The sequence below is a fragment of the Anopheles moucheti genome, chromosome 2, assembly GCF_943734755.1.
Source record: "Anopheles moucheti chromosome 2, idAnoMoucSN_F20_07, whole genome shotgun sequence".
Lineage (NCBI taxonomy): Eukaryota > Metazoa > Arthropoda > Insecta > Diptera > Culicidae > Anopheles > Anopheles moucheti.
The window spans coordinates 47,280,689-47,352,777 of NC_069140.1; the positions used below are offsets into that span (position 1 = coordinate 47,280,689).

General features: G+C 43.6%; 4 protein-coding genes across 4 annotated transcripts; 1 reads left to right on the forward strand and 3 right to left on the reverse strand.

The window, feature by feature from the left end:
• Positions 1-19,983: 19,983 nt before the first annotated feature.
• Positions 19,984-26,449, reverse strand: LOC128310351 (putative aminopeptidase W07G4.4). The gene is made up of 4 exons (XM_053046974.1): positions 26,328-26,449; positions 25,372-25,543; positions 20,346-21,720; positions 19,984-20,272 (listed from the first exon to the last, which is right to left on the reverse strand). The coding sequence occupies exons 2-4, from the start codon at positions 25,383-25,385 to the stop codon at positions 20,099-20,101; spliced, it is 1,563 nt and encodes a 520-aa protein (XP_052902934.1). The 5' UTR covers positions 25,386-25,543; positions 26,328-26,449; the 3' UTR covers positions 19,984-20,098.
• A 109-nt stretch (positions 26,450-26,558) lies between these two features.
• On the reverse strand, positions 26,559-27,819 carry LOC128297475 (protein BCCIP homolog). The gene is made up of 3 exons (XM_053033119.1): positions 27,625-27,819; positions 27,425-27,551; positions 26,559-27,355 (listed from the first exon to the last, which is right to left on the reverse strand). Exons 1-3 carry the CDS (start codon positions 27,742-27,744, stop codon positions 26,697-26,699), a joined length of 906 nt encoding a protein of 301 aa, XP_052889079.1. The 5' UTR covers positions 27,745-27,819; the 3' UTR covers positions 26,559-26,696.
• Positions 27,820-28,120: 301 nt separating this feature from the next.
• Positions 28,121-30,303, forward strand: LOC128296684 (T-complex protein 1 subunit zeta). The gene is made up of 2 exons (XM_053032143.1): positions 28,121-28,355; positions 28,556-30,303. The coding sequence occupies exons 1-2, from the start codon at positions 28,219-28,221 to the stop codon at positions 30,012-30,014; spliced, it is 1,596 nt and encodes a 531-aa protein (XP_052888103.1). The 5' UTR covers positions 28,121-28,218; the 3' UTR covers positions 30,015-30,303.
• A 49-nt stretch (positions 30,304-30,352) lies between these two features.
• On the reverse strand, positions 30,353-32,414 carry LOC128296685 (CDP-diacylglycerol--inositol 3-phosphatidyltransferase). Its single transcript, XM_053032144.1, has 4 exons — positions 32,201-32,414; positions 31,981-32,115; positions 31,593-31,746; positions 30,353-31,528 (listed from the first exon to the last, which is right to left on the reverse strand). The coding sequence occupies exons 1-4, from the start codon at positions 32,253-32,255 to the stop codon at positions 31,192-31,194; spliced, it is 681 nt and encodes a 226-aa protein (XP_052888104.1). The 5' UTR covers positions 32,256-32,414; the 3' UTR covers positions 30,353-31,191.
• Positions 32,415-72,089: the final 39,675 nt, after the last annotated feature.

Here is a 72,089-nt window from a genome sequence, read left to right on the forward strand (position 1 = left end):
CTTATGTAAAAACTATTTCTTATAAAAATATAGATCTGAGAATGAATTTACAAAACACAAACACTATCCGAAAAGATCACTTTGCTTTTAATCTATAGGTCATATATAAGTCATTAACAATAATCAAGTAAATATACAAGTTTTGTGGGAAAAAATTGAAGATTAATATAGAAGCCTCGAGTCTCGAAGCATATGCACAGGCTACTGTTCCCATTCGTCATAACAACTCGCTACAAGCTCAACCACTGCAGGCTCCAAACTCAAACCTTTCTCTCGACGTTTTTCACCAGCACGATGCATTTTGGCCCATCGCTATGATCATTTACCGAGGGAGGGGTGAGAAGATCAGCGGAGAGGACCAGATTCACCTTTCCGCATAATTCCCCCGGCGGCTGGTCGCGAGGCCGTTCGATGTTGTTCGCGGACGCGAGCGCGCGCGCGCGCACACCCATCAACCCTCGAGCGGCCTCGGGATCGACCAAGCACGCCAAGAGATAACTGGCTTCGGCCGATGGCAGCTGCGGTCGTTGAACCTTTCGTTCGATCGATCTATGCGATGCGCTAGGGGGGTCTGGCTCCGGGTCCCGAGATCCGGTCATCCACGTGCACCCGAAGGCTCCCGTGGTTTCCTCCGCCTCCTCACGCCATCAAAAGCCACTTACACAAACACATGTGCATGGGCAGTCGAAAAAAGAGGCAGACGATGGTTAGCGGGATGCTGCTGCTGCTGTTGGTGCCAGTAGATCCAGAAACTAGAGGAGCCCATTATTGACGACGACAACGACAACCCCAGCCGAAGCCGCTCGGGATGATGATGCATTTGCAACGTGGTTGCAGTCACTTCGGGAGCGGGTCACGTGCAGCGTGGAATGTTTGACCCCTAGCGGATCGAGCGCGGAGGCTCGTTTGCACGTGGAAGGAGTAGTGGCTGGGCGAGGGGAAGATGGAGAGGGATTGGACACCGTGGTTCTATGGTAGGGAAGACTGTAACTGCTTGATCAGTTCCGGTGGTTCGAATCCTATCTCGGCTTCTAGTCAATTGCTAGAAAGGCTCGCCGTGGAGTCAGTCATCAAGATTAAGATGCATTGCGTGCATTTACGAGCGAACCGAATGGCCATTAAAGCGCCTGATATGTGTGATTATATGAGGTAAGGCTAGCGTGAGTGCTCGAGCCAGTCTTTCCCACACAAGGCGCGGCTTTCATTAATAACCTGAAAGAGCATGGAGGGTTACGTAAGGGAATATAAATAAGCTAGAGCTTGTGAGGCAGAAAGAATGCTATGGGAAGATGCCCTAAGAATTATTCTAACCGTGCAAAATGCAAAAAACAACAGTCCTTTTTAGTGAGGATGGGTGTTACGACTAGTAGTTACATCGTTTAACTTTGATCAGTTGATCTTTACCAACTGGATAGGGGAGTTTGTAGATACGGATACATCCGAGTAGAATCGAAACTTCAATACTAAACTATAATAGTCCGAACGAGCACCCAATATTCTGCGTGATCGACTCTGTAAGATATAGAATCTCACTCAAGAAAGTAACCATTATCTGCGTGATTGAAAATAAAAAGTAATATAAGAATCGTTTCTCGCCACAGCTAGCAGATCGCCACGAGTGGCATTAGAGGCACGGAATGCAACAAGAAGCGAATGAGCAAACAATGGACATTAGTCTTTGGTGCGGCATGGCCGTAATAGGTTTCCCGGACCGAAAAGAACCATCAAAGCATCAACAAGTGCATTGTGTGAACAATGTTACACGAAATGGTAATTAACGCCTGCGTCCCCGCTCCGGGTTCAGATCGAACGCCACAAACACTTGAGTGATGGTTTCGTTTCGATTTGTTTTCCTTCCTTTTTTTCCTTTCGGTTGACGATGGTCGTATTGTAAAAAGAGGAGAATGTACGACATCGAAACGAAAAAAAAAAATGTTTATTCTAACTTAAATTGAATAGAACCATTCGCGTTTAGTACTCATGATTAGTTGCTTGAAACACCGCAATTTCATTTTAAGTTGAACCAAATCATGGTGGCTTTTTATGCTTCTGTTCAGCCTGAAATTGTTATTTGATCATCATTTCTTACGATCAAGTCTTCAAAGTCTTATTTTATGTTATGCCGAAACAGCCATCGATCGTTTCCCATTTATGACTTCATAGCCATAGCCATAGCCCGAACCTGCCGTGCAGGGTTTTCCGTATCGTTTGATTATTCTCATAGGTGGGATTCTTCGTAAGTCGTAAACGATCGTACGCAGTGCATAAAGGCTTCCAACATATTATGCCATGCACATTCCATCCATCGTTCGCTACGACACAATTTATACACATTCACACAGAAACGTCACAAGTTACTAAACGATATAAGCAAATAGCAGCACATCTTGCCAGTTTGGTGAAAACCATCTTCGTCGCATTATGCACCATCATCAAAACTGGGCAAGTGATTGTTTGTTGCCCTGCACGATCATCACCTTCCACCCGAAGATGAAGTTGTCAGCAGTCGGAACCACCTCGCAATCGACCACGGTTGAGCTGTACCTTTAGAGACGGGGGGGATTTTTTAACTGCTTCATGCCGACGCTGGAGCTAATTAATTACCCTATATTTCTAAACCGTCCGTGTGAAATGTGCGTGTATACATGTGTGTGTGTGTAGAGCATAGCCCCTCCGGGACGTACTTAAACGATCGTTGAAGTACGGCAGAGAGAAAAAACACGGAATAAAATAAGCATAAACGTGAAACAGACAGCCAGGAAGCGGTTAATATGCGGCGCAGGATGGTTGGGTGTAAGATAAACGAGATAATAAGAGGATAACAAGTGAAGGATCGGCGTGAATCGGGTGTAATTTTAACCATTGATTTTGAACGACTAATTTAACGTGAAATTAAACATTAAACATCGTGCGGCAACGATGGCGAGAGCGATTTTGTTTTCGTATAATTGTTCTATTATAACTAGCTTCTTGTTAATGATCGTTACTACTCTTATAAGGTATGATGATCACTTTAATTGAGATTACTTACGCAGTAATTCGATACGTTTCAATTAAAATGTTGCACAATGATTAATTACGGTAACGCTTATGCGGTGATAACTTTGTAGAATTTAAACAAACTGAGTTGTAAATGATGCTCTTGAGTAAATAAACAGAGTAGAACAATTAGTCAGAAACGGATCACAACGTATGTTAGGTTTACCATAATAAATCTCTCAATTTAGAAAAACAATGATCAAACCACGGTCACCACATTGAATCGTTTTATGGTTAGCTTTGTATTTTTTGTTGTTTATATCAATGCACTGCAACGATTGGATTGTTTATGTCAACAAATTGATTGATTTACGACGTATTTACCACCATACATAATTTTGGGCAAATTAAGCAACAAAATAGACCTAACTCTACGAAGCAATGCCCTTCACTTAGTAAACAAAGGCTCATAATGCACACCCGTTCGACTCAATGTCTCTAAGTATGCGGAATAAATTAATGTGCTGATTTCAACAGAATCCATTAGTGGTTGAATAATTGAGGCCTAGTAATACAAACTATTGTCACTGTAACATCATGTCGATGTTTTTTTTTTTCTCACGACTCGATTAGATATTCCTGAGTACAAATTCTTTCCTTCCATCCTTGAAATTATTATGCTATAATACTCTACTGAAACAGTCGCTACTACTATCGTGATGGATTGTGCGAAAACACGCGTTACGCGATGAAGTTCCCTGAACCTGAAAACGGAAACCGCAGCGAGACCCGGGGGTCGCCATGGGTGCTGCGTACGGAAAATGCTGCCTTACAACAGGGCATGCTCGCGTGGAATCAATGTTTCAGCACGTCACATTCCACACCAGAAACACACCCATAAATCTCCCATCTCTGTCACACCTGGAAGCTGTTGGGGAAGAGCGGACGGACGGAGGGGGGCTTGAGGTGCCGGAAAACAAAACATGTACACATATGGACACCACTGCTCTACAACATCGCAACATTAAGGCTGATAATAAACGCGGCGCAGAAGTCAACAGACGTCTCAATGTATCGCGAGTGTATCGTGTAATCATCGTTCGCCGTGTTGTTTTACTTAGGACGGGGTTTTTTTTGTTCTTTCGCTTCCCACTGTCATCGTGTTCGTCGTCGTTTCGTCATCCGCATCATCACCACCATCATCGTCATCTTCGCATCTTCTCATAGTCGCGAACGCATCAAGAAAAACATATTGCATCGATGTGCTGCTACCCTCTTTCCCTTGCGCTATTCACATTTTCTCGCCTCATCGCGTATTTATATTGATCGCGTTCCACCGTACGGAACTGGAGGACGTTGTGGAGGTTGACGGGGACAACTACTTCCCACCGCTTGTCTCACTAGGGACCACCGCACGTGCACGTGTACAGCTTCCCGGTTTGCCACACTTGCCCGATCCAGCTGATCGGGCGTCGGATCTGCCCAGAGCGACCCCGTCTAGTTCGCCATCCGTTGCGTTTGCTGCATCGCAACCCCTTCGGCACCAGGTGTTATTGACCTTTAATCAAGATCTATTAATTAATGATAAAAGTAGTTGTGTGCCTGTTTTTTTCATCACGAACACGCGCGATCGCGCCCAGAGAAATAAACTCACACATACAGAAATGCATACATAAGCGCGATATGATGTTGCGGGCGATGAGATAAGATGGCATTGGATGGAGGCGGAAAGAAGAGCTATGGATACGCACTACGACATCATAGGACACGGGATGCACGCAATGCACCGTGCTCGGGAAAGATCGGCGGCTTCGACAGTCATCGGCGTTATCTCACTTTGCTCGCTCGCTGGATGAATTAAACAAAACGACGGCTGAACGAGAATGCAACTCAACAGCAGAATGGAAAGGCAGCGCTCTGTGGGTTGTGTTAAATGTGGGCATCCCCCACCCAAATGCCGATGGTTCTCATTTCGGAAGCAGAACGTTCACCGTCAACGATCGAGCCGCGGATAGACGAGAGTTCCTGGGCAGTTGTTAAAAGTTGGTACGTGGTGCTTGGGACACACCCGACGATGAAATGTGATGGGAGTGAACGTATCAAGATTCTATTACCAACTTCCCTTTAGCCGCGCAGAACAGACCACGCACCACACGGTTGTTCTATTGGAAGAAGCGACGATGGCGCAGCGATTCGTTTGGGAGTGATCTGGGAATGTAAAATCTCCTACCAAACACCCAGAACCTGCTCGTTCTGCTACCTTCCTCCTAGGGTGAAGCTATTGTTTCGTCGGTTTTATGATTCGAAAATGTATGACGGTGCTTTAATGCGGATATTACTGATAAGGATATGCTGTTAAGATACTAAAAATATTGTTCTTTTTATTATAATCTTCGATAGATTGAAATAAGAAGGACTTTGTTGGCTTAAAATTAAAAAAAAATCGGCATTCTAGGGACTTTCTTTGGTTATTGTATTTTGCTGATGATATGAAAGTATCCGATTGAAAATATAGCAGACATATCTTTGCTTGTACAACTTGCTGTGCTTCATGAATATGCTGCCAGTTAGTGAGAATAAATATTAGGTTTGAAGAGATCCCGGGAATCTGTTTCATTGGATCGATCCGTTAACGCTCCTAGATCTGGAGCTACCAATACCTTAGGATACATTTCAATATCTAGCAAAATGTTTCATTATCATGCGTGAAGAGTCATTTTACTACGTTCTGTTATTGAATATGTACCAGTACCTTAGACTTCTACTAAAGTTACTGGAAATTGAAAGTTTGGAAAAAGTCGATTATTAAAATTTATTCGTATTTCCATATTTTATGGACATCTCAATTCCATCGAGAAACAAATCGCCTACTTTCTAGAAAACGCGTTTGCAATTGAAAATTAGCACTAAACACTTCAAGTAAATAATAGTTTTGCGGTGGTCCTGTTGTGTCCTTTGGTCTCAATAAAGCGTTTCAGATGACAAGTCCTGCCATCACGCATATTGAGACCATGCATGTATTTTATTTTGTTTAAATTTTATTATGTTTAAATTAACAAAGAATCTTTTGTTTTTTTCGCACTACAACTTCAAGAGGTCAAGCTAGGCCTGTCATTTCTGGCTTTATTTGACTCTTTGGCTCTTTATTTATTCGTAGCCGGATAGTCAATCCTGCGTACGGTGGGGTAAAGAAATTATAATTAAAAATTGTGAATAGATTTGAAATGAAATTATGCTTCACAACGACTCAAATCGTACAATTCTTAACAATTAATTTCAACGCGCAACAACCCATGGTTGGGCAGCTTCATCACTACAGGTTCGAGTTCTAGCACTTTTAGGTACCAGGGCCATGTAAAAACTTACTAAAAATGCATTGGAGTGCCCGCTACAAGTGAGTTATAATTTGACGTGCTCGAAACAATTGCCCCTTTGCAGAAAGGGGAAAAGTTCAAAGGACTTTCGCCACGGTGCAATGAACTCGACGACCACCGTCCACCGACACACCAACCACGATGTTGCTGCGCAAATTTTTGGGCAACAAGTTTGCGTCGAAATTTCCTTCCATTGCTTGATGTGTGTGTGTGTGTGTATTTGGTTTTTGTTATTTTGCGTTGGCTGTTCTTTTTTTTTCGCTCGCACTGTAAGTCGCTAACGCGTTGTATCATTTGGATTTTTTCCCACTTTACTACTCAGGCCGTAACCGACGCACCATAAAACCTCAGAACGACACAGAAACGGCTCCGGTTGCTCCACCGAGGGCTTGGGGCCCTTTTTTCGTCCTGCGAACACCAATTATCGGGCGAACGGTGGAACGAGACAGGACGAAGAGGACACAAACCGGTGAAGCCAGCGCGAGAGTGCAACGCGTGCAAAACAAAACAAAAAAAAAACACGAAGCGAGATAGCTGATTTATAATTACCATTCAGCGAGATGACACCGAGAAATGAGGACGCAGATTGAATATTTCCTTTCGAGTGCGCGCTAAAGCGCAAAGCAAACAACGCCATCCAACCTTCGAACGGGGCAAATGATGATTCCTCGCTGAGGTCAGGTTTTGCCTGAGCGTTCTGGGCAAATGGCGGATGCACTGCCGGCCATCGGTAATTGCAATGTATGCAAAGGCTTTTGCGTCGGCCAGCCGAATGTTGCGATCTCTTAATTGGTACGCAACGAACTTTCCAACTTTCGGTTTGGGGCGTCCGTGTGTGTATGTGTGCGCGCGAGAGTGATTTCTGTTTCGGTCGTTCTGTTCTTGCCCTTTCTCCGGACCAAACTTCGCTATGTTTGGGGCGCAATGTACTCGCACAACCTTGTTTTTTTTTGCTCCTTTCCCTTGCTGTGGTTCATGTTGGGCGTCGCCATCCGCCATCTACCGCGATACCCACGCTGACACATCATGGTGGAGAGCTTCACTTATTCTGATTATATTTCAATTTGATTCTCCCTTCGATACGTGGCTAAAAATAACGACATTGCCGTGCAAGGGTAATGCGCATAAACGGCCAAAATGGCCATCACGTTTGCCGGTCTTGTTCACGAAGGAATGGCAAAATGAAATTCGCTTGAAATTATGCATTGAAAGAAGAGGGAAACAGAATACATCAGGGGCAGCAATGTCAGAAGCTGTTGGTTAAACAAAGTAAATGTCTTATAGCCGTTTTTCATTTTATCTTGTACAGAAAGCGAGCAACTACACAAATTAAGACGTTTGATTAAGATTAATGCACTTTATTGCACAATTTTGTATGACATATTATTTAGGATGAAATTGTTTAAATTTTCCAAATGTTTCACAATCAGCAATCGTAAAAATTACTGCCTATTTAATTCTACTACTGTATTACTCCGTGATCTGCCAAACTGAAAGATTGGTTAGTTCCAACAAAGTTGAGATATTTACGTGAAGAATTTGGCGTACCAGTAAACTCAGACGCAGTGCTGTTGTGCAACCTTTATTAACTGGAAACAGTATAGTGTATCAATTTAATCTTATATCTTCCGTGAGAACAAAAAATGCACTCCCAATCAACTACTTAATCTGTCAACTGTCACCTGTCAAACAACTGTCATCGGTTAAAGGATAAATCAACTGTCACATTATGCGAGTAGACAATGCAAAACTGTATCTAAAATTAAATAGTCAATCAATGAGCAAGGTGTTATACGTTATTGACAATATGGTGAAAAATAAGATACAATAGAGGAATAATTGACATTCCAAGCAGGTTGGTACCTTTTGGTAAAAATGGGCGCAAGAATTCGCTGGTAAAGCCCGTAAAAAACCCCAATTCTTCTCTGTACGATCGCTGTTGTTGAGAGAAATGTGAAAAAATGGAAGGAAACATGCGACTGAAGGTAATAGCGAAAATCATAAAGAAATGTATCCCTTTCCATTTACATACTTTCCCCGGGAGCGAGCATTACCCCATGTGCAGCTGGAGCGGAAGAAAAGAATCACCACGAAAGAGCCTCGAGTGCCTTGAACATGTTTGGCCCGCAAAACGTTACCTCCGCGTGATGCGATTTTATATTCCTTTCGCCAAAAAGGTGAGTGTAACAAATCGAACAGGCATTCGGGCACTTCTTCTGCTTAACCTCAGACCAGATGAAGATTGGCGTATCCATATCAAGAGGATCGAAGCACCGAGATCATGTAATGGGTCTCGCATCCGAAACGTTGCATCAAGTGGGGCGAATGGAGATCTAGCGAACTACTGGAAAAATAAAAAAACACCGTACTGTGACGTCCAGACTCTTCCCGGTGTGTCTTACGCGCCAAAAAAAAAAAACAGATACACACATTGAAGGAATGGAGAAAAGATCTCTTCTTGCGCATCACGACGAAATCTCGTACCGAAAAAAAAAATCATGGCAAATACACGCAGGAAAACTACAGTGGTGGGAAAATGTAGTACGCGAGGAAAGGGTTCAGTGCAGGGGGAAAAGGGGGGGAAACATGAGGTAAGTGTTATAAAATTTATGCTCCTCACGAGAGCAACCAACGGCGAGAATGAGCGAAAGAAAACGAGAGAGCATAGCGAGCATAGTACAAGGAGAGATAGAGAAAGAGAGTGGCAAGAATCAACGACTGCTGGGTCATTGCACTGCGTGACGTCATCGGTTCAATGGCAAATTCTGACCCATATCTGGGGGCCACCCCCTCCGCGTTTTCAGCATACACCGCGGACCCTTCTTCCCTTCCGCAACCCGCACTCAACTGGCAGGCACTGGCAATCGAATCCAGCTTGGGCGATCGGGCGTGAGCAGCCCAAAACGCGAACACACCAGCACTCACGCATCGTCGTGAGCGAGCTGCTGAGCGACCACGAAGCTGCGCGGTCCGAACGAAAGATTCCTATCCGTTCCATGCTGGCCATGTGGCGAATGTGGCCGCTAAATCAGCTGAGCTTTGTTTTGGGGGTGGTGGGGATGAGCGTTTAGGGTGATGGCCCCCGACGGGCACAGCGTCGTCGCTCAGCATCCCGGAAACGGTTTTATGATTGACCGTTCAACGACATGGCGCTGTAGCGCCAATCTATCTCTCGGTTTCGCATCCGTAAATTAGAGCCGGTCCGATTACATGGTGCCGGATTATCTCTGTCCATGGAAGCTTTAATGGTATCGTAATGGAATAGTGGTAATCGCTCAAAGAGGTGGAGAAATATTTGTTTTTCTTTTTGCATACCAATCCGGGAGGGTAGATTAATCGAATGGAACTTAAATTCGTGTCGATTAACCTTTTGTCACCGAAATATTAAAATTATTATGTTATAATTACATAATGTAGACAGAATCTGTGTTATGATCTATGATTGGTTGGAAGATAATCTTCAGTACATTAGACCAAGAAAAATAATCTTTACGATATCAAGATAAGCGATTTTTACATCTTACAGTAAATGAAATATTATTTAAATTAAATTAAATTATTATTGATTTAAATATTTTAAATAAGCTGATTGTAATACAGTGAATAACACAATTGTAGTGTTATTCTACGAGATTACAAGCTGTAAGATTAATAAAAAACGTTTTTCCATTATTATTGCCTTCGTTTTACATTTAGTGTTATATATTTCTCTATAAATGTCATCACCCCTCATTTGATACGTAAAATAATTTTAAAAATGCTCTAAAAAATCGAGAATTTTTTTCTATCATACTGAATAAAGTAAATGTAGTTTTCAACTATTTTTTTTTAAACATCTGATAGCTGCAGTTATCTGGATTTGGATACAATAATTTCGTCTCTTTTGATTTTTTGGTATGTTACCAAAAAAAAAGATCAATAAAAATAATATATATATATATATATATATATATATATATATATATATATATATATATATATATATATATATATATATATATATATATATATATATGATAATATTATCAAGCGAATGATGAAGAAAAATATTACTCGATGTAAATCGCTTTAAATTAAGGAATATAAACATATTACTTTTTTTCTAATCCTTTATATTAACGTTATGTTCAGCACTGCAAAGAAGGCACACATTTGCAGTTTTGTGGTGGTTTATAATATTTTTGTTTTGAATTCTTAGATTAGATAAAGACAACGTTTAGTTAAAAGAAAAACACATTAAATACAGCTATAACTAGAGTTATTCACTCTGTAGAATCGTTTAAAAAGTTCATAATACTAATAAACCAGCTTTAGCCAACTCAGTGTCTACCACACTGCTAAAATAACACACTGTACGAGTAGCTTCCCGAGCATCTGTTAAGAAGTGCCTGTTATCATAAAATAACAAGGTATAAACGATCGGCAAAAAAAAATGAAAATGATACGAACTACCGTGATTGATTTATGAGTAATTGCATCCGAAAGATGCAGATCGAATGCACCGACTACCCACCTGGCAGGATCGTGATCGCTGGACAGCAAAGAGCATTGCACAATAATTGCACCATATTGCGGTAGAAACCTCTTCTTCCTTCCCGCTTATCAACGCATTGTTTCCCGTGCTTCAATTATTACTCACAAATAAAACATTTCATCAGGCTGGGTACGGCATCCTGCCAGAGAACGATCCTAACGAACGTAAAACGATGGTTTGTCGGGGTGAATTTCCCACAGAGTAACTTCCAACCCCACGGAAGCCAATCAACCGAAACCGGGACTCTGGTCGGGAATGAAATGGCCACGGTTATTTGGTTCTTTGTAACATGAAGTTAACAGAATGTGCGTATTTGTTTTTGCAAAATAAAATTAAACCCGCTCACATAAACTTCGCCTTGAATATGTTGGGTACGATGAAGATGAATAGGAGTGAGTTTGTGTGTGTGTGTGTTCTGAGCTTCAAATGAAAGCATTTCCCATCGGTTCTATTTCCATAAATTAATTCAAACCCTTCGCTTGGGGCGCATGGCTAGCTTCCATCAAATGCCGATTGCCATTCTATGCGAGGGACTCGACTGATCGTCCAAACACGACAACTGACAGGTGAACGCGTATACGCATCTCAACACGGATTCTTCCGTCCCGTTCAGCAGGATTGTCCCTTTCGCTCGTTCGCTCTCGTCGGACAGGTTTTGTGGCCACAGCTACGCACTTGCCCTTCCGTCAGCCCTTCACTCCGGGCACCGCTGATGCTATGATGCCCGAACACTCAGCTGGTTTCCCCGGTGACTTCGTCGCTTCCGTCGCTGGGGTTCCTGGTTGCCTCCTAGCTTGTTGGCATCTCGTCAAACTTGGAACGAAAATTTTTCGGCACACCCGGGCGGTCCTCCCTCTCTTTCACATACACACACACACACTCTCTCATTCTTACTCTGATTCTCTTCAACTATCTTTCTCCTACTTTCTTTCATAAGATCGCGAAGCTCCCCCAAAATCATCAACCCCCCTTTGCCAGTGGAACACCACCCCTAGCGACTCCACCCACTTCCGCCTGCTCGGATGAGCTCCACCACTCTCGCGTGCTCTTTCTTTCGCTTCGGAAAAGTGGGAATCCAGCAGTGCCAAAGGGTAATGGGAAAGGGAGTGTGGAAATGGGCGGGGCGGGGGGAGGAGGGACGGGAGCACTCGCATGCTCTTCATCGCGGGCACGGGGACCGGTCAATGCCCTGACGAGTCGGTAAGCGTGTGCGAGCGCGGGCAGCAACCGCGCAGCAGGACGGAGGAAAAGGTAGACATCGTTTCGATACACTTTTACACCTCCACCCATTTTTCCTGCCCGGCCCCAACCCGCTTCCCTTTTACCGTCACGCATTTCCCACAAACGCATGGGAACTATGGAGCGCGTGCGCTCGATCGTACACGCACACTGGGTGGGGTGGGGTGGGTTGCGTTGTGTCGGGGGCGCCGGGAGCCGCGCGTGAACCCACAATTATCGACAATCGATCGGCGACGGTTGCTACCGCACGGTTGCTGCACCGGGGCGCCAGTTGCATGCGGTTGCAACGAACATTAGATAAGAGCAGTCAGCTGGGCATCCATGAACTGATGAACTTTTGCGTGTGATTCAAGCGGTTGATAATGTACTGATCGTGCACACAGCAACGGATAAAGGAGTCCCGGTAGCGTGGTGTTAATGTAATTTAACCAAAAATTGCATTAACAATACATTCGAATTCATGTATTACGATTCATGTAAAGTAAACAACTGATAAACTTTAAATATTTAAGAACCCAATGGTTTGATTTTGGTAATGCAGGCTGGTAAAGAGATAGCAAAAGATTTAGCAGAACAATTAAATAATTCACATTTAGAAATGGTTAAACTGTACCAACAGTGGAATAATTATTTATTAACAATCCAAATTTTTATATATTAAATCCATTAACTTGAATAATGAAAGTGCTTGGACATAAAAGAAAGAATTGGGAGGAGGATATTTATGTAACATTGAAGATGCGATTGAAAATATTTCGTTTTAATATAAAAATAATATTTGAAATGTACATTACTTTTGTACAAACTAACCAATTCAATGTCTGTATGTTTCATGAAGGGAGATCGAGCACGAATCCTGCAACTTGCAAGTAAAAATAATAATTAAGTAAGTAAATTGAGCTAAATCCAGAGGTTGAGGTAATCTGGAATTCTGAAATGTTCTGGAATTTTTGTAATTGATATTCTTTACACATTCTGAATTTTATCCATAATAAAATAGATCCCATGTAATGCCATCTCGGTTGAAGTATCCAAAACATCTTAAAACTATGCACAAAATAAATTTAACATGACTATAAAGATTCTATATCATCTGAAGGTACAAAATTCAGAAAAAAATGAAATAGATCAAAAGTAAATGAATTTAGTTTTCAAAGCTTGAAGTATGGCAGTCGAGAAAGTGTTGAACAAAATTGATTTCAGTTTGCACAGGTTCCACAAAGTTTCCGGAATCTAGTTCAACTTGAATAGATTCCTAGATCTGTTCTAGGAAATAGATTCAACTTTACCACTGCAATTTTAAAAAAATGTGTTAACATCAAAGCTGTTATAGCAACTCTTGACATATGACAGGAGTTTGTAGGGAAATGATAGATCAACATTAAAATAAAATAACATGTCAAACTATAACGAAGGCAATATAATATAATATAATATAATATAATATAATATAATATAATATAATATAATATAATATAATATAATACGTCCTGTTGTTAGTCGGAGCTGAACCTGGAGCTTTTCATCGTTGGCCCAGTTGCACCTGTACCATTGTAACAACAACTAAATATATCTGTGTGGCTATAAAAGAACGTCAAGTAAAAATTAAATTATGCGAGATAATAATTAATTTTTTGCCTGCATGTTCTGTTTATTTATGTTCCCCAAATTATTGTGCTACGAAACGAATGTTAATTATTTAAATTATGTTTTCCCCTTTTCGGTCAAATGCAACGCCTGTAACGGACTTTTTTTTATGCGATGCAAAAAGGCTTCCCATGCGAGCAAAACGGAACGATCATCAACATCGGCTGTAACTTGCTGTAACTTTCATCCCTCTGACAGTCGACACATCCACATCCGCTCAGGTCACGCGTTTGGGGGTGATTGCGATCGTAAATCATCGCCCCGAACCAGGAAGCGGACAGAAAGACGAGAAATTTTCCCCAACCACACATTTTCCCCAACAAGCAGCACGATCTGCATCTACAATCGACTGCAGTTTCCGTCTTCCTCAATCGCTCTCGTTCATCGTCGAACGCGTACGATTGTTTGCCTTGGGCACGGGTCACCGGAGCCAGCAAGGAAGGTCTTTCGCAGGGGCACATTAAGCAAGCAGATAAACTGCTCTTAACGCAAGCAAAAACAAAACAAAAAAGGGCACGCGAAACAAACCCCACACTGATGGCCCATAATAAGCTCCGTGGAAGAAATGCGGAACGAGTTAGAAACAAAAACAAAAACCCGAAACCCGAACCCGCTGACGTGGGTGGCATGCGGAAGGGCAGCACTGAAAAAACAAATCGTAAAACGGCGACCTCCGCACGCCCGGTGCATCCTGGTCCGGGTGCGGAAGAACGGAACGAAATCCTGAATGAACCTGCCTGCAAGGTTAGGTGGTACGGTGCGCTTCAACCTTTCGCACCCACCATCGCATCGCAGCGACCTGTTTCTGTGTACGATTCCATCCATCTCGGTCGCTCGCTTTCGCTCTCGCTCTTCTACTTACTCCCTTGCATCAGCAGCATCCATGCCAGCGGAAGAGGCTGCAGCACGCGGTCGATGCATCACCGGTTACATAATAACCAACCAACATGCGGTGACGTTGGAATGGGGAAAAGAAAGACAAGCAGACGAAACCGATACGCTGCCCACGGTAAGCGCTCACCGATCTTTAAAGGATTCGTAGATCGAGCCACTCAGCGAATCGAGGGGGTAGTCCGGAACTCACCGCGAGCCATGCGCATGGTTTAAATCGCGATCGCGAGTTTTGCTTTTGTTTACTTTCTTTCTTTCCTTCTCTCTTTCTCTCTCTCTCTCTTGTTCTCGCTTCATCTGTCGCTCAAATTCTCCATTTTCCCACCCCAAGCCCAGTGCAATCAAGAGAGCGAGAGAGAAAGCGTGAGGGTGAGAAAATCTTGCGCAGCATTTTCCACGATGAGAGCGATCTGAACGATCTTCCTCTAGTTCCCTCTTCCTCCTTCCCTCTTCTACCCCTAAAAACCCTCAAAACAGCCCCCTCCTCCTCTCCCCCCGCCGTTCCTTACCCGCAACACGTCACACGCGTTCGTTGCTCGCGAGCCATCCGGAAAGGTTCTGGCCGTGGCCGAGGTGAATGCACTCCTGAAGTGTGGAGCCGATGTTAGTAGGTCACTGCTAGTGCCGGTCGTTGGCCCCATCGGCCGGCCCGGCAACATTTGCGAGCAGCAGTTTTTCTCGCTAGACGGAGATTTTTTTTCCCTTCTTTTCTTGCGATCGGATAGAATATGTACGTTCTCCATACGTGTCCGTGTGGCGTTCTATTGAAGACGGAACGATCTTTCTAGCTCGATAACTCTTTTCGGTTTTTTGTTTCCAATTCTGTTTTTTTTGTTTGCCCCATACCCTTCTTCCACCACGTTCCGATGCGAATCGATCGGTAGTTTGTGGATTTGCTTTCCTCGGTGCCATTTCATTCCTGCCCCATTGCCTTTGCGCGATCGATGCCAAAATGACGACGACACCGCATGAAAATCGCATGACTGTCGGTTTTGTTCGGTTTCGCAATCTCGATCACAATCTGTAATACACATTTTTTTTTGCATCCTGAATGATTCGTCGTATGGTGCGCCACACTGCCAACATCCCCCACCCTCCAAACCCCTCATCCTACCCCGGACAAGTTCGGTGTTCGCCGAGCAGAAAAAGGAAATTAAAGATGATCTCGGAGGAGGCTGGAGGTTTGCTTCTCTAGGCGGATGATCGCTGCCGGGATGTCCGTCCGGGGTCAAATTTCCTGAGGATGGTTGCAACATTTCTCCGGGGCTGCTGCTTGCAAGATGACATCCCATAACCGATCTTAGGAGCCGTGGTACCGCTGGTTTGCTTTGGGGAGGTTTTTTTCGATTGTTGCTGTCTCCAGTAGTCAACGCTTAGTCGGAAAAAAGGGAATATCTTCCGCTAATAAAACGCAAGACATGGACAATATTTACGATCGCCCTATGATTCTTCTCCATTTCATGCTTTTTTAAGCTGCTTGATCATGATCAATATCCAATATCATTAAAAAAAAGCACACACATTTTGAAACTCTTTTAGCATATGTATTTTTTATGTTTGCACTCGCAGCTTCTAAGCTTCGATCTTCCGTTGACAAAATAGAAGACTAATAATGCCCTAGCTTCCGCATGGACAGAAATTGAGCATGGACACATTGCTAACATATGAGGAAGCATGCAAAAAAAAAGGTCGAAACGAAACGTTAGAGAAACCCGACAAGAATATCGAACTAGCCTACAAAACGGTACTCTTGATCTCGCAATGTGCACGATATGTTGAAGATCAAGGTCAGATCCGATCATTAAATACTAGAACAGAACAATGAGTCACAATAGTGAGCGCCTTAACCAATTTGACTAAATCATCTTTTATATAAAATAGTAGAGTAAAGTAGTGGCTGTTCTCGTTACTCTTAAGAGATCTACGAATTTTCAAGAAAAATATATTAGTTTAAAAATAAAAATGGTGGATCTCCAGATATTATTATTATTATTATCATTCAGATTATTAAATATCTTATGCTATTTTATGAATATGTGAAAAATTAGTATTCTGGATTTCATAAATCATTCGAAATTCATGATTCTAAACAGAATAAATTTAAATATTTATGAGAAATCTATGAACCGTTATGGATCATTGAATTGGAGATCTCAAAAGATTAATAATATTTCGTGATTCATTAACCTTTTGAGAGTGGACACTTCGAATTACTCCTAGCAAAAGCTTCGTACAGAACCAATATGTGGAGACTTACTAATAAAAGATACATACCTTTGCACAGAAGTACGGGAGCAGATTCTAATGCTCCGAACCGGTCATAGATAGCTCAGAGGGAAGCATTCACCTCTCGCACGCATCGCATCGCAAGCCTGGATGAAACCCCCGCGCAATGGGTGCCCATCCACAACGCCAATCAACTATGCGTTCCACCAGGATTGCAGCAGCTTCCCCTATCGCTACCAAACACACCATAAAGCAACAATGTCTATAATCATCTCGTTTTGCCATAAATTTATTGATATTAAAACAACCGTGCATCCTTCCCCGTTCCTTCTATTTCCCGTTTGAACATCGGCCAAGAGTTCTGTGACCGTTGTCGAGCAACTCCCGTTGCCGTGGCCCAACCCGTTCCTGCACAGGCACGGCCAGCTTCCGTGTACAATATTTCAAACCACACCGGCCGTGGCTGCACACGGGGAGGATGGGCCCCCAACACGGGACGAACCGTCATCCGTTGGTTTGCTTCTTTTTTTTTTCGCCGAGACCGGCCCGACATAGCGGACATGGCAGAAGGGTGGACATAGGCCCACAGCACCCAGCACGAGTCGACCCACGGTTAAGGCGAAGTTGGGACAAAGTTGGCGTGCTCGCACCGTGGACGGCTTTCTTTTGCCTCCCTCTGCTACGATCGCCACCGGACGGTTCGGTGGGGGAGGTGGAGAGGGGGGCTTTTGTTTCTTTTTTCTTCCCACCCGTCCTGTTTGGTCTTTAATTAAAATTATACCCATCTACGGCACACACGTATGATCAGCGCTGAGACGTCCGATCGTGGCGATCGTGGATCACGACGGCCAAAACGCTAGACGCTAGCAAGCGCACAAGAACCAATTTCTTGCCCACCAAGCCAAAGGGCACCGGGTCTTGGCAAACGGGAAGATGTTTGCATCTTTACCTTCCATTTCCCAGCGGGCAGCAGTGCGACGATCCGTTAGATCTCGCGCAATCGACATCGAACCTTTTATGGGAGTTGGGTCCCATCCCTGCCCAGGGATTCACGCTGCATGCACGCTGAAACGAGATGTCCATCTCGGTGGGCTTTGCGTTCGTTTGTCGGCCGTGCCGGGTGTCGGGTGTTTGCGGAAAACAAGCGGGAATGTTACATAATTCTAAGCGCTCTCATACATTTCCCATCCCTCCGGAAAGAAGTTCTTTGTTTTGGACCCGAGTTCGTCGCACCTTTTGCGCACGGTCGCGGCTCCAGCAGTACAAGGGGAAGAGATTGGAATAAATCATTAGGTGCAAACTTTGCGAAACCGATTTTCTAGCTTTCTTTCCATCTTCCATCCGGACAGGGAAACGCACACACGGGACCGCTGGTTTCTGTTCTCTCCCGCAAGCGTCGCTGCAAAATGGCTGCATCCAAGAGCGTGTCTCTGTGCAACAAGGGAAGCACAAAAGTTTGTTGTTCGTATCGCCGCTACCAGAAGGGCATCGGCTGGCCTACTTTGGATCGCTGCACACCGAACGATCTCCCACAGGGGCCCGCGAACCAGTTCTACGCCGTACCGAATCGGGCATCGAGAGCAAGCGCGGAAGGAAAGCCGAGGGCAAAAGGGTAAAAAAAGTAACGTTATTTCCACCCGTTGTTTCTTTCCTGTTGTCCTGCACTAAATCGGAAGATTTATGTCCCCCCAAGGGGGGGTGGGAGGGTGTGCCCTTCGTAGGGTCCGCGGGACCCAGCGACGGTTTGGCGGGAGATCAACAACCCCAATCCGGTGGGGCCAAGCCCACACAAACAATGCGGAAATGCACGCGAAAGCATGGCAGGCGGGCGGGTTTTCTCTTCCACCGTTACGCCACCACGCGCTGTGCCGCGAATGGGGTTCGTAGCCGGTTGAGCGTTCAGCTCTTTCGTATCGCCGTAACGTACGGGGCCCAAGAGGTCACACACAAGCAGAGGTTTCGATGATGACAGCAAGGCAGCGCGGCGGCAAGGGCAGCGGGTGACCGCGTGCGCATTAGAAAGCGCTTCGTTACGGACGTTTCCGCCCACACGGTAACTAGCGGAACCTGGAAAATGTCAATGCACTCGCCCCAGAGGTGCCCGATGCGAGATGGAGCCGTGTGGAAGATGTAGCAAACGACGCCAGCGCCCCGAGGGCATACACCGTTTGGGTGAATGTATTTATTCATCACATCGCGACAGCAAATGCAAACTCGTTAAACCCACCCGGGGGGGGGGGATTATCTCCGAATACTGCAAGCCGCGCTGCACGGGCTAACCTTTGAACCGAGCGTGAGAGGTGGGCGAAATGTGGCCCGAGCGAACGATGTTCCGGTTTGTGCCATTGAAATTCTCGCGGCAATACAAATAAAAGCATAAAAATGTAAGAGAAACATAACAGCAGCAAACCGAATGAAATGAACCACAAACACACACAACCACGGCAATGCGCTTCGGACATTGCAAAAGCCACTTAAGGAAACGCACATTAAGCACAGTTTTATTTACCACCACCCCGGTACACCACACCAGCAACCGTGGTCCCGGTATTGCGTATTGGGGTGGGTTTTCATACGCGGGATCACACGATTTCCGCGTTCAATGAACCTTCCCGCACTGGGTGTTGCAGCACTTTCACCAGACCAGCGAGCTAGCGATCGGCCAACAGCAGCCGGGGCGAAAGGTAATCGCGAGCGAGAGCGAACAACCCCGTACGAACAGATTGTTTCGCGGCGTTGAGATTTCGGTTTCCCTAACGGACCACCTATTACCAACTGGTCGGACCGCAACGTACACGCCCGTACTGTTCAACGGTTAAGCGTTTTTGCGGACAGCCCCGTGTCCACAATGTCAGTTTGGTGATCGTTCGCACATTGGTGTAATGCCACTCCCGCACGAGGGTGCTCTGGGATCGAGCGCCAGCTGCTCCCCGGTACCAGTGTTTCTCTGTTTGGAAATGAGATCGGTTCGCGAATAGCGGAAGATGTAATGTAGCATTGGAATATGGGCATATGGGAGACAAGAGAAAACAGCAATCGCTAATTTGTAGACATAAGGTGGTAATCGAAAGTAAAATCTCACACAACTCGACTGTTAGCTGATGTTGTAAAATAAACCATCACCATTAGCAAATGCGTAGCTTTATTTCATATATGAGAATGAAATTCAATCCAGATCGATAATTGTCGTGGCTTCACTGGGTACACACTAAACCATGTCCAGGTGAGCCTGCGCCAGGGCCAGAATCGGTGATCCGGTCGGTGTATGTGGAACGTCTCCAGCACTGCCCGCGATGTCGAGATGGGAATACTTGATCGGATGGGAAGATCCCAATCCGCACTTGTCCAGCCCGGTGGCAAGCATCAAAAATGCCGCTGGTCCCTGTTACGGAAAACAAACATTCAAAATAAGAATATAACACATACGTCTAGATCGTTATCGAAGCCCAATGTACCTGATGCCCGCGGGGAGTTCTGCTCGATGGGAGATTGTTTGCCTGCAGTACATCCTCACCGTAACATTTGCCTTTGTGAAAATCAAAGTCCTCGCGACGCAAAACGGATATCTCGAACGGATCACCAACCGCTTCTCCGGCACGCTGCAGCTGCAACCCATGATCGACGGCTCGTGCTGGACCGTTGTCCATTACGATGGCGCTATTACCGACGGCCAGCACGGCGTGCCCGGTAAGCGTGGCGATCGTGTAAAGGTGCGGATCAGGCAGACCCTCGGCTAATACGCGTTCCTTCATCTGACACAGTGCATCCGCCATGGCCATGCGACCCTCGGCATCGGTGTTGCCGACGCGGACCCGCACACCAGCGCGGGAGGTCAACATTTCGTCCGACACGTAGCACTCTTCGCCGACCGAATTGCGCACCATGCAGAGCACGCCAATGGCGTGCACGTCGGCCGGTTGGCGCTGCTCGACTACCTTCATAAAGCCGGCCACAGCCGCCGCCCCACACTTGTCACGGCTCATACCCGCCATGATGCCGCCCGCCTTGATATCGGCACCGCCGGTGTCATACGTCACACCCTTGCCGACCAGCACAACTGTTTTGCGTGCCGGGTTCGGGGGCTTGTACTCGAGGAAGATGATTCGGCCACGGTGCCGTTCGACCGTGCCTGCCGCACGGTTCACTGCCTGGTACAGCGGATAGTCGCGCTCAAACACGCGCGGATCATCGATGACGGTAACCTTGACCGGGCCCGACTTGAACGCGTGCAGCACATAGTCGGCAACACGTGGCGGTGCCATACGCTCCGGATCGCCACCGCCGATATCGCGCGCTACGAACCGACCAGCCTCCACCGTTTGCACCAAACGCAAGAGATCGGGCAGTTTTTGTGCGTGCGATTCAAAATACACACCAATTTTGCTAAAACGATGGCTTCTGGCCGGCACATCTTCACGCAGCTGCAGTGGAACGTACAGCTCGTGCAGTGCGCCCAGCAGGGCCACGATCGTCGCATTCGGGAAGCGTGTGGTAGGGAAGGGCAACACAAGCACCGGATACTTGGAACCGGCTTTCAAAGCTCTGCGCAAAGCGCAAGCCGCCGCTTCCGCGTACCGACGCACGTCGTCGAAATCTGTCAACTCCCCAACGCAGTTGTACACAACCCTCACCGTATTTTTTTCAAGCTGAAGGGGGAAACAGCTCACTTCCGAAGCAATACCGGCATCAAACTTTTGCTGCTCATCGATTTGGCGCACCAATTCCTTCGGTAGTGCGGTACCATCGATTACGCACAGCGTATCGTAACGGTCAGTTTGGTTAAGCGACGCAGTTAAATTCTCCACCGGAACAACATCACAGGGAAGATAGCTACAAACGAATCGAATTAAAAACAAACGTTGGTTAAAATACCTTTATCGTAATTTGAAGATATCATTTATCAAACAACAAGAAGCAATTTATTTTATAATAACAATTAAATAATGTGTATGATAAATAGAGTTTAACTAATAATGTTCTTATGAAATATTTTGAGAAGTGTAATTCATGTGAATATTTAGTACAAAGTCGTATCATTATTTGATTCTCAACCGATTTATGATTTTTTAAAGATTTGTGATTTACCACAAAAATAGAAATCCCGAAACACTCCATGATTTTCACAAAATCTCCTATTTTTCTTTGTAAGGAGTAATATGTGAACTGACGAAAAAGTTGTATGTTTTACAATATAAAAAAAGTTGTTATTCTTATTATCGTGATAAAGCATTATTTTGTCCTTTCTTTCCTCAAGAATCAAGTGATCGTGAAGAGAAACTTCAAAGGAGCAAAATTATTTGAATTCTTTGTTAATTTAAAAAAGCTTGCAGTTTCATGATTTCTTGTCTATCAATTAATTCTTCGTTATTTAAAAATGCTTCGAGGTTAATGTATCCATTTAGATTAATTAATATTTGAAGATAAGGTTCGAAATCCGAGATTCTTAACCATCAAATTCATGAATGTGAGACAGAGTTACCCAACCCTAAATGTAATGATTTAAATCGCAATGAATGGTGATTATTCTTGATGTTCTTTAGTCTGTTTTCTATTTAGCACTTCAACTAGTAGAGCAAAAAAACTTATCATTTATTACACACGTAATCAGCGTAAGAGAGCGCTTCGTATCTCGTACCACGTACTCTTTTGGTAGGGCTTTGGTATTAGAGGATGGTTTAATATGCATTTTGCTGCATCAATTTCTGCTGATCACGGTCCAATGGTTAAACTGTCTGGCACCCACCTACCCAAACAATCCTTACGATCCACTTCTTGAACTCCCCCGCTCCCATTCCTTCTCCTTCTTCATACAAACCACAATGAAGGCAACCGTTTCCGAATCTAGGTCGGCGGCAACGCTGAAGTTCAAGGAGTCCAGCGAAAGAAAAGCAATAACAACAACGGTAACAAATAAAAAAGAGCATCACGCGAGAAACGCGTTAAAAGCCACCAAAAGGGAAGACACAACTGGCGAGACGGGGCGCTGCATGCAGCAAAAACACATAAGAACAAATCGAGCCAGCCCGATCTCACTCACCCGCACGCGCGATCACGTACCCTTGCCTCGCTCGATCTTGGAACCTGTGTGCATTACGAAGCACCCGAAGCACCTGAACCGTGGTTTGCCGGGTCGCAAACACACAGATTAACGGAGGATCATGAAGAACGCGAAACCCGAACGAGCAGAGCCAAAGTGTGTTGTGTTGGGGACCGTAGCAATAACGGCAGCGAATACAGAAAAAAAGCGATCCCCATCCCGGGGTTCGCGTCGTTTGCTCGTCTTCTTCCAAAAACCACCGAGCGCACCAACGATTCGCTTCCGCATCTTATTCTGTTCCCGCGACCACCCTACCATTAACCTCACCCAAACATCCCCTTTCTCGCTTCCAGCGGGTGGTTGGCTATAAAAAAAAACTTATACACTGTGTGTGCGTCCCTTCTTTTCAACTACACCTTTGCAGTACGCCATGGCAAAAGCTTAACCCGTTTGCTTTTTGTCCGTTCAGAACCCACCGCACGGGCCGATCCCCCTTCCCACACCACCCGTACCGAAACCGAGCGAATACGGGAGAAACGGAAAACTAGGTTAGGAAGATCTGCTGCTGCCCATCCACACCGCCGGATACACTCCGCAAACTTGGAGGCCTTTTTTTCTTCTTTGCGTTGCGTTGTGCGGCCCCTACAGCAACACTAATAAAAATAATAATAAAACTCATACACCAACATCCCGGGGTACCGGGTGACCCCCACCGGACTCGGCACCGTGCGCAAGACACAGATGCACATTTACGCGCCTGCAGGATGGAAACATTCCTACTCAGAACGGTCTACCTCATCGGCTGGGTAACGAGGCGGACCAGGAAAGCTTAACGGTATATTTGACGATTTCATTTTACTGTACCACTGTTCCGCGATCGCGATCGGTTATGTTGAGCGTTGTACAAACTGCCATTGCGGTCGCGTGGAACATTTCGTTCCAAAGGATGCTTCAACAGTGGTCCAGTTACAGACGGTAGGCGGAACTTTGTCACAACATAAACCTATCGACACGAAGGCGAGTCTTTCTGATTCTAATTTGGTAACATTGACATTGAGCTGAACTACCTTCGGAAAGAACTAGCAATTGTCGTGACACGAAATGATCAACACACAACCCAATTAACCCTTATCCCAAACAAGTTCCTCTGCGCACGTTTAGTTGCTTTTTTTGGGGAAAGTTCTGATGCAGCTTCAAATGCAACGCTTCGGAAAGTGGGTCACGGGTTGAACAGTTTATTGTTTTTGCTTTACCATCGTTCGAGAGTTCGTCGCCTTCGGTCGTCACGCAACAATAACGAGGCATTAAAGGTAGCATGAGCGAACAAAGTACGGGTGATTCCACCAAGTTGGCACCAGCTGGCAAAGTACCCGGTAAATTAAAGCGTGACAAGAATGTTGTTACTATCATGTTACTGAAAGCTGCGCTTTAAAAGCATGAATCAAACGCAACACAAAGAGAATGATTCATGATAAGGTTGATACGATATTGCGCTGGTGAAAGTAAGCGATATTGAGAACAAAGAGAAAAAGGCAGTGCAAAAAGAACGTAACATATGTTTGTACTGACTAAGGGAATTGTTAAAGATTTTTTTAAATCCAGAAGATGATGATGATGTAATAAAAATTAACAAAAACCTTTGTAACAACATAACGAAACATAGCACAGCAAAGTTTGCTCGTATATTATGCAAACACAATTTGATACAGCTTGCGAACATCACATGATTTATGTGATTAGTTGCCAGAACATATCATTCATTCGGATGACCCGTAACAATACGTTATTCTCCCTGCTATCTAACGATCAATCATGCTGCATGGTAATCGCAATCAATCATCTCTCTTACAGCAAAACCAAGGATTCGACGACCAGATACGGTCCAAACATAAAAAATCCGTTCATTTCGGGGCCCGAAAAAGACGTTACAGGTCGTTGACCGTCGCCAGCCAGCTGTACGCGGCCGAAACTGTAACGGGTAGGAGGCCCACAGTCTAGCGGATCTTGCGGAACTAGTGGTAGAGAAAATTGCGCACCACCAGCCTTCCAACATCTAGGATCTTTTCATCTACTCTCTATGTAACGAGGTCCATATAGCCAACGCGGAATTGCCGCAAATGTACGCATCTCACGTACAAGACGCGAAGCGTCTGGGCCTGTCTGTTGTACGTCTAAAACCCCGTTAATGACTACATTTCGTCTAACGGCGTTCTTTTACCAAAATTGCAGACCTGGACGCGTCTGGATTGCTTTCGCTGGAGAACACACCGATCGGTTCTGGGTGAAGCGTATGGGAAGGTTAAGAACGTGGTTGAATGTAAGCGAAGCATTAATCGCGTCATTCACTTGTTTCCTACGGTGTAATACACATAGCAACAGACGAGCTTGTTTTAAGCCTGATCTTGAATTTGCACTACTATCTTTACCTAGCTAGCTTATCTTACCTTTCGACGCCCATCGTTTAGCCGTTGCTGGATCGGAGGCGCGTATCGTCCAGAAACTGCTTCTCTTCAACACTGAGCGTTACTCCACTGTACTCACGCACGGAGGCCGATTCCCACTAGAAACTGTCTCCAGTCCAGCTGCGAATCGTTTCGAACCACTTCAAACCGTAATCTGTGAATGGAAGGGAGTGTTCCCGGAGATAATGCACACTGTATGAAACGGTCGGATGATTGATAACACGGCACCGAACTGTTGTGATTGCGTTGGTATCGCTAAGTAAACGATTGTTCTGCAGCATGCATGCTCTTATACTGCAGGGTGTCTCTGTTTGGATGTAGAACAATCAATGGTTTCTGAAGAAAAATATATTCTATTCCCTTGAACCTTTCCGGTTCGCCTGCAGGTATCATGCGTAGCGAAACGGCACGTCCACAACTAGCGGGTTGTTCTACCACGGCACGGCATCGATCTGTGCATGCACTAAATTTAACGCACGAACAGATGATTCAATCAACCATTGCGATGCACGAGAATGATTCAATTTACTTTTATACTACCGATTGATAATGCTTTTGTGCGGCGCGATCAGTAAGTGCTAGCTGCGTACTAACCGTGCCTTAGTCATTCGATCAGTTCGTAGAGCGAGGGTCATTTGCGCCGCATTTTTTTTTGTTGGATAATGCACGTCCAATAAATACGATAGGCCCACAAATGGAAAACAATAAACAAATCCAAAGTAAATATGATCAAAAATGCAAAAAATAGCAAGCGCGATCATGAATCGGATGGTTGATTTCATTTTGTTTGGCGATTTGGCTACATGTACGACACTGAAGGGTTAACGAATATCGCGTAGTCCAGCGTCACGATACATTTGAGGTTAAGAACCGTGGAAGTGTATCTTTTAATTCTGAAATGCAACAAAATTACCATTACTTTTGATAAATCTCCACACCTGTTTTATTAATAAAGTGCCGGCAATTGTTTATACAGAAACTTTTCGGCCTTTCTTGTCCGATATCACTCGATTCACGGTAAAAAAAGGTACGGAAGCAACTTGGTGCTGAGTTGCGTTTTGTTCAAGTGTCAAATAACCAAAACAAACCGCTTGTGGATGAATCATCAACCGGTGAGGAATGTGCGGTGCGGCAAGTGTGACAGAAAAACGCTTTGCTTCAACGCTTCGTTTTACGGAATCGCCGGTACGGTACCATCGTACGCGTAAGCGAGGAACTTTAGTTTATTTCATTTCATGTAGCACAAAAATACAGCTATATATTAGACACACGCACGTAATGTGGAAAATAATATGAAGCGATCTGGACTACTTGCTGGTGACTGACGATACCAGATTCTTGATGGACGAAACAATGGTTGGCAGTTTGCTCGCTTCGATCAGAAGCACCTTACGGAATGGTTGCAGCTCGGCGTCCTTTTTCTGCCACTGACCAGCCAGGGCAGTGGTTGTTTCCTTCTGCACGGAGTAGTCGAAGCTTGCGCACGAATCCTTGATAAAATATTCTTCCTCATCGTTGCTGTACAGTACCTCGGCGGGTTTATCTCCATCGGCCGCTTGCTGGTAGTACTTCACGAACATCAGGTAGTAGTCGAACGTGAATGGCATACCCTTTGTGCGTGCTCGTTCCATTTCCGAGAGTAGGTTTTCGCACATCGGCACACAAACCGCAGCCGGAATGTTGATGAAACGTTCGTTCAGCAACAGTCCCGTCGTTTTCGAACCACTTTCAAGCGCTTCACGGAACTGCTGTATGACTAGCTCGGTCGCATATTTTTCCGCCTTTTCGAAGATCAATTTCTTCAGCTGACGGACGGATGCGAGCTCTTGCTTGTTGGCCAGATTGATTACCGTTGTCACGCCGAACACCACCTGACAGGGATCACCCATGTCCGTGTCCTCGTCTTCCTCATCATCGTCGGCATCATTGTACGCTTGCTTCAGCACACTACCGACATAGTTTTGAGCTACAATACACAAACAATTCACGATGATTAAAAGGGCCAAACAATACTCCCGGGTGCATATCTACCAACCCACAACAACTCCCGCCAGCTCGGTCAGATCGACGTGCGCTTTTACAAACAGCTGTCCCAAAAGCTGCTTAATGCCATCCAAATCAGGATCGATGGGATTGCGTCCTTCGAAATCAACGGTAATGCCCTGGTAAATGGAAACAAAAACAAATAGAATCAGTTCCGGCGCGGAACCCCCACACGTTTGCTATCCAACTCACTTCATCGCCCTCGTATGCTTCATCATTTTCCTCGTCGCTCGAATCGTCGCTGCCACTTTTCGCTTCCATACGATGCTCCTCGTCATCGTCGGCTTCAACTTTTAGCTTTTTGCTGGTCATTTTCACACGTTTTCGATGCACAATGTTAGCAAATGCACTTTATTTACAATTGTTGCACAAAACGCGTGCGAGCGCTGGTTTGCCGGAGAAAAAATGTTGCTGGTAAACAAGCGCGAGTTGATTACTTGAGTGATTATGTTTGCATTGGGTGTTGGGAGTGCAGATATCTCTAGAATTAATCCGTTTGTGTTCCATTTTATGTTCAGAAGGAATATTATATTTTATTTCCACGAATAGTAGGAAACAATGTGCATTTCTATGAATATTTCCTACACACGATTGTTTTGTTTGTACCGTTCTTTAATTTACCATTCCTACCCCTTTTGACGTTTCTGACTGACAGTCCGATTATTTATGAAGAAGTGAAGAAGCAAAGAAAACACCTGGTTTAGCTTCGAAACACCGACTGGGCCTCTGCAGTGTCGCTGAATTTCTTCTCGATTCAATTGTAAAGAAAAGTAATACAGTTGGGAAATGGCCTCTATAAGTCTGCTAAATCCTAAGGCTGAGTTTGCTCGTGCTGCTCAAGCGTTGGCGATTAACATTACGGCGGCGAAAGGCATTCAGGATGTAATGAAGACAAATCTCGGCCCGAAGGGAACAATGAAAATGTGAGTAGGATGCGAACAACTGTTCGCCAAAAATCGCTAAAAACTTACTATAAAGCATTAAAAATGAATTGCTCTATTGGATTTGGCTGCTGTTCGGTGAAAAACGAAACATTTTCCGTTCGGTCGAGCTTTGCAATTCAGATGGTGGTTCTTTTTTTACGTGACTCACCTGACCATTTCTAACCTCACTTTTCCATTAGGCTGGTTTCGGGTGCCGGTGACATCAAAATAACCAAGGATGGTAATGTGTTGCTGCACGAGATGCAGATTAAGCATCCGACCGCTTCGCTGATTGCCCGTGCCAGTACGGCCCAGGACGATGTAACCGGAGATGGAACTACCTCGATCGTGTTGATCATCGGCGAGTTGCTGAAACAGGCCGATCTGTACATCGGGGATGGACTTCATCCGCGCATCGTTGCGGAAGGTTTCGATCAGGCCCGGTTGCAGGCGTTGGAAATTCTGGACCAGATTGCACACCCGATCGAGATCAATCGCGAAAATCTGCTCAACATTGCTCGCACCTCGCTCCGCACCAAGGTGCACCCGGATCTGGCCGACTTGTTGACTGATGTGTGCGTTGATGCGATCCTAGCTATTCGCAGCGATGGCAAACCGGTCGATTTGCACATGGTGGAGTTGATGGAGATGCAGCACAAATCGGCCACTGATACGCAGCTGGTCAAGGGTATCGTTATGGATCATGGCGCGCGTCATCCGGACATGCCCAAGCGCGTCACGAATGCGTACATTCTTACGTGCAACGTATCGATGGAGTACGAGAAGTCGGAGGTGAATTCGGGCTTCTTCTACAAAACGGCTGAGGAGCGCGAAAAGTTTGTGCTGGCCGAGCGTGAGTTCATCGAGGAGCGCGTCAAAAAGGTGATCGAGCTGAAGCGTAAGGTGTGCGAAGGAACGGACAAAACATTCGTCGTCATCAACCAGAAGGGCATCGATCCGATGTCGTTGGATATGCTGGCGAAGGAAGGAATTGTGGCGTTGCGCCGTGCTAAGCGCCGTAACATGGAGCGTCTGGCGTTGGCTTGTGGTGGTTTGGCGATGAATTCGTTCGACAACATGGACGAATCGTGCCTCGGGTTTGCGGGACTCGTGTACGAGCACGTGCTGGGCGAGAACAAGTACACGTTCGTGGAGGACTGCAAGAACCCGCTGTCGGTAACGATTCTGATGAAGGGCCCCAACAAACACACGCTGGCACAAATCAAGGATGCGATTCGTGATGGCCTGCGCTCGATCAACAATGCGATCGAGGACAAGAAGCTGATACCGGGGGCGGGTGCTTTCGAGGTGCGCGTGCACAACAAATTGCGCGAGTACGCCAAAACCGTGAAGGGTAAGACGCGGCTTGCGATTCACGCGTTCGCTGACGCTATGCTCGTGGTGCCGAAGATTCTGGCCGTCAACAGTGGGTACGATGCGCAGGACACGATCGTTCGGCTGCAGGAGGAAGGGTTGCTGAACGAGGACCCGATCGGGCTGGATCTTTCTACCGGTGAACCGATGAAGCCGGTCGATCTGGGCGTGTTCGATAACTATATCGTGAAGAAGCAAATTCTCAACTCCTCTACCATTATCGCCGTTAACATTTTGCTGGTGGACGAAATCATGCGTGCCGGTATGAGTAGCCTTAAAGGTTAAGAACTCCTTTGCTTATTTACTGTGGAGTCGCTTACGAAGCGGGTCTGCAGAGTTGTGTCGTCTAGCGTCTACCGCTCGTATTGCTTCGTTTAAGCCTTCAAGCTATGTCTCTTTAACGTTTTCACCTATTCTTTCATCATTTACTCATTTTGCACGTGGACGCAGATAGAAGTTCTGTTGATCTCTCGGATCGGAACGATCAGTCCACGTCGTAACACTCGCATCAATGATGCTTTGTATTCACAGAACATAACAATAATAAATGCACCAGCTTAATTGTTTCTACTACTTGCCAACGATTTCGTCGAGTTGTTCTTTCTATATATAGGCCAACAATCATTATCCATTTAATACAGAGAAAGGCTATTTATTGGTAGACACAAGGGAGGGTTTGTAAGTCACATTGATGAAATGGGTTTGAAACTACACTAAACAATTTGATGTGATTACACTTGACTTATGAAGGTAGTTTTGGTCACGCCAACTACTATTTTTTTCCGGACGATAGTACATACTACTATTTAAGCGAACGGGATGACCTATACGTCCACCTAGGGGGGTCTATGTGCTGGGGAGAATTGCGATTAATTATACTTCTTTGAAGCTACAATGTTGTACCACACCGAGGGAAGAGTGTAGATATATCTTTCTGATTAGCAAAATATCGATTGTTCGGTTTGAATTTCTGTTTTGTGGATGCGCCAGTGGAATGTGCATGACTATGTTTCCGTTTCCATACCCTTTCTTCGACATCGACTCGCTTTAACAATTTGTCTCGTTCACAGTGCGCGATGCAGCAGTTCAGGTGCAAAACAATGTTATCCCTTGTTTTATGTTTCGTCAGCGAAAGGGGATTTAAAATTTCAGCTACATTAGTTAACAACACTTAAATACACGAATTTGTTTTCTTCTAAACACATTAATAGATTGTTTCCATCTGTTGTCGTCCTTTGGCATAAATCGTTTTTTGTCGGATAGCTTCGGAAGCTCCCGGTCTCGGTCGTCTGAATGTCAGCCGCGGAAATAGAGACCGGACAAACCGTCAGAGAGCACTCCCTCCCATCCATCTAAAGAGCATGCATCTCATTTTTGAACAGGGATATCCCTTGGCGGGAAAAACGAGGGGGAAAAACATTTCCATATGTTGGCCGCATGCGGGACGGTCAGTTACCGCGATTTACTGCGGTTTTTTGTTTGCTTCGCGTTCCCGCTGTGCGGCACGCTCCGCCACGTCTATTACGCCGATGTTGCAGCTGGCCACAAAGCCGTGGATTACCGAAATACCAGTTTTGACGATGGCGACCGGGAATGACACAATCGCAAGTAGTTTAAACGTGGAGAAGCCCAGCAGGAGCGGACCCGGTGTAAAGTGGAGCAGATACAGTGCGGCATAGAACAGCTCGTTGAACAGACACATGAAGCCAAGCACGGTACGGTTGGTGTAGTAGACACGCATAATCGGATTACCGGACATGTCGATAAACTTGTGCGACGTCTTGCCCTGAAGGACCGTCCTGTGGAAGGTAGATCGGTATGTTTAGTTTGGACCGTTTTGGAGCCATCCCATCGTTCGCTTACGTGTGCAGATAGAACCAGTGGCATGCTACATCGATTGCCATCGAAAGCTGGAACCAGAACATGTACTTCGGGTAGAAGTAGCTGAGTGTTACCAGCAGACCGCATGTACCGCACCGATCGGTAAGCTGGTCCAGCATGGCACCGAATTTGGTGGCTAAAAATCATAGACAGAGGGCGAGACATTACTATCATCGTTATCGAACCGCACCACAGAACCAAGTATCCCCAATAGAGATAATACGTGCGCTCGATTAGCTCGTTATGCAACATCAAGTTAATCTACACGCATACACTGGTGGGACACGGAAATGGATGGTGCGGAAAAAAGCCAAAATGTTGCATCGATTTTCTTTGCCGTGAATGCGTTGCGCGGGGCCTGAATACTTACACTGGTTGAAATGCCGTGCCGCATGGCCATCGAGTGCATCAAGCAGTACGCTGATGATGTAGCACCAGCTGGCAATCACATAGTCGGTGGGCATGTAGTAGAAGGAAACAATTGCCAACACGATCCGTGCGTAACCTGGTGCCAAAGAAAATAAACAAATCGCATCACGATGACGCATATAATGCTGTCTGTAACAATAGATTCCACCATGCTGGCTTACCAATGATGTTGGGTACGAAGAGATAAATGTTTTCCTGCTCTTGCTTCACCTCCATCGTGGATGATATTGGGTCAATTCACTTGAGCTTACTTCCAAAGGGAAATCCACAACCCTAACGTTTTTTTCTACGAGAGCAATCGAATGTGTCTGCGAGGAAAAACTGCGCGATAGAATTTTACCCCCGCTCGCGTAAAGTTACTTCCAAAAGTGATTCGATTTTTGCACTGTTTATGTTTGGACTTACCATTGACAGCTGTGAACGATGGCTGTGTCATTTGTGGTGGAAAATACATGAGAAAATCCCATAGTTAGTTGTGACTTGAGGTTTTTCTATAGTCAAGAGGAGGGTTCAAAAGTGACCAAATTATATTACGTGAAAATATTTAAATTAAATTATTTATTACCACTTCGGGGACAATGAATTGGTTCCAATATTTCCTCTTATATTCAAATGTAATTAAAATACATTTTCATAGAAGCAGGGGTGTTTGCATCTGTCGGGTGTTAGGCAATGTGCAGAACACGTTTGAAAATGGCACAATTAAATTGAAAGGATGATTTTTTGTAGTTGCATTCTGCATAGATGTAAAATTATCACAATTTATAAGACTATATCTTTGCACATAAATTCCTGATGAAAAAATACCTGCAAGACTACATTCAAATGTTGCAGCAATAATTATCATTAATTTAAACCCATTGAGAACTTATTAAACCATTTACCAAGTCTCAATGTGTTTGAAACAAATTGAAAGATGCATATTATAAATTAAACGAACTTATTACGGTCAATTGAAGCAGCGATTCGACCCCAACATATCAGGGTCCTGTAGACACCTACATCATTTGCACGACCACGTGGTTAGAGCTTTCAGCAGCTTAGAGTAGCTGGCCAAATTGGACTTTACATGCTGAGTCGCTCGGTGTCATGCTCATGATGAGACATTCCTACCTCAAAACTGGATTCGACTGGATAAATGATATAAACCGAGTGCTTGTAAGTTTTGGATGTTCATGTGTCTGATTGTTATGCGATCTGATGGGCAATCAGAATCTATCTTCGAAAGAGCTATATTGAGTGGAATAATTTTCCCAGGCTGTAAAATGGCCGGTTGAGAGATTTTATCCAGTGCTTCTCAATCGTAAGAACAACGTAACTATCCAACAACTAGATAAATATACTCCCTACAAGTAGACACAAGCGGCAGTTTTAAAAGTCCTAAAGTTTTAATGTCTCAAAGGAATGAACATTTTTGTAAGTGACGTGATTATACAAATCTGTCGACTAATAACTTACCGGAATGATTTTAGTGCCCAATTATAAAATTGTGGCATGTCTATTAAAATCAATATTCATTTAAAATTAAAGATTACCTTTCTGAATCCGCATACAAATATATTCATCTTTCATCGCGAAACATATTCCAATAAGTCTGAATCTTCCAAGAATTCGTCCGAACTTTAATGCGATGGTTTCCCTTTTTTCCCTTCTACTCCCGCTTTGCCGGTTGGTTGAACCATTAAACTTTCAATTAGTGTATTAAACCCAACACGCGTCGAGGATACGGTTGGCCAACCATCGCGAGCAGCAAAGGCGTGTGTAGCCATTCGTAACCGACGAACGGGAGCAGCAGCAGCAGCAGCAGCAGCAGCAGCAGAATTGATTAATGGTCCGGGAAACGGGAACGGTGGATCGAGATCCATCGAAGACTCTCGATTGCAAACCGAAAGCGACGTGCTGGATGGTTGTGCAGTTTTTGCTTGTGTAAACCAGCCAACCACCTACCCCAACGGTGAGTCTCCTCACGTGCCATGGATTGTGGGACGGCGGATCCGCACATCAGCATTGGAGTCATGTAGAATCAATTAACAAAATCAATGGCAAGGATCGGTTCGATTCGTGGTTCGGTGGATTCATGAACGCTTGTTTACATTTCATTAAACCGCAACAGGAACCGTCCGTCTCTTTCTTGGGGAATTTTTTTCCGGAAGCACAAGCGGCACGAATGGAGATATTCGCTCATTCGGGAAAGTTGTCAGAGTTTCAATATTGCTACGAACTTATGGGGAGAAAAAAATCCACCAATATAAACGTTCCCTCGAGATTGGATCCAGGAGAAATCCTGCGATAACCGATACAGCTGAAACACTCCATCGGTCGGTCCTGTGTAGTGAACACCTTCCGAGCTCCCCGATTAGCATTGAAGGGAAGGCCATACGATATAATCCTATATTATTTATCACTTTACCATCACCCGTGTATTCTTCTACGCGCGTACGGATAAACTTTAGCGTACGGTTGCTTCCACCTACAGTTGGCACACATTTGATTTCTATTTTCATAACTTTCCCTACACGGCACCTGGCCCACCACTGGACCCACCACTAGACGGCGGGATGGGTTTTTGAAGGAAACCACCGAATCTTCCGGTGGCATGTGTGAGAGATTGGTTAAAGTGGATGGGCCTAACAACGGTACGATTTATCGATGTGGAACTCTTACCGGTAGCCTTGTTTGTGCTGGAATCGATCAGACCGTATCAGAAATGCGTGGGACATCGAAGATTGTTTGGTAGGCGGGCACATATGTAGCAAATAAAAATATCACAACTTACCCCTCGGGGGTGGAATGGAATGGAGTGAATGGAATATCATCCATCCATCGAGTGCCTCACGCACTCGGTTTTTTGTTTTGTTTTGCATAAATCGTTGGAATGAATCAACGAACCATACCGCACACACACACATAAAGCAAAGAAAAAGGGATTTGGAAGTAACCTCCGAAACGTTGGAAAATAACATCCGTTAGAGGGAACACAAACATTTCGGCGGGAACGGCAAGGATACGCGTGTGTCGGTGCGTGTTGGGGGAAAGCGTTCGTTCAGTTTTCCTGACCTGGCGCAACGATTTCCGGTTGCCTGAGCTCCACTGCAAAAGGGGTGGCACTTGAAGCTAAACGCAGCCCGAGTCCGTATGGGGCTGCCTGCTAAAAGGACAGCGTACCGCCAGGGGAAGCTGTACACAGCAGCTGTGAGTGCACCGGTACGAGTGCGGCGACGCCATTGCTTCACCGTATGGTGAGTGACCCGAGCAGAATCGTCGAACAGGGGAAGTTTGATCGTTTTCGTCGATTTTTCGAGCATACGGCGCGAACGAACGGACTCGGACGATTTGTGCCGCAGCGGTAGGTCTACCGTTTGATACGCCACCCGGCACTATTCGTGCTGGGTTGGATGATGAATATATATATAAACCTTGTCCGATTTTTTGTTGCTTTGTGCCTCACAGAGGGCACAGATTAGGCACGACAAACACGTTGCACCTGAATGGCATGCCGAGCAGGGTGGCACACACTATCAGTACGGTCCCAGCTTTCAAGGTTTTCCGGGGGAGGGCATGGAGGCGCGTTAGGGTTGGATGTGTGCATATTTTCCCCGTGGTTTTAGCCACCGCACCGGGGATGATTGTCACCGTGTACGGACCGTGGGACGGATTTTGTCAGCTTTGCGTGACCTGCCGCCGGTACAGTCCAATTGTTGGAATACAATAACTAAAAAGCAACCAAATCTAGTCACGAAACAGGTTGTGGTGCCCTGCGGCCCTCTGGCCTGCGGAGTGACGAAACAGCGAAACAGCGGTTCCCTGAGCTAGGGTTGGTAGAGAATTTTAAAATCCGCATTGCAGCAACAATGGTGGTACTGTGTCCCGGCGTTTTAACCCAACCGTTTGTTGACGCCGTTGGTGTCTTGTGTGCTGGATGGGGGGATGCTCCGGGCAAGGCCGCAAGATGTCGGTCAGGCGAGAAATCTAGCCCTCATTTACATCGAACCCGATGATCAATCTAGCGAGCAGAGCACCGAAAGAGCACACTCGCATAGTGGTAAGTCGTCGACTTTACCGGTCGGGTTCGGTCATCCGGTTGGACATCGGGCTCGATGGGTCTCGGGAGAAAACGAAACGGGGGACCCACATGTTCCGGTAGCTTTCCTCGCCACCCCGTAAAAGACAGACCATGCCAATGTTGCTCCGATGTCGATTGGGTGGGTCCCACTAGCGGAGGTGGGAGACATGATTTTCATAAATTTGAAAATGCAATTTTCATATACATTGTGCAACGGAAAAAAGTGGGTTGCGGCTTCTGGGGTTTCATGGATGGATGGGCTGATGTTCGGATTCATGTTATTTTAAAAGCTGGTTCGGCCTGGTTCAGTCTGATATCCAATCTATTTAAGTTATAGCTGGGAGTGTATTGAGATAAATGGAAGCAAAATTTGGAAATTTTAATATTTAAACCGTAAAGCAATTTGTGCATTTTTTATAACAATGTATCATTATGCTTGCACGCTGTGTATCATTCCATGTATCTTCAGTAGCGAAAAGGATTGGTAAGTTATTTGACTCTCTTGAACGGTGTTTAACGTGACAATGGGTTCGAACGTACGAAACATGCTCTATCGGTAGGCAATTTGCGTGTAATATTTTTTATGTTTTCAACTCTGAAACTCGGCGTCTGTTACATGTTTTCCTTTTCAGGGTGTCAAGGGAGCTGCTCTCAATGGAGTTGACCGCATTGTGTCCAACTTTTATAAAACATTCAATTAATTAGAAACATGACCATAAATGTACAATGTGTGTGGCACAAATGTAAAGAATATTTAATTTCCAGATACGTATCGTGGCATGTTTCTTAAATGGGAGTAAACGGAGTTTCAATTAGTATTTGTTTTTTAAATAAGTTAGTTAAATAAAATTCAAATAACTAATTTTTTTCAGTTTGAGTATTCACCATATTTTTTTTTCTATTCCATCGTACTTCAAATATAATGTAAGGTCATCTGTAATGAACTTATATTGTTCCAGTACTCACATTTGCCTCTGAGGTAAGGACTTTGTATAAAAATGACGAAGGAAGAACAATGGAAGCCGCTATAATGAAGAGTTCTTGGAGTTGTAAGATAAACTCGCTGTCACAAATTCACTCACTATCAGACTGGTCATGTCATAAGAATGACACCCGATGACCAAGCCTTTAAAGTTCTTTTAGCGTGACCGTGAGCAGTTTAGAGGACGTCCACGAAGCGGTTTTAGCGCCTGATAAGTAAGTAAGTAAAATATTTTGGAATTATAAAATTTGAGACACAGCTTCAATTGATTTTTTTGGATCAATTCAACAAGAGAAGATTTACACGTGGGTGATATTAACCCACCCCCTTCGAGTTATTGTTCGGTTAATTTCAATTTGGTTGAATCTCGCAAACAAGTTTTGTGTTATCCAGGTTCTTCAAACTATCATTTGAATCACTTGAGATCCTAAATCTGCAGTGACGGACTGCCCTGCTTTGTCTTAAGAGCCATTCGTGCAACCAGTATTACATGGAGAGCGAAAGTACTAACAAACTAATCGCCCTGAACAATTAATGAAATTACTCTGAGCTAGGCTACGTCTGAGCCCCTCAAAGTATTCCAAGTAGGATTAACAAGGATTAACTCTCTTAAAAGCCTTGGAACTCTACAATCGTCGTGTCAATCCTATTGGACAGAATAGGATCGTCGTGACAGAAAATATTGGTATTCTGTCCTCTTCACCGAAAACATGCTTTTCAAGCGAAGTTATTAGAGCAAGGTACATAAGGTAAGTTATATCATTCAAATTAATGAATGATCTCCAGAGATGCAAGAGCAACAGCATTGATCAAAGATCCAATACAGTAACCTCCACGAGCGTCCCACATACTCCGGCGATGTTTCATGCAATGTGGAGTTTGTAGGTATATATTGGGTAGAATGAGACTTTAGAAAAAAGGATGAAAAAGTGCCTTAAACAATTTTAGCAATTCAACGGCTCTCAAAGTGTAAACAAAATTTAGATAACCATCCAGAGTGCATGAATGAGGTAAGTAGGGAAAAGTTCTACAATTAACTGGTCACAAATTAGTCACTTTTCATCACTCTTACGAGCAACTCTTCTGTTAGAATAGAGCGATTTCTTATCACTGATAGTGACGTTCACTGCCGATCGCATCTCTACCGAGAGACTGCAACAATTCCCAAATGAAGCGCAGCTGCGATTTTGACCGTGCCGTGCATCAAAAGTCACGGTCGCGTACGCACGCTGGTAACAAAAGCACCATGTTTTGGGTGCGCCCCGGCCCATGTTCCGGTTTTGCAAAGTTGTGCGAATTAAACTTTTCCCCAGCTTCGAACCGGTCCCGGGCATTAATTATGTATACGTGGCTTTGCATACGTGCAAAGATTATCCACCGAGCGAACCGAATCCATCCTTTTCCACGGGGTGACATTCTTCGTCACCGTGGCCTGGCCCCGTGGGGGGTTTTTGACTTCCTCGGTTTCAACGCAGCACACTAGCGCGATGCAGTCTTAGAACCATGTGTGTGTGTGTGTGCACCCCATGGGAGGTAGCGCATTCAAGGACAGTGTGCATATCGTCAATGTGCATGCATGGTAAACATTTGCACAGTGCAGTGCTAGTAACGGGAGCAGCTCCGACAGGCAATGCAGGGCCAAGCAATGCAGTTACCAATTTTAATTTCTTCCGTTGCTGCATTGAGATGGAAATTTACCGGGAAGCTAACCGTAACGATTTCCGTGAAATCCGGTGCCCCGGCGGTGGATTCTGTCATCTGGTGCGGCAACAGAATCGCTTGTTTGTTTGCTACGTAAATGGTTGGAGCTTTCAGCGTATTCACCATTTTTCATTAGCGCAATAAAAGCTTTCAGGGAAATGAGTTCACTGTTTTGATGTTTTGCTGCTTGTTATGAACAGTTCCACAACTACAGGTGGACTGAGGCTCTTGTAGTTTCAAACTGTTATCCAATATATTTTCAAGACATTAGCCTGAAAAAATCAGAGCGAACTTTAAACTCAATGCCAATCCTCTGTAATAATCATTAGTATCTTCTTTTCTAGAACTTGTTAAAGATTTGCTCGCCAAGTAGATTTTATTTTATGCTTCATTAAGGTCTTTTTGAGCAGCAAAATTTGTTGTACCTCTAATCCTGTGTCCACAGTGTTCCGAGGGACTGTTTCAACTATCAGAAGCACTTGAGATGACCTTCAAAGAAAAATGGCAAAGTGCACCGTGCAGTGTCGCGCTCGTTCGTTCGTGTTCTGACAGTCAGCTTAAAGGATTGCCCCTTACCCTCATGGATGCGGGACTATGGGGGTTGAAATGGTTGGCGTAAGAAACCCAAACCAATGCAATGTCGATGGAAGAATTATTATCCAGCGTACTCAGCGAAAGAACCGTTAATTGCCACCGTTAATGGCACTTTATGGTTTTAGACCCATAACTAACCATAAAACCGTGCGCTTTCCTTCCGCATCCCTTCGATACACACATGTGCACTAAGTGCAAGAGTGTGTACCATGTATGTGTGTTTACTAACCTTACACAAAAAGGATGGAACCGATAGGGGCCGGCACGGAAACCATCAACCAATGCTCCAATGTAATGGTTTCAGGTTTTATAGCCCGTATGATTATAACTCGATTAAGATGGCATTATGGTAGGTACCGATGGTCTAGTTTTTAGTGTCCTTTTAAGTATGCGTTTGTGTTTTTTTTTCTTTCCTTCTTTCTCTCGCCATCGACTCGCCACCTTACGGTCGCCATTGAAATGCAACGTTTACGGCCCAGCTGGGCGGACGGCCAGTAGCGGAAATCGGACGATCGTTTGCAATTTGATTACGAAACGGATTGCGAGCTTAATCCATTTTCAAGCACAGCATTTATGGATAATTTAATGAGCGTTTGTTCGGTCGGTACAGCGGGGCGCTTTGGCCATATTTAATGGGCATCGTTCGGAAGAAATGCTCCAATCCAAGTGCAATCCGTTTGAGTTAAGCTCCCTTAGGATGGAAATGAAAGCGAGCAACGCTAGTCTGTAAACATTGAGGAAAGGAAAGCAATGGATCTCGGCTGCTGGACAAACAAACCGGGTTGGGTGAAGCTTTTCCATCAAAACAAGTGCATTAAATTGTTGTTTTCCATCGCTGGCAGGATTAAAACGAGCAACAATACCACCCCACTGGATGTGGGGTCTTCTCAACGCACCGGTTGCATACTGTTTGTGTATTTGCCCTTTTTGTGGTGTGGCAATTTCCGGCCACTGCTTGCCTTTTCACCCTCCCAAAACTACTACCCTAAACGGAGCGACCGGTGTCGCTCAAAACCGAAATAAATTCATTTCACGATAAGCCACCGGCATCAAGCGGTTTCGATTACAAATCCTAAGCACATCCCGCACGCTTTGAGGTTTTGCGTTCGCTTCCCGTGCATCTCTTACGACGCTTGCTACAAATTGAAAAGTAATTTTACCGAAAGAAATTGTACCGTAATTCCCGCCTGATTGGATTACCGTCATGTTGGCTGATTTTGCGACATCGTAAAGCTAGCACGGCCATGCAACCGCCAGCGATGCAGTGTGGTTGCCGACGGCCGGCTTTTACCGTTGCCGGGACGTGTGCTTTCGATGCTTTTACATACATCGGACATATATATAGTACTTGCGTTACGAGTGCAAGTGCACGAAGACGTCGGCGGTTTACAGTTCCGCACATAACAGTTGTGCAGGAGATCGCATGAATTGATTTCTTGAAGCACTGGCTAACATATTACAGCTAACATATTATTATTAATCACACTTTTTAAAGAGTTTTCTATTTATTAAGAAACCAAGACAAAATTGCAAATTGAAAAGTTATTGAGCACTCAATGCAAGTTTTTCAAGTTGAGCTGGATCTCATCATTCCTGGGTATTGTCAAAGTCGAAGTAGAATGTCCGCAGGTTGAGGGAATCAGCGAAATCTTTCGCACTTTCTGGAAGTTGTTCAAAAATAAGCTGACTCTGTTGAAATTTTCCTAGACTAACACACTGTATTCTTAGAACTAAATCTGTTTTCTTTAGAAGAAAATCTTAAAAGAGTGAGACATTTCACATGTACCTTGGAATGCATTAAATATGATTTTATCAAGAGAAGTTTGAACTTTTCTTCTGGTTTCAAATAAAACTAGACTATAATTTGCGCTTTTTAGACCGTTCTTAACATTTATATTCAGTTCTAAGCTTTCTCGACCGAATTTTCAAATGTTTTTTTTTATCAATCTCGTCGAGTAGTCGAGTTCTATTCAAACCGAAGCCAGCAGAAGCTCAGAGTTTGCCGGATAAAATGGAAAGCCCTGTATTTGGTAAAAAACGCATCTCAATACATTGACAAACGAAAGAGTAGTATTAATTTTAATGATCAAATATGTTTTTCTCCAACCAACGTCCTGCCGATTGGCATCCAACACTCAACACCATTCACTGGAACAAGACGAGAGCTTTTAAGCTTTGAGAAACAATTGTTTTTGTTATGTTTCATTTTAAAATTTTGTTTTACTTTAGGTAATACCCACTTTTACTTTTTTAAACCCATAATAAATAACTTTTTTATTCAAATAATAAAAAATGCATCTTTTACACGATTGTAATATAAGCCTAGAGTTATTTCCCTTGTTTTCTTTCATTTAAATGATTTTTATAATTGTGTCCATCATTTATTGAACTAATGTCCATTCCATTCTCTTTGTTTTGAAGTTTAGATTGAATATCTTCCTTTAATGAATGAACTATAAAGCTAAAGCATTCTATTTATGTATAAAAATTTATGTCACTTCACCTTCGTTTAGCTTTACTAACAATTTACCATAAAATGCTAAAGTTATACCAAACTATTATATAATGCTTCTAGTTTAGTAACATGATAACAATTAAATAACATTCATCTGTCTCGTTTTTAGTTCATCCCGGAACAGCACTGTATCCGATTGCAAACCGTGTATCGGTTGCAATATGTAGCCACCAGTCGGCGCTTGCTCTTCGCTGTGACTGTGTGCACTCCCTCAGACACCGGCAGGAGTAACGCACCTTTAAGGAACGGTTTCCATCCAACAGGAATCGGTGCAACCGGAAACTCCAATCGGCAAAAGCAGCAACCAGCAACGAATGGAAGCACCACGACGGATGGTATACCGAAAGCGATTGAAACATTTTGTATTCTAAGCCATGTTTCAAGCTTAGCTAAGTCGCTTCGGTCGGATGGTTTGAGTTTTGGTGACTGGAGGTTGTGTTGTAGCGGGTGTCTCTTCCTCACGCGTGGGCGGATGGACGCAACGAGAACGTGCTGGTGGGAATGCTATGTCAGCGAAGAATACAACGGTGAGTGAGTGTTCACGTTGCTGTAGGTTATTTTTGGCCCCGGCTGAAAACTGATGCAGTCACCGTAGGTTCCTGCCGGCTGCTGGTGAAGGATGTGCATGGATAGTAGAAAAAATCGATATCCTCACAGCGGGACAGACTCATCCATCTGCAGCATGCGAGGTTCTGTGGTGAAACACAAGCATCGCAAACTGCGCAACACGAGCAGGGAAACGGAAGGTGCTGTTGGAGGGCGAATCGATAGGGCAACGTAATTTGTGCGATGCCCCCTATGAAACCGACCCGTAGGAAAGGTGAGCTAATGTAGAACCGGGCAGACGAGCGAGAAAGTTTGTTGTTGGTGAAGGTGAATCTTCACTCGAGCGATAGAAAATGCGGGTGTTTGATGCTTTTGTGCAGTTTCGTTCTTTGGGCAATTATATGTATCTAAAGCCGATGTCGGACCGAGATCCGACACAGTTCGCTTACTTTATCCGGACCCGGCCAGGGGTTCCTCTAACCGGTGTTGTCGTGCTTTGTGGTTGGCAAAATTATTGGCCAGTTGTGCATGAAGGACCACGAAATGGGACCAAAATGGTGGAGCTTCATTATCCCGCAGGATGGCCTGGTTCGAATGAGTAGTTGTTTTTGTGTCCCTTTTGTTTTGGTTCAATGTCCATACCGCTGCTTCTGGAGTGGTTATATCTGTTACGGGGTTTTTCTTCTGTCCGTATTTGTGTGCTAAAGTAAGTTAGAATCGAGCCAGTTGTGTCTGTCACCAAATGAAAGGGTTTTTTTTTCGAGAACTCGTGTGAATCGACATGCCAGGCGAGATGTGCAAAGCGGAAAATCACCATCCCATCTTGCCGTGATGTAAGCGTCAAACATAAGCAGCACGGGGCTGAAGTGGTCTTTTCAATTTGGTGCCATTGCGTCGACACTACACGCGAGTTAATTGTGGATGTTTTCATCTACCGGCTTAAGTGAGCTTTCAATCCGATGCTAGTAGGATTGTGAATGGGTAACCGAGAGAAAATTCGTCTATGCACGGTTGTTCGCTTACACATTTAGCTGTGTTCTTAATGGATCTGCCATGGAATTATTTTACTTTTCGTTTAGGATGCTGCCAAGCTTGATTCTATTTTAGTCATATTCAGTAACGTGTTTCTTAAAGTGCATTCACCTCACTCATTCATGCCCAGCCGTATGGAGAAATTCCTTTTACAGCCCGTAATGGCTTAATATCGTTGAGTGGCATCATTGCGAAAGTGAATCGAATGGCAATGAGTCAGCTCCACCGGCTCTCAGCAGAATGGCCTTTAACGAACCGTTCACGTCCACGCACGGCTAGGGGGTGGTTTGGGTGTTTGGGGAGTGGCAAACAAGAAGAAGAAGCAAAAAATAGATGCAAATTGACGGATGTATCACTTTGTGCCGATGGTATTATGTAATTTAATTCCACGACCGTATCGATAGCGTTCGATGAACGGATGATCGAAGATGAGATGAAAGAAATGGATATCCGGAGCGCAACACACTGCTGCCGAGAGTGCCGGAATCAACAGCGGCCAGAGACCGAACCTTTTGAATTGAATTGAAATTTAGAAACGACCGGCCCTCGTTGAATACTAATGTAAGAGTGCCGCACGGCACTGGGCTGCCAGTGGCTACACATGCGTTTGTAACGGGTGGTGAGTCTGTAACGATACTATTGAATCATTTGTGAACCGGGCTCGGAAGTAGTATTTGTCACCGAGATAACTTTATAAACTATAGTGAGCGTTTCACGTTAAAATTGAAGCATTAAGAAAAATTTAAAGCAATCGTTAAAGTGATATTCCTTTAAAAGCGTTAAAATATTGAAAGGGAAACATAGGGAAGTAACGCTAACACAGCTTACTAATATCGTACTAAGCTTTTCCATGCGACAAGATGTAGCCGATAGAGTTTGGGTGACAGTAAAGTAAAATGGGAGCAATACTAAATACGCAAGAAAGAAGTGCAAAGAAAGACAAAGACCTGAGAATAAATTAAAAATACATACTATGTTTGATCAGTAGTAGGGATGTAACAGGTAATTGTAGAGGTTTTTCCAGCCCCAGCATTTTCGTATGCACCGAAGGAAAATGCAGCGCACGCAATGCGAGTTTACGAGTGCAGGAGGTGTATGATGATGATAGCAAAGGTAAGTTAGTAAGTAAGTAAGTAGGTAAGTTAGTAAGTATGTAAGTAAGTAAGTAAGTAAGTAAGTAAGTAAGTAAGTAAGTAAGTAAGTAAGTAAGTAAGTAAGTAAGTAAGTAAGTAAGTAAGTAAGTAAGTAAGTAAGTAAGTAAGTAAGTAAGTAAGTAAGTAAGTAAGTAAGTAAGTAAGTAAGTAAGTAAGTAAGTAAGTAAGTAAGTAAGTAAGTAAGTAAGTAAGTAAGTAAGTAAGTAAGTAAGTAAGTAAGTAAGTAAGTAAGTAAGTAAGTAAGTAAGTAAGTAAGTAAGTAAGTAAGTAAGTAAGTAAGTAAGTAAGTAAGTAAGTAAGTAAGTAAGTAAGTAAGTAAGTAAGTAAGTAAGTAAGTAAGTAAGTAAGTAAGTAAGTAAGTAAGTAAGTAAGTAAGTAAGTAAGTAAGTAAGTAAGTAAGTAAGTAAGTAGGTAAGTAAGTAAGTAAGTAAGTAAGTAAGTAAGTAAGTAAGTAAGTAAGTAAGTAAGTAAGTAAGTAAGTAAGTAAGTAAGTAAGTAAGTAAGTAAGTAAGTAAGTAAGTAAGTAAGTAAGTAAGTAAGTAAGTAAGTAAGTAAGTAAGTAAGTAAGTAAGTAAATAACTAAGTATAAAAATAGACGTTTACATTACACTCACACCATTAAATGTAAATGCGTGTTGCGTATTGCATAGTAGAAAATGAAGTAGCCCTAGCTTGGTCCCTTTGATATATTATATTGAATCAAAGGATTCAATAATTCCTGTAATATTTTGTATAAAAAGTATATATAGCATATATAATTTTCCGTGATTCGATTTAAAGAATAACAACTGAAAAAGTTATTGAATGGATCTCTTGGTTTTTAGACTCTTAGGAGAAATTCTGTTACGGTCCTGCAACTTTAGCTGAGGACGTGTGGTTTGCCGGAAAGGCTCGGTGTGCAGCACATTGCACGCTTTGACTTTAATTTATCCTTTACAACCTATTGCATTTATTTTTCCAACTCTTTAATTTTTCATCCGAACTGCTGTGCCATCCGTTTGGTACAACAAGTATAAACAACATTGCTATCTCCTAGTTCGTGACCGGTTGTTGATTTTCCCTTTTCAATGCGGTAGTCTTACAGCTGCCCAGCAAGTCTTCGTGTTTGGCAAAAGTTTGCATAAAATCACAAACGAAAAGAAAAGCAAACCGTACGAAAACAATGGCTTCAGTCACCCGGCGGCGATGGTGTGACGATGTCCGAAGTATGTTACGCTTTCTTCCGGATAGTGAAGCTGTTGAGAAGGTGAACTTTTGCAAGAACTTTTACACCACTTGGGAGAGAGCGGTGCAGGGTGCTCGGTATCTGTGGTGTGGTGTTTCTTCGCATAAAATTGTATAGTTATCACACTATCGTTCGGAGCATGGTCCGTTTCATATTTGTTTTTCTTTTACCTTCCCAATGTTGCAATGCCCGTACGCCTCGCTCTTGAGAAGCTGGATCGAGCGATGGAAAGAAATGTACCAAAAATTTATTGTCACACAGGGTTGCTTGCGTTCCTGTCAGCTGCCTCCCGTACCCGTACGTACTCCTCGTGTTTCAGCAAGGACGATGCCACTAACGTTCATTTACATATGGCAAGTTATCAGTATTCCAGGGATGCAGTGAAACAGTTTAGTATTGCGTTCGGATGGCATGCGAGCAGCATTCACGAAGAAAGGAAACACAGCAGAAACCGGGAACTTGGAGTGATTGTAATAAATCTCTGAGAGCATCCTCGACGTTAGTGGTATGGGGTCGACAAACGTGGAATCCGTGGCAGGATGGTTCGTTCACCGGGCTACATAGCTCAGGCGCTATACATTTCTTCCGGCAGACAGGAACGGCAGAAGGGAGCCGAGCAACTGCTGAAGGCCACACTTGAGCGAGGAAACGGTAAGGATCATCAACATTAAAAAGCATGAGCATCCGCAGCACCGTACTTGTGACGCGTGTGGCTCTTTCGTCGCGCTCCGCACTGTGCCCCTTGCTCGGTTGCGCGATGGTGGTAAGGCACGTTCACTTATGCTTTTTAAGGACCATCACCGACATTTGCCGGGTCCGTTTTTTTTTCTCTCCCCACCACCAACTTCTCCGTTCTGCTACGTCTTGTTCGTGTTGAGCTGGCGGCAATGTGTGAGCGGTCGGAAAATGGTTTAAATATTTAATGATTATATTTAACTCTCGACGAGTCGTTGCGCTTACGTCGCAGCTGTACTGAAGAGCTGCGAGCGGTGGTCAATCGGGGCGGTGCAGAAGGATAGCAAGCAGATCGAGACCGGGCCAGCTGCGCTTCGGGCGTTCTGGCAGGGCCTGAGTGCAATGGAGCCTTTTGTTGGCAGTGCTTTGCCGCTCGCCCGCTAGCTAAACGGTGTCCTAGATAATCCCGTAACGTTAGCAACCTGCACATGGTGCGACAGTAGTCAATCAAGCCGGAACATGACGTTGGTGTGCACTGTGAAGAGTCTGTGTGTACGGGGATAGACTTTTTTGTCTGACAATGCAATTTTCTTGAGCACGGGAAACATTCCGTGGGGCAATAACTTTGTGATGATTTGAGAACAAACAACTGTAGCCGGTAAGTGAATGGCGCTGGTGTAAATGATCTTCACCAGTATGGGGGCGATATGAGACGCCATTTAGTTGAAGTGAGAAAGTTGAAGCCATTTCTTAGCATGTAGAGAGAGGTGTGGCTCTAAGCATTGCAATTGATTAAAGCGGTTTCAAGTGTAAGTGTTAAAGTTTGCGTCAATTCTGGATCCTTTACTAGTTAAACTGAATGTTCAAGTTTTTTATTGCATCGTAGTATGCTAGTGTTGGATGAATCTGGTTCAGATTAATTAAAATGAACGAATTTTTTTAACTGAATGAATGAATCGGAAGTACTATTCTGACGAATCAAGAATTGCCGGCGATTTATGAATTCTCGCAGAATCATGAATCCTCGCAGAGTGCTTTAATCTTTTAAAGACGACTTATGATTTGAATGACTCTTTAAGGGTGAACTATTTGATTGACTCTTGTCAAAAGAATTAATAAGCACAAAACTAGTATATGCAGTGGTGGACATGGATTCTTTTGATCTTAACCGAGTTTTACAGGTTAAATCGACTATGCATAAAGCGGTCTTACTTCTCTCACTTGTAACGTTTTCCGATACAACGGACGACGGCGAATGCGGGATTGATGCCAAAATCAAATTAAATTCCAAACAGGCAGAAAGAGGCAAAACTTCCACATATATCTCATCATATTCCTTTACTTTAGCAAAGGCACTAACTTAAATATAGAAAGTCAGGAACTCTATACATACTTAGCATTACCTACCGACGTATTCGTCAAATCAGTAAGCTTTGAAGATATATGAATTGAGACATTTTTACAGAGAATGCATATCACTTTGTTGAACTGTAGAGTTATTTTTTATGAACCTTTGCATGTTCCATTTGAACTTCAAAATTAACCACAAATGGGTGCAGCATTTATCCTCTGAAAGCGAACGTATTGAAGGTTCCTTTAAACTTGGTTACTGGTAGGCGAATGTAGCTGCTCAGCTCAAAGTGTTTATAAAAATAACAATTAACAATAACTTGGTGACCACAATTTAAGGGATTTATAATCCTTAAAGTTGGTTGTATTTAAATACTGCCCTTTGAATGTATCAGTAAAGAGAGGGTCGATTGGAGTGGTTAACTTTATTGGCCGACTATTTAAAGGTAGGCGAACGAAATCCAGGCACCATTCGGGGTAAAAATATACCCAGCATCGTGTCACAACGAAGCAAGAGAGAGATTTTCAGCAATTAACTTCACTACAAGAAACCTTGAGTAGCAGCATCCCATGCGGGGTTAGGATCTAAAATATCTCCCACGTGTGGAGTAGCAGATCAAACAACGGTCGGGGATCGATTTCATAGCATTCACCGTGCGCCACGTACGCCTACAACATAAACAACTTTTCCACCCGTCCGTATCGTTAATCTGGGCAACCCAAAAAACCCCGGGTCCGGAGAAATCCCACGCGCGACTTAGTTGGAAGTTTAAAAATGGCTTAAACACATTCGCACATCATACGGCTGTTTCCGATGTGCTTCCGATAATAAAGCAAGCTAGCTATTAGATATCTCCCGCGAGGGCATTTATTCACTAATGGTTTGCATCAGATAGCGGGTCGTTTCATTTAAACTCCTGCGGAAGTTGCGCATTTCCTCGTACGCTCGAGCTTTCCGGCCACGAGCGGATCCGTGCCGGAGTGGGGCAACGCTGGCAGCGCTAAAAAGTGTGCAGTAATTGAAACGAAATAAAATTACGTCGAAATTATTGATAAACAACGGAGCTGCTGCTGGAGAAAAGGAAGGCTACGCTAAAAAGAACGAGTTTTTGGGAGTTGAGTAAGGTGCCGTCTTCACTCCATCCGCCAGCTGAGGCTTTGTACACATTGTCTGGTGAAGGATTGCATTGATGGAGGACGCAAACGGCGGGAAAAGCACCAGCAAGAACGTGTGTTTTCTACGCGGCAGTTCTTTCGCGTGGGAAAAGATAATGTTTTTCTTATGGTACCGCCTGCCAAACTACGCCACGGCTCACATTCACGGTCCCGTTTGTTGCGGGTGCGGGTTAGATTACGTTTCGTGATTGTTTCCCGGATAATTATCCAGCCTTGTTGTTATTCTACCGGCATCAAAAGACGATGCGATCTTCACGGACACTGGGGTTTTGCGAACCACATTTGCCCCTACGATAAGGTGCCATGGTTTTGCTGTATGTGTTTTGTTTCGGTTAGCATCGGATCTCGTTCCCAAGTACTGTGGGGTGAGCTAAGTTTGTTGGCTCGTTGGTGTTGTTTTTTTTCTCTCTCAAACCCACCAACCCCACTGCATCGGAGGAATTGAAGCATTTCTTCACTAGAAAGTTGTGCTAAAGCGTAGCGCCGCCGTACGGAAAGTTTAGCTCTCGATTTCGATGCGAGTGATGGCGTGCTCGGAGTAGATTACCTTCTAAAGTGGCGGAAAAATAGTGAACAACGCGAACGTGCGATCACGTCGCCGGTTTTCGTACCACTTCACACTGGCTTCAGGTGGCAACGGGGGCAACAGCGAGTAGACGGACGGACCGGGCATTCCAGGTTCGGGTGGAAAACGCTTGCGAGACATTCCCAAACCCACCCCCGCGATACCGGAATCGGCCACTAACAATGCTCCGATAATGTTATTATTTGAAGGCATTTCGAACTGGACTGGCCTCGGCCTCGGTGTACGTGTCTCCCGGTGTGCGCTATCCCGGAAGGTGCAATTTGCCCGATTGCTTATGGGGCTAGTGGAAACGATTTAACCGAACGGTTGTTTGCAATAATCCAATACAATAATTACAATCAGTCCCGGACCCGGGGATAGATGGTAACGAATCGACGCAAATGCAGCTTCACATGAAATCATATTTAATGGCCCGAAGGGTGTGTGCGCCTGTGTGTGTGTGTGTGTGTGTGTGTATTTTTTTCCCTTTTCGTGCCACACCACAATAACCTCCTATTTTCCACCCTTATCACCCCATCCCGCTGCCCTCGCTGTCTGCAATGCGGCTTGTACATTGCTTCAGGACGTTGCTTCGCGTGTCAGACCCATGGACATGTGGATGTGACATCTTTTTCCGGGGCACCAGGCAAACACGGTAAACAAAACGCAAAAAGACGATCGTTAATGGATTGTGACAAAAGAGGGGAAAGGTGTGGTGCCCAAAAAGGGGGAAGAAAAGGGAGAGGGGAGGAAGGAGGGGTGGCAACCATATTTCGGTGAATCCATTGCACAATCAATCCCACGCCCAGTAGGTTTTCGCCCGGCTGGTGAAAAAGCGTAGGTAATCCGTTGTGCATGGGTTGCTTAGGTGGGTCGCTATCACGTCCTATTGAGACAGAAAGAGAAAGAGAGAGTGAAAGATAGGTTGAGAGAAAGAGAGAGAGAGAGAAGGAGAAAGATAGGTAACGAGATGGAGTGAAATGTTTTTCCCCATCGAGCACCGTTCCGCTTGAAGTAGTTTGGTTAATCTGTTTGCGTTCGGTTATTAAATCATCCTTCAAGCGGTGGCAAACCGGGCAGCAAACGAAAGTGAACATACACACACACACAGAAATCGAAGCGAGAAAGGAAAAAAAAACGATACACACCGGACTGAAACAAACAACTGACAGGCGTACCGGGATGTTGTAGACCGGGTAAGTGTACACGAGCACGGAGCGGGCAGCCAGATTTGTGGAGAACCAGGATAAGGGATCGAAAAAGGGAAACAAGAGGTCAGTAGTAGCGTGGGTACGGGTGGGGTACCTCTTTTGCGCTTTAGTGGCCAAACGCGGCAAACGCTTGCCAAACGGTGGTAAATCATGCACACGGGAATGGAACGGATTTTTCTCAAAATTTTCCCCCGGCACCCCGTGATTGATGAGCGGTGATTTGGTGCCGTGTCGACGGCGGACGGCCCGCTGCTTCGGCTCGTATTTATTTAGTTCCACCCATTGCACACCTGGCACTCCCACCTTAACTCCCCGGGTGGGAGTGCCGTTCGATCCCGAGCACCTGTCACTGACGTGCCGTTTGGGTGATTTTTAGCCAATGCGAGAGCGAAGGAGCTTTCGACAGGCGGCATGTGAAGCGACCATTCACCATTATGGCACGTTTTCACTTGGTGCAGTTTGTTTGATGAGAAGGGAGGGAAAGGGGAAGGGATGAGTCGAGGAGGAAGCGGGGGTCCTGATGATAGACATCAGGCGATCGATCCAGGGGTCTCAAATCGGGGCGGATTAGGCGGAGTGTTAAACCACGATTTGCTTTTTACATTGTCGGTTTGGAACGAATCGAAACAAATCAATTGAAGGTTTGTTTATATGTGTGCGTGTAGTGTCTCTGGGGCTTGCGTTGATTTGAAGCTTCATTCAAAACGACCGAAGCATACATGAGTGCAGTTTGATTGCGGCTGCACAGGCGCGTTACGATTGTTAATGGGAAAAGCACTATAATTGGCAAGGAAATTTAAAAATCCATTTCGGATGCAGTACGATCATTATGTTGCGGTGGCTGTTGATTACATTTTGCAAACGATTATATTGGACTTACAAATCATTGATGTATTGAAAGGTTTTCTGATATTGACTGGAACGGTTTTAGTAAGCCAATCATTTATCTATTGCTTCAATTATAATTAATTACTAACCTTTGATCGATTTGGGTTAAATTGTAGTTCCACAAAAATGATCCCTTATGCAATTCTTTATGTCAAAATGCTATGTCTTTTACGAATCCGTTCAGAATGATATATCCCGGAATCTGGATTAACAGATAGCTTCAGGCAGAAAGCTTAAGCTTAGCTTAATGGTAATCGCCTAATCAGATTCACCTTCCTAATCAGCCCCACTGTTCGAGAAAAAGAATTGTGTTAAATGTGGTTTTATTTATTATGTTTTACGCATAAAGAACAGCCAGGAAATTTTGCTATAATACGCATAACATTCATATGATTTCTTGCATGTTCCCTTTTATATTGTTTGCTAATTGTCCCAATTGATTGACTGTTGTAACAGTTTCGGTTTTAAATTAATTACCGTTTAAGTTTGCAAATTTATTATTATTTATTAAAAGTTAGCGATTAACTAGACGTTCACTAGACGATAGACTAGACGGAGCTAAATATAAAGCTCTAAAAATACGTCACAACTTCGGTTCCATGTTGTGCCTTGGATGAGATGAAAATAAATTATGATGTCGTTCGACCATGTAAAACTCAAAACAGTTACATCGTTGGACGGAAAATAATAAAAGCCAAAAACACATCTCCATCCCCAGCCAGTTTTCGGGGTAAATTCGGCTTCATCCAGGTCAGATGGTTGCAATATTATTGTACTTCATACTTCCACTTACAGTTCACCCCATCACCAGCATCAAATTGAGCTAAAATTGGAATAAATTCCCACCGTCACAAAACTCCACATTCGATGGAGACGCCTGGTGGTTGAGTGGCGTTACGTACACGTGAATGGAGGCGCATGGTGGTTTACTAAATTGGCACAGGTCAGCAATGTCGGGATTGTATGGCGAGGCGTGATAGTGTGCGGTGTTGTTTTCGCAGAAAACAGATGATGGTGAGATGAGTAAACGATGGATCGTTCGATCGATTCGTATGTTTGCACCGGACCACACTGCACACTGTTTTCGATGCATCAGTGCTGGAAAACATATTTTCATGTTATCTTGGTGTAGTTATCTAACATGGCACTCATATGAATAGAAGTGGGCGATGTTGCTAGCAAGCCGCTTGCAAAGTACTGAAGATTTTATTTCAATCCTTTAGTTAAAAACTGTGTACACGTCAAACCAAGTATCACAGATATTGATTATTTACGGAAAAAAATATAAATTGATAGCAGATAATAGGAAAATAACGTTTGAAATATCGATGTTACAGAAGCTTGCCTCAATAGAATTTTTGTCATCGAATGGTATGCATTTATATAAGCCAAAATGATCATGCAAATGATTTAAATAATCATAGTTGGTCAAGCTCATAAGAACTAGAATAAATGGTTATTTATAGTCAATACACTTTCGTAAGCAAATATGCATATATTAATTTTCTATGCTCTTGTTGGCTAAATAATGTGAAGCATATACCATCCATAGTTGCCATACCATAGTTACCATAGTTGCGATCCATCCAGATTTGCCAGCGCTTGATAACGCTTCAGGTGTGGTTTGCAATTTCTCACACACCGAAACATGTGACAATTTTATGACCCCACTCAACCTTTCACCTTATATTCAAATGACGAAAACATCGCTTTCAAGCATGCTCTTGTAGGACAAACTTCTTGCAATGCTAGAACGTGTCACACGTAAAAAGGAGTGACTATCGCTAGAACGAACCTAGACTACTGGTCTTTTCAAATCTTTCAAGTAGCAATCAAGGCCACCCGTCCATCACATTCGATGAACTTGGATTGCCCGTAGCAACTTTTTCAATTTAACTTCCAAACGATTTCGTCATCTTCCTGTGTCACATGCTCATCGTGCGCTCGTAACCGTTACGCTGGGTCGCCTGTCGCCCGATCAAAGTTTTGTGGAGCAAAATCGAAGAATTCAATAATCATCTCGAAAAGTCATGCATGACGGACAAGAGCGAAGCGAACGAGCAGCGCCTCGGAACATCGGCTTCATCGGTACTGGCCAGCATTGCCAGCAGGGATGTGATCGAACATTGAAAGCGGTGTGCGTCGTTGAAAATAAAAGTTTTCCATCACGTCCTGCCGGAGGAGTGAAAGCTGCTTATTAGAAGGGTAAATCGGATTCTGTGCGAGTGGAGAATCGTCGAAAAATAAGCTTTTATCTAATTTCCTCTAATAAATTCTCCATCGCCGGCGGATGTGGATTCGATGGAAGCAAATAATGCTGCCGCCGTAGCTAAGCAACCTAGTGCTAGGCAACGTTCTGACCGGAACGAGCGTATGAACGCACCAGCGCAGAAGCAAAGATTACTTTCTCGCATACTGCCAGTAACGACTTTCGCTCGAAATTTATATCCAATCAATCAAAATCAATCAGTCAGTAGGAAAATCATAACTAGCAGCATTACGCGTCATCCATTGCGGGGAAAGATACGCGGAAAGGGGAAGGTTCCCTGGCTGAAAATGTAATGCATGTAACCGTTGTTACGAGGGTTTGACTAGGGTATGATAAGGCAGCGTTAAAAGCATAAACTTGGTTTGAGTCAAGCAAATTGTCCGTACAGTTGAAATGTCGATATTTACGAAAAGTCGGGATTTTTAAATGCTCATACCCTTCTAAACTTATAAAACGTTTCGTACTTCCTATGGAAATTGCATGGGTAATAATGGTATAGATCGTTATTGATTTTTCCCCGAATGCTGCTATGCTATGAATGCTACAGGTGGTTCAATTAACTAGGTTGTAACCATCAGAACCACGAACTTTAATAGTAAAATGGCTGCAAAATAAGATCGCTGGGTTTAAAAATAAATTTAAATTACACGTTTAACTATACGGTGTTCCGATATTATTTCCAAGATAAACGTCTCAAATGTTCTTCAGCTTCAAGCTGATGGTAATGAGCGAAAGTTAATACAAGTGCATCTCAAATACTTACTTACCATAAACCTTATTCTCCTGCTCCGTGCCCATAATCTTCTCCCCTTCTGGTGTGGACTTTGTAATCAAGTAAGAAGTAGTTCAGGAATGCACCACGACGGCACGCTGGCTTCCCCAACATGCTCAAACCGTAGCACAAAAAAAAAAGCAGAAGATAATGCTTCAGATTGCAGAATACTTCGTATGCATAATCAAGACACAAGCTGAAAGCAGTGATTAAGCAGCGGTTTTGCCTTCGGTTTCAGGTGAAAACAAACCCACTCGAGAGCAAGAACTCTTATTAGGACATTCCTTTTCGACCCCATTCTTGTCGAGCGAACGGTGGGTTTGCTTAAAATGCTCAAAACTGTAATATTTTGATTATCATCGCAACCTGGTTTTGTTTGCGACGAAGGCGAGATTTTTTTTCTTCTGTCTGTTATTTTATTGTATCGCTTCTATACTGCAGTGGCTGTGCAGATGAATGCTGCACGGTGGTGCTTGTAGCAGTAGGGAGTGCATTGTGCAGCTTGATTCGTTTGAAAATGCTGGAATGCAGCCGAATAATTTGAAAGCATAAGCAGAGCACTACAATAAATACAATCAGTGCCATGCATAGTGTATTCAGTAACCTAATCGAATTGCAATGAAGTTTTCTGGAGCGGTTCAGTGTCAGACAGAAAATCGTTTGAGCGGGAATGAAAGCCACTTTCTTTTTTTCGGACTTTAAAACAAGAAACCTTATGTATCACACAACATAAACACCATTTCAAATCAAATTCAGATGATTAGTATAAGAGAAGGACAAGAAATTGATGTAAGAAAATAAGAGCAGTATCGTCTATTGTCTGGAGTTTGTGTAGGAAATTGTTGTGTATTATTGTCTTTTTTCTATATCTCTACAGTTTTCTCACTCCACAGCTCCAAATACTTGGATTTATTTGTGTTTCAACTATATTTTACTTTATATAATTTATTTGATTTGTTCGTGTTTTGTGTTTTATTATTTAGAGGTCCAATCGCGTACAATAAACTAACGATATAAGTATATATCACAATGTGTAACGCGTGTAATATCACACTACGTTTATTGCATTTCCGAATACTTGCACTGAATATCGGAAAATCACAATAGAACTTCTTCTTAATTGAAAAAAAAACTTCATGAGGTATAGGTCTGCTTACCTAGCGTTTTTTGACTTTATTTATCCGTAGCTGGATAGCCAATCCTGAGTACGGAGGATTGGTCTGGATGGGATTTAGGACGGGCCCTGGCGTGTGAAGATCTGCACCGCCACCAACACACCCATTAAAGAAGCATTCATTCATCAAATATTTAATTACAAAGGCAGTGACGGATCAATCCCCTAGGAGGCACGGTGCAAACGGGGTAGGTTTCTTTTGTTATGGATGTTTTAAAATTTGAAGCTCCTTCCCTTCAATTGGGCCGCTTACCAATTTCACCAGGACCCCCTTGTAGTACCCTTCGGGACAACCTCTGGCGTACGGAGAGGGTTCAAGTATCGCTTTTGGCCCTTTCCTATCATAATCCGTAATACCTTTTAATACTGTACATCTTTTTTTGAGTCCCACGTCTCGGCGAGGTCTAAGGCATCCGCCCACTTCGCCCACCAATAGATCCACCACTGCACAAATTCAATTAACCATTTTCTTTCATTAAGTTTCTTTTAAACCTTTTGATCCTTAGATCCTTAGGTATAAATCCTTAGACTAGAAAACCTCAGATTCATTCCTCGTTTTAAGATGAAATAAATAAAATAATGTATGTCAGATTATTAGTACTATCGAATGATAATTAAATGTTATCTACCGCTCCTTGATTGTCTCTTATTAAGTTTTTAGTGTACCTTTGAGTACCTTGCCGAAGTTTCTTCAACACAGGCTAGAAAATCCCTGCTATGCAACATTCCAACAATCGCACTCACGACATGCGTACGGTCAAGAATGTACATTCACCAAACGGCGAGTACGTGTGCAGGAGTAATTCCGTGTCCGTCCAATACCTTGAACTCGTAATCCTTATCACCCGGGCCTACTACGCAAGGCATATGTAAAGCGCTGTACGATGTGCATAACTTTTACCACTTTACGAGAATTGTCGTTTTCGGGAAGCTATTGAGGGCTTCTTTTACGCGCGACGTTCTAAGCCAGCGCTCGCTTCTTTACGATCGAGGCAATGTAAGAGCAGCTCGTAAAGGTGCCACACGCAATGCTGCTCCACACACAGACACACATACACAAGCGCGGAGGGTTTCCATTTCACGGGGAATCTGTCGATATGTGTGCATATACGCACAAAACTTGGGTAGTATTGCGAATGAGTGCGAAACGCGCTTCAGTTCTAATCTTCCACCATCCATTTGATCCCTTCGCCTGAATCCGGTCAAAGAGTCAAAATGTCAAGGACCAGGCGTACACGCATGTGGAGCAAGAAGCGATGATCGTTCGGCAGGGAAGGAGCATGGGAAATATTGGTTAGGGAGCGAGTCCACGGAACGGAGTCACCGGTTTGGTTCCAGCCAGTTCATTTTTCACGTACACTTTCCGGACTGCGGTCTTCGGTCGGTTCAAGTCAATATCGGTTGTGAAGGAGATTTTTTTCCCCACCCTCAACCCAGGCCCGGGTTGACTCCCATTCGACTTGGTTTGGGTCGGTAAAGTTCTGGCCCTGCACAACCGCTTTGGCTCTGGGTCGGTCTGAGTGGATCGGTTCGGATGGTCTTTGGAAAAGCTTCCGTATGAATAAAAAACTAGGCACTGTAAATTGCCCTCATCTAAAATTCATGCAGTTCGTTCACGGTCCCGTCGCACGGTCAGGGAGCATACGGAGCGTATTTGTCTGTTTGTCTTTCGGTTGCTAGAATTCCACAACATGAGGAGGAGAGAGAGATAGAGATGGAGAGAGAGAGAGTGAGTGAGCTGCAATGGAGGAGAACTTTCGGACTGGAGGATTTTAAAAAAGGGCCCGTGCGAACGCGTTGCCCTTTCGGCTTCACTAACTGGAAATGCTCCCGAAAACCCAACAGAATTGTCAGCCATAGCAAATGGCCCGCCAGGTAGCGCCGGGAGACACGCGGGCGATACAATTTTGAAATCAAATTGTATCTGCACACCGAAACCGTTCGCCCAGGTGTGTTTTTCGGTGTGTATTGGGTTGCAAGTCGTAAGCTTTGAAAGTTGGCACGTTTGGTTGTTAGTTTTCTGTGTGCGTTTCTGGGGCCGTACCTTCCGCCCTGAAGCTGCTGTACTTTGGTATCTTGAAAACTTTTCACGGAATGGTTTTGTGTAGAATTTAGAAGGAAGCGGGTGCGTAAGGCGTCACGCCACATAGGTAAACAATAGTCAAATGCATGAAATAAGTAACTTGTTATTCTAATAAACAATCCTATTCAAAGCCGAAAGTGTAGTAGCGATCGTATGTTTATTGATTCTTTTGTTTCGATATCTTTTCTTGAAGTACAACCCATGTCAAAAACATTCGGTGTTACATTGTTATTTGGGAGACATTTTCAAGTGTTAGGACAGGTTCGTAGATTCTCATCTTATCGGTGTTGCTTAACCTGCTATTGAGCTCGCCTTCTATTATGCTGCCTAAATGTGTCATTTCAAAATAGTTTGATAAATGTCAATTCTGACTTTATATGATTTGGGAGAAATGTCCAGTTGAAATCAACTAAATCAATCAACTAAATTTACCAATCATACGTTCTATGTTTGCAAAAAGATTCAATTTATGTTAGGTGTAAAACTTTCGAAAAGAATTGCCATAAAGTAAAAGTAGATAAAGAGTTAAGGAATTACACTTTTAAGAACTGGACTTTAGCTTCAAGATTCAGAACTCATTAAAACCAAACACTCAACACGGAAGATAATATTGGTTTTTAGTAGAAAATACATTACTGAATGAAATAATGAATGATTTTTTCGGTTTAGATATCAAACAATACGAACTTAAACGAAAATAAATGTAAATGTAACGGTTCTTAACGCTAGCACACTACACGACACATTAACACACACACGTACAGTTTAAAAAGAAAATGATGCACGTAGATTTTTGGAAATTGTGTCCGAAAATGCTTTTACTGGTCATTTTATGTAACACGCACAACACGCCACCCGTGTGCCACAATGCATTCTGATTGCGTTGCGTTCCGGAAAAAAAGCACTCAGGTGTTGGCTCAGGTTGATGGCGAAAGGACGATAAAAAAGAACGATCGGTGCTACCATCATCTTCGTTACTGGTTCCCAATTTACCCGTTCCGTTTCCGTTCTCCGATACCGTAAAAGATCGCACCATTTCCCCCCGTTGGTGTAAGATGGTGTCAGCGATGGTCAATGGCGGTGGCCACGCTGGGAACCGGTCCATTGAACTGGGTGATTTTGGACGGACCTTGTAATAAAGTGAAATTTATGACTTGTGGGCAGCCACGCCGTGCCCAGCGGGAACCGAATGAACCTCGGCCCTCGGCTGGCGAGTGATTTATCGATACCGGAATGCGATGTGAGAAGGGCCGACCAGCTGAAAGCAGGCAGCAGAAACGGTAGCAGATTGTGCACCGTGTCCATGGAACCACCGGTCTGCTAAGCGGTCAGCTCTTGTGAGGAAAGTTTTCATAAATATCTTACGCAATTGTGGACCGTTGCTTATCTGCCGAGCGGAAACGTAACGAGCGAGCGTCCATCGACCATATCTCTCCTACTGTCGTTGTCGCTTTGCAAATCATGTTCGAAGGTGAGTGTAAGAATCGATTTAGAAAACAACGATACGAATGTGCGGTAGATACACCTTTTCTGTGGATGTAAAACGAGTCAAACCGGCCGAACCGGCCGGGCGGGTTTATGAGTCAGCATGTTTGAATGGCGATGGGAATCATTTGATTACGGCCGATGTCAATAAAAGACTATCAGTACCATTTAAGATATGTTTGATCCGAGTGTCTATGGCAGAAATGGGTTGAGCATCGAACTGATACACCGTTGCGTAATTATACCGATCCACAGGAGCACACGTCCGGAAGTGGTGGGGATAATTTATCGTCGGCACACAACTTTCACAAGTGCTGATTTTGCAGCATATCGACCATGTTTGCTTCATCACATGATTGCAATTAAGATGCTACGCTGCTGGAGTGGAAACTGTTTTTGATTTAGTTAGCTCTTTATCAATGTTCTTTCAAGCAGCTAAACATCGATCCCTGATATCCAGTGAATCTATGTACACCGGTTGACTCTGCACCACAATAGGTCTACGTGCAAACAGTCGCTTGAGTGTTTATAATCAACTGTGCTTTCCCTATGTTTGAACCCTGCCTTATTCACAGTGGTTGGTGTAGTTCTACCTTTCCGGATCGGATTTGGTTCTTCTTCTCAGAATCGTCGGTAGGTTTATCATCGTTCGATCGAGTTTGTGCCGTAGCTTTCAGCAACCTCAATTGTGCTTCAATTCAATGGCATACGTTTATTCCCGTTTCTAGGATGCAATAAAGGAAAGGATTATTCAAACGAAATGCTCCGGTTAAGCTGCTCTCTTGACAATCAAGTGAACCATTGTGCAAATAAAAAGGACTTAGAGGACATCAACAAAGGAAGAAAATAGCTGGGAGCTAATCATGTCTTTTTATGTGTGCAATATTTTCGTTTGAATGCTGCAAGATAGCATTTGGCAATGGGATTGCATGACATGGCATGAGAAATGTGACGCTATATGAGTAGTAAACTTAAAGTTGGGTTGGAGTTTATAAACCAATAAGTTACGAAGTTACAAGTATTAATTATGGAATATGCAGAAAACCACAAGAAGACAAGAAACAAACTATATTGGATCTGTAGTGACTTGAGGAGGAAATACATTTTTCGGATCACACTCCCTCTCCTCTTCTCCCTTTTCTCCTCTTTATAATCTCCTTCTCCTATTTATAATCCCTACAGCATTGTTGCAACATATGACGAAGCATCGTTCATCGTATAGCTAATAGCTAAAGTTAAATTATAGAACTAAAATACGGCCAAGAATCCAAAATACCAAAGAAAGAACCAATATGACTTATGCATTCACAAAAAACTAGATTTTGAACATCATTGTAGGAACCACTAAGCTCATTAGGATGAACAATCAAATGGTACTAACGAATATGAATGGGGAATTACTAGAAATGACTTCATAAGGGATACCGACTAATTAAAAATTCCTCAAACGCATGCATAAACTCTTCAAACATGAAATCTAGTGTTCTGTCTGCCAGTCTGTCATTAAAGGTTGATCTATCCTTGTTCAACATATATCTGAGAAATTTGATCTGGGAAATTTAATGTGCGGCCCTGTCGTTCTATTTATTCATTACGACAGAAAAAAAAACAAAAAATCATTCAGCAAATTTTTGCTCACTGTCATAAAAAAGAGAAACGATATGAAAGAAAAGTTTAAATATGCAAAATTTTTCCAAAAATTGGGATCGCACATAAAATATAGCAACATACTAACAAATGGATAAGGAAAGAAGTGATTAGTATTCATAGTAAATATAGAACGAAATTTAGTTTTTAAAAATAGTTTTATTTCTAAACTATGGATGCAAAGATATGGTTTACTGTAATGTTATCGGCCCGGTGGTGTGATGGTAACGGAGCCGGTCTTCACACGAACGGACTAGACAAAAAACCCATCCGGATCAATCCCCCATAGCAAGGACTTCACTATCCGGTTACGTGATAAAATAAGTCTAGTAAGCCAGAAATGGCAGTCATGATCTAGTAGGTCGTTACGCCAAAAAGACAGAGCATAGTTTTGGCTGTTAAATGGGTTTAGCATAAAACAATTTTGTACTTATAAGTTTTTGTAACATAAGATTACATTATTTATGTTTCACTGAATAAAGAAGTTAATAGTGAGTTATATTATTAGATTGCTATGCTGAGATATGGATATTTAATTTTCGCATTAGTTGAGCTGTAAAAGTATAACGTCGAATACAAGATAAAAAAAACAGAAGCTTCACAATGAGCTAGAATGTGTGTTTCTACCGTTATTAAGGCGTTGTTTAATTTGATTTATTTACATTCATTTTAAGTAATGCAAAATATTTACTAGTGAATAAAAATAATAGTACCCCCTCGGCATTAATTGCAGCCATGATAATGCCATGTTTAACCTTTGTTTCAAGGACTATTATCAATAAAAAAAATCCCCAATTACTAATAATCGTGTCAATGGCGTCATAACAGAAATTACATAAAAAATACTAATAATCTTGACCACGGTCATTATTGTACCAGGATTTGTGTATTTTAATCGATGGAAGTGTTATATGAGCTTGCTTAACAAACCATAGCTTGTAAGCAACGAGTTGTAGGTACAAAACGGTCTGCTAGTTTGTGTTCGTAAATCAGTTGTAACTACAATGAGTGCGAGCTGTTTGTAACGTTTTGCATATTATTGCTTGTTGCCCAGCGTGAGTAGTACACCCGGAACGAGTTTTCCATACCGTGGGGCATAAATTTATCAGCTGATGTTGTGCTGTGCAGTGAGCGTTCGCACCATTGCCTGTGGGTGGTATTACTGTTTTCTTTATTAGCGTGGCACTGGCGGAGAAGCAAGATGTATAATGTACGAGAATAAAGCTTTGAGAGCAACAAAAAAAAATACATCGTTCCCGCGTTCCCGTCAACTTTATGTCGTGTTTTAATAAGCTGGCAGGTACCCGGCAAGGCACGCTCTGGCAGAATTCAATTAAACGCTCATTTACCGTGATAATAATTGGGTGTTTGGTTTATCGATCGAAATATTTTTTTTTTGGTAGTGAATTACCTTCATAACAAGTCGTTATCATCGTAGTACATGAAATCTGTGTGCCATGGGTACATCAGAGTTGCACAGAATGCACCCCATTCAAGGGTTCCGAGCAGGGCAGCATTGTTTGCGAACGTTGCTGAAAAGGAAACATTATTATGGTGATGCAGCTCCAAACAGTGAACGAGATTGGGTTTTATCTCATTCTTGCACTCGTTTCGCAGCATTGCAGCGAGTGCATAACGGGATGTATTTTTATCTGACCTGTTTTGTGAGCAACCCTGTAGAAGCTATTTGTGATCTATTATTTGTCGTTTCCAGTTGTATTTCTTGTTTTTGCGTCACTTCTTCCAACGAAGCTCGTTGGAGTGATGGAGCAAACAATAATTGCAACTCTCGGGACAAGCACGCTGAATAATTGAGTGACCAAGGTTTGGGCAAGGTTTTGGAGAAGGCTTAGTGGTTCATGAGTGGGGCCATTTGCTTTTTATTTTATTTCACTGTTTCTTCGTCGTTCCCAGCGCCGTGGCCAAATAGTAAGCCCAATCAAGTTAATAGCTCTACGGTGAGTGTTTTGGGTCATCGTGGTTCTTTCTTGAGCCCGCCTTTTTGGGACCAGTGGGTCTTACTATATCGGTACCATTGGTTATACATTGTTAATAAAGCAAGTTCCATCGGCTAAATTGAGTGGACAATTTGTTTCAAATTTTTACTCACGATGAAGCCGTTTTTTTTTTGGGTGCACGTATGTGCCGGGGGTTGAGTCTATTATTGAGCGATTGAAATAATTTAACGGTGCTGCTGGAAAGAGTGCACCGTGGTTTTGTTGTATCGAAATGGAAAGTTTTGTAGTTTATTTTTTCAGGATGGTATTAAAGTTGAATAAACATCAAATGGGAGTGTAAAAGCAACAACCACCGAAATCCTGGCAGATAAAGTTATTTCAGCCTTCACCGGGCTTCCAGTTCCTACCACGAGCGCTATCTGTCGCTACACGGTAGGTAAGTTGGGCTGGCAAGGCTTGGGAATATGTTCTTGTACGAGCATAAAATGAAACTTTCTGTACCGGGAAAACTTTTGAAAGAGAATGACAAAGTTTTCCTTTGCCTTCCGAGCTTTGCTTTTGTTTGTTTTTCTACGGTTGGATTTGTTCGTTGTTCCATTGTAAGGGAATCGGAAGCATCGGAATCAATGAATACGCTCGGAAGTGCTTTGCTTACTTGTTGTACTTTACTGGTTCTTGTACTTTGCTGGTATTGATTTTCTTGCTAACTAGTGTGTTACCATGTAAATGCAGTACTGTTTTATGTTCGTTTGTTGCCGAAGTGGTCTGTGCAGAACACAGTTTAAACCAGAGATAAATTATTAATTTGTTTAGTTTTTGTTTTAATCTAGTCTAGATTTAATCTAGTCTAGAGACTATCTGCACGGTACAGGAATGTGGGAAACACCACATGATGGATTGCGGCTTTAAGCATAAAATTCCACAAAATGTATTGTAAAATTGAAACATGATGCACGAAATGTTTTCAACCGTATTTTAATCTCTTGAAAAAGGGTCGCCAAACCAATAGCCTGGCAGTTCCCATTATTAACGGCACAAGAATTATTCAAATACGGCCACCTGAGCGACGTGTATGCGGTGGGCCTCTGTTGAAATTCAGCCGAACACAGTAACGTGGACAAGTGATTGAATTTGATCGAGGGATTATTCAATTTAGGGCTTCCCGTAAACTTATGAAAAGGGTTCACTGAAATCCAGGGCCGTTTGGGGCGTCGAGTGCGTACCAGATTTTGAGGAATCTACTGGAAAGGAATGTCTGCAATTTCAATCGAATTATGTAAGTTCATCTCATTGGATGGTGCGAGTACCCGTCCATGCGAAGAAAAATCTTTATCAAACTAAAGTTCAGGCACGTGTGGGACTAAAATTGTTCATCCAAACATCGAACGGTTGACGTTTTGAGCAATCTGTCTGGATAGCCACAGGACAGAGTAACCTGTCAAGAATAGGTATAGAAATTCATCGATTTTTATCATTTTAAGTTTATTGCACTTCATCTCACAAATGTGGTTTAGATAAGGTGGTTGAATGTTTGGCCCACAAAAAAAAACATTTCATACTGCATCAATAAAATATGTTTCAGACTGTTCACAACTCAGAAATGAACTTCATTGCCAGTGATAACTTCAAATCGTTTGCCAACATGCGAATTGACGCATTTTAAATGCTGCCATCGAAATAAATCACCAATAAACGTGTTTCGCTTCGTTCCCGCTGCACTCGGGCCGCTCGGGTAGCTGCGGTTGCGGAATGCAAATATTTTATTCATCATACCCAATTCCTTGGTCAGAGCAGCGCAGCGCATTGTTGCCCATAATGGCTCGGCCAAAATGTATGTTCAGAGCTGGTCACGTTTGGTTCGCGGTGTTTGTGCGCTCCAGTGCGCTTATCTGCATTGCAGACGGGAATCGTGCAGCTTTCTTGAGCCGATACGGTGCTGAGCGGGTTTTTGCAAAAGCTTTTGTCATATAAATGACGAATAAAGTATCATTACCGTGGTGAATATCGAACGTAACCCATTCGGCGGAATTCTGGAATGCTGCGTCCTTGTTGTATTATTCTGTTCCAGCGCTAGAGATGTTCGGTAGTTTTGTTATCATTATATACCGTTTTCTGTAATGTCGACGGCACGCTTCGTTGGCCAAACCATGGCAAGAAATGAACCAAATGAAAAGTAATTAAGCAATTAATAAATTATGATAATTACACGTTGATCCACAACCGGCAACGTTCTCTTATTTTTATTCTCGTTGTCTGGCTGTCTTTTTCGCTTCTCATAACGAAATCACCACCAAGATCATGTCTCGTTAGCAAAAGAGCTGGTGTAATGGGATAGTACGGTGGAAAACTTTCACTCCGAGTAGCAGTGGGACGGGTTTTGGGGTCCGGTGTGGGGCTTGGCCGTCAGTGAGATGAGGATTACTCGGCTATAATTATAGCAATCGATCTTTGAGCTTACGTTTCGGTTTCAGATTACATTCAGGATAGCTCAATGATGCTTCCTGTACGTATAAAAAGGGAGCTTTTAATTAATACTTATAATGAAAATGCATTACAGCGGCATGGGAAGGGGGAAAGTTTATTTTTAATCATGTGCGACAAAGCCGAGTAATTTGAGCTTACTTCTATCTAGATTGAAATGGAATGAAATTGTGATATTTATTTGAATTGCATGTAATTTAAGATATTAAGCATGTGGTCCATCATGGAAAAGCAGAAATGAAATGTTTAAACTACGACAAACGTTTTACTAGTTGAGTTTGGAGTGTGACCCCTAAGACATCAGTTTCAATAAATACATAATGCTTCAAAGAATATAATTTGCATGGTTACTTATTTACTTACCTATCCATCGCTACAACCGCTTCGTGATCTTGGCCTCTTGCCAGGGTTCTCTAAATCGCTCACAGTCACGAGGGCTCTCGTCTACTAGGCCACTATCCAGGCTTTTTTGGTAATCACTCCATCTGTGCATGTAGACAAGCTAAGACGTTTTTACGGGCTCGGTCGTCTGGTGTCATCCTCATGACATCTCTCTGTCATAGTTTGCAGGTATTGACAATTTTAGTAGACCTTAAGCATTACAAAAATCCAAGGATAAAGTGTACTTTTACTTTTCCGAGATTTCTATGCCTCAAAACCGTGTATGTGATGTCACCAAACTACGAACAAAAACGCATTTCAAATTCTTGTTGTATATTTGTCTTATATTTCGATGTTTTTAAGCTCGTAGACTGAATAGCACATCTTAAAATTAACTTTTTTATGAAGTTTTTGGATAAAGTTCCAATCAGGGTTTTTTTAAAGCAAGAGCAAGTAAATTAGATGATTGGTATGTGCTTAGCTAGTAATTGAGAATATTTTTTGTAAAAAAACCCTCTCTCTAAACTATTTTCTGAAAAACTGTTTTTAAAGAACTTGATAGACCACTACCATCAACGCACAATTCAAAACAAAATCGTTTACTAAAGTATTCTACACTAAACAATGTTTCAGGTCATGGAAAATCCTTTTCGAGTAGTAAAACAACTACAGTAGTGCATTATTTACATAGTATGAAAATGAATTGTTACAAAAAAAATGTGAACCACAATCTAGAAATTGTATACAAAGCAAATAAATTATTTAAAAATCAAAAAAACTTGTTTCATTGTTTTTGTGTGTGTGCTTTGTTTAGACTAAATATGTATACACATGTCGTCCGCATTCAATACAATAAAATTGACATACCAAAACATACCATGTTTTGTTTCGCAGCGTCGAGCGAATTTCGCAAACAACAATGTTCGATACAAGAAACACGGCATTGGCGTTTACATCAACTGCTTTTCGCTTGGTTCATGTAGCCAATTACGGGGCCGACTGCGTACATTTGCTGCCCGTATTTGTCGCTCTGCGATCTGGCCCCATTCGAGCCAAACCAGTCGGCAGAGCGGACACTTTTGGCAGAGGACACGAAGTTGACAACTTCATTATTCATGTGTCATTCACACGGTGAGCGATCACGGGACGAACATACATGCGTACCGCGTTCTACAAGCGCCATGACAATGCTCGGTGCGGCCTGGCTACGCGTGGCTACGGTGGTATGGTTTTGGGAGTTGGCCGTGCGGATGACTGTCGACCGCACGTTTTGAGTAAAAGTACGCAATGGACGTCGTTGAGGTTTTTGGTGATGTGCGCCTTGTAGCGGTAAACCATCGAATGCCAGACTGATGGACGGGCGGTACGGGCGAAGGGCATGGTCACCTTTACCGAAGACACACGTGATGTACAGTGGTGTGGTATAAAATACGTTCCGGAAAGAAAAAAAAAAATAAAAAAAAACCAAAACACATGCAAAATAGCACCCTTAGGTGTGCGGCTTGGAAGTTGGTGGCAGCTCGTCACAAAGCGACACGACATGACCACCGGGACAAGGGAAATAAAAAGATGCCAGCAAAATAACATGCGATATGCGCGATACAAAAAGCTACTACCGGCCGAGACGCATGCCGGCAACTCCTGTGATGTTGGGCATGGGAAAATGTTGTCTGCAATGCAGTAATTGCTTACGCGAGGTGTGCGACGGACGGATGGGTTTCGGTTAAAGCCACGGGAACACAACCATACGGTGGAACATGACGGAACAGCACGGAAAGCGACTCAAATATTCCCTTTTTCCGGGAATATATATATTTTTTTGGTATTCAGTCATGTTCCCGGTTCTGCTTTGGTTGTGTCTAGTTTTTGCACCATTTTGGTGCTTCCTTATCGCATGCTTTCCGGGAAAGTAAGGAGTTTTGAGAGAGTGGTACCGAAAGTGGTAGAAAAACAAAATCATCATCCTTTCCCGTAACACCGGAAGGCATAAGTAAACGAAACGAAACGCTGGTGGTTGGTCACTTCTGGCGCTTTTCTGATCCCGGAAAAGCGGAACTCGGACCCAGGCTTACGGCTGCAGGATCGTACAGAAAGACAAGAAGATGAAGAAAATGCTAGGGGGTGAAATAAGTAAACAGTCGTTAGAGACAGATTCACGCAAGCCTCAATCAACGAGCATCGGGGTCAGGTTGTTGGTGAGTCCGTTGCCGTGTCCGCACGACGAGCACCATGTTTTGTGGCCCCCTTTGCTGCCCAAAGGTAGCTGGCAAAAAAGGGATAACGAATTCAGTACAACCTGCATGACTGTAAGTGCTTGCTGCAGGGAAATACGGCAAAAAACGTCGATCGTCTCATCCAATTGTTGCGAAGCCGTTGGTTGGCGGGTACGTACGAGTGTAAGACATTGAAGAAGAGTTAAAGGATGCTAACTAATAGAATGTTCGAGGTTCGTTTACTTAAAATAGATAGGATGTAAAGTCAACGTTGTTTCTCCCCTCCAGAACTGTTTTTGTTGAATGGCTAGATTTAATAGAACGATAGGATTCGACAAGATGTTGTTCTACAGTGTGTAACAAACAATACGTAGCAGGTTGCTCATTTTTATAATTTCATGATTTGATTTGATTGATGATTAACCAGATCAATGTTATGACACTTTTTTTTTACATTTGTATTTATGCTCTCTTCCAAGCAAACTTTCAAGCTTTTTGTCATTATTTTTACCAGGATGTCATGTTAATGTCTTCGAATTTTCAAAATTAAAAAAGTTGTATGGTAAAATAAATGATAAAAGCTTCGATTTTGTTTATTAATTTGTCATTTTGTTGGCTTTTTCCGTAACCCAGCACCATTTCGAACCAAACTTGTCTTGTAAATCCTAGAAAAATTCATACCTTATAATTTTGTTATGCACTGTAGAAAAGTTAAGTACGTTTTACAGGTCAACAAAATTATAGCAATAGGATTGTAAATAACAGAAAAAAAATTTAAACTGTAAAATAGCAACTAAGCTAAACGTGTGCTTAATACCGCACAAATTATTATAAGACACAATAATATTTCACAACATCGCTGCACAATTATGGATGATTCGTTATGCACTTGAAATCGCTTGAAAATCAACGCCCAAGGGAACACCCCACGGGAATAATGTTTATTACTTTAAAATAGGCACAAAACCATAATGCCCAAAAATGGCCAATCCGGCATTCGTCCGTTCGGGGAGGGGTATTTTTTTCGCTCCCCAAGGGAATAAAAGTGCAGCATAATTTTCCTTGCCCCGAGGCAAACACACATGCAGGACACAGTAATGGCACGGAACGCTCCCGGTTTTTTCAGTTTCCTTACCCAGCTAACACACCCGTTACTCGCCTTTCTCACGATTGAGCTTAGAACGCGAAAAAAAGCTACGGTAGAAAGCATCATAGTTGCGCTGGCTATCCTCCCGAGGGTACTATATTTCGTTCCATTCGGTGTTGGTTGTGTTTTTTTTTACTTTATTGCGATCGTTGCAGCAATTCCTTCGTTTTGTGACGTATCTTCGTATCGGGAAGTGCAAGAAAAAACGCACACGAAGAAGAAAACGGGTTTGCTGTGGTTCCGCTTCCCAACAGACACGGCATAAATCGGCAAGGGATTTACGTTGCATTCTCGTGTTGGAAGTTTCGTGCCAAGTGCTAGACCGCAGTGTTTTTCGGGTTCTGTGTGTGTGTGTTTTTCCCTTTACAGTTTCCAACCATATCTGAGCCTGGGGTCGGCGAATGGCATGAATATTTTCTCCACGATTTGACCCGCTGTTCGAGAGCTAGAAATGAGGAAGAACATTCGAAAGAAAGCTGCCGAGTAATGGACACTTAGTAATGCAGCGAGAACAGCAAACAGAGGTTTGCGCGGGGTGCGGTGTGGGTTTGAGTGAAATGTCTGACAGCTTCATCTGGCCAACGGGTTTTCCAGGATTTACTGAAGCACCGGTACCGGGACCGGTAAATCTTCCCATCCGCTCCGGATGCATCTTGCCCGAGTGCGCGTCTGCACAGAGGCGATGCACGTACAATGTGACCATGGGTAAGTGTTTTTACACGATGTGCGAAACGTTAAATAATTATTCCATGACGCATTCATTGCGAGTGCTGGTGTTTAAAAAAGGCACCATGGGCGAGAGGGAGAAAGCGAGAAAGAAAGTTGCGACACAAGAAGGAGTGCAAGCATGAAGTCGTATAATAGATTCGCTTTCCCAAGGATTACCGTGCCCTCCCAAACCGGCAGATGGGTCGAACTCTAAAGCTAAATTAGCCGTAAAAAGCGTCTTGAACAGCTCATATTTCAGACCATCATGATGGCAAGAATGCTTGCCCAAGTTTAGTCTTTCCCCTGGTGTGAAGCAATACGAACGGCAGACCGTAAGAGCCTGAAACGTAAAGTCATTTGCAGTTATTAAGCTTATCTTGTTTTTGGTGGGCTAAAACCGTCGGCGAAAGGAACATTTCAGGGTGACACTGTGGGTGCCATGGAAACGGTAGTTTTCCACTTACCTAGCTGGATGCTTTCCTAGATCCGGTCACGGTTTCACTAGGATCATGCTGGCAGTGTGCTTTGCACAGCAAATGTTAGCTTTCAAGAATCGACCCCAAACACATACAACATATAAACAGACCATACACCCACACCACCACCAAGAACGAGAGGTAGCAAAAAAAAAACATGCAAATAATTCAGATTATTAGTGATGAATATTCATGGGAATGTTTTATCCTTTCGCGAACAGCTCCGTACGGCGTGGTGTATGTGTGATGGTGAAAGTGAGTGACTATGGATTCAAACGGATGCACGGATCGCGATGGGAAGGTGGGTTTGCGATTTGCCGGTGGGAATGGATCGGAAGGTACAAAATAAAAAAAAAATGCAAAATTCCATTCCAAAACCCTCCAGCTTTTGCGAGTCTTTTTGCTGTGCTTCTGGTATGGTAAAACGGGCCATATATTGCGCAGAGGTTGTGCAGGTGGTGCAGGTTGAAAATTGCAAGCTCGAAAGTAAACACTTTATCCGTCATGGCTTCACGGTTTTGTTTGATGTGGATGTGAGGATGATTTTTCGTTTGCGCGGGTTCGCTACGGAAGGAAGGGCTAGCCCTTTTTGATCCAGGTGCTCCTTCCGTATCACCCATAGCTCCATACCTGATCGGGCACCATCGAATGGAATGGTAACATCTTATAAATAAATCTTATTTCGGTTCAATTTGCATAAATTTGCTCGATGCTTCTACGGGCAGTCACCGTCGCAGCGACATACACCGTGCCAGCGATGTTGACGCTGGTAGCTTGTTCGTGGCGAGGTCGTCGGTTGTTTAGCAAACTCGGGATTCCATCGGGGTTCCATCTTTCCGCGGTTTGACACAAGCCTCCCGAGCTGCTAATGATTGTCGGGTTCTATTTTTGCAGCTTGTCTGTTTCACTCTTCATTTGTATCTGGGCTGTTTCTAAGCGGCTGGCACGGTTAAAGCGGTGTGTAAACATTGCCTTTCTTGTACCAGGAAGCACAAGCACGAAGCTTGCGCTGGTTCTGGTGAGAACCGCAGTACGAGAGGCCGTACGAAAAGCATCCAATAGTGGCGATACGCGAGGGATGTGAGAAGTTTCCATTACCGCCGAAAATATCAAGGAATTGCAGAGACCCAGCAATGATATGGCCGTAGCATGGTACACTTAAGATAAACATGATGACACGACGATGATTGCATAAAAACCATCCAGGGGAAAATGCCTGCCAGATGCGATGGTGGGACGAGCGCGCGTGCGACAAGCCGAACAAGCAAGCACATAAGTGGCAACTACGCGGACGTCGATTGTAGGACGTGCATAATATGTTAAACAGTTTTTAACTTTTTCAATTTAAGTTAACCTCCACGTCCGCGGACCGTGTTCGGTTGTGGTTGTGGCGGTGGCAAACAACAACCATTCGGACGACGCGCGACACCGGTGGATAATGAAGCTACAATGTAACGATGGGTAAAAATTGAAACATGGATCAAAAGGTGTGAAACCGTGCTAAGCCGTCCGACACGGGCGCTCCACGGGCATGGTTTCGAAACCGTTTCGAAGCTGGGATTATGACGCAGCATTGTTC

Bases quoted from the DNA above. Each gene is read 5' to 3' on its own strand.
- LOC128296685 (XM_053032144.1), bottom strand. From the start codon at position 32,255: ATGGAGGTGAAGCAAGAGCAGGAAAACATTTATCTCTTCGTACCCAAC. The intron at 32,116-32,200 runs GTAAGCCAGCAT...CTTTGGCACCAG, and splicing joins CTTCGTACCCAACATCATTG to GTTACGCACGGATCGTGTTG. The intron at 31,529-31,592 runs GTAAGCGAACGA...TACCTTCCACAG, and splicing joins CACTGGTTCTATCTGCACAC to GACGGTCCTTCAGGGCAAGA.
- LOC128296684 (XM_053032143.1), top strand. From the start codon at position 28,219: ATGGCCTCTATAAGTCTGCTAAATCCTAAGGCTGAGTTTGCTCGTGCT. The intron at 28,356-28,555 runs GTGAGTAGGATG...CTTTTCCATTAG, and splicing joins CCGAAGGGAACAATGAAAAT to GCTGGTTTCGGGTGCCGGTG.
- LOC128297475 (XM_053033119.1), bottom strand. From the start codon at position 27,744: ATGACCAGCAAAAAGCTAAAAGTTGAAGCCGACGATGACGAGGAGCAT. The intron at 27,552-27,624 runs GTGAGTTGGATA...TCCATTTACCAG, and splicing joins AAGCATACGAGGGCGATGAA to GGCATTACCGTTGATTTCGA. The intron at 27,356-27,424 runs GTTGGTAGATAT...TGTGTATTGTAG, and splicing joins GCTGGCGGGAGTTGTTGTGG to CTCAAAACTATGTCGGTAGT.
- LOC128310351 (XM_053046974.1), bottom strand. The intron at 20,273-20,345 runs GTACATTGGGCT...TTTCCGTAACAG, and splicing joins GAACTCCCCGCGGGCATCAG to GGACCAGCGGCATTTTTGAT.